This window comes from Anoplophora glabripennis, unplaced genomic scaffold, assembly GCF_000390285.2.
Source record: "Anoplophora glabripennis isolate ALB-LARVAE unplaced genomic scaffold, Agla_2.0 scaffold129, whole genome shotgun sequence".
Taxonomy (NCBI): Eukaryota; Metazoa; Arthropoda; class Insecta; order Coleoptera; family Cerambycidae; genus Anoplophora; species Anoplophora glabripennis.
The window spans coordinates 1-72,006 of NW_019416294.1; the positions used below are offsets into that span (position 1 = coordinate 1).

Sequence of the window (72,006 nt, forward strand, 5' to 3'; positions counted from 1 at the left end):
GCTATTCTTGCTCTTTCTGCTTCTTCTCCAATCACTTGTTCTTTTCTTAAATTTAGTTCTCATCTCAATGTTTTTAATATGAGGTATCTTTATGTTTTAAATTGATAAAATAATACAAGATATAAGGCATTTTCATACTTTTATGTACGATGCTGATAATTACATTAATTATATATATTATGCACACATGAAACTCGGTGCCAAAGTATGAGTATAAATTTATACCTTGATGTAATTTGTTATGTAAGTTCTTTAATTCTTCTACTTCTGAATTGGATTTGATTTATTTTTGGTAAAGGATGGACGAAGTACTTTTTAGGAGCTCTCAAAAAATTGAAAATATGCAGGTATGCATAGAGAAATTAATAAAATAATTGTTTTTTTTTAAATGTTTTTAAAAATTGAATCTTAGTTACAAGCGGAGCTAACAGCCACCAAAACAAAAGAGGCCTTAGTTTTGTATTCTCAGCAAGGGAGATTACTAGTTGCACAATTATGGCATAGTTCCATAGCAGAACAGTTAAAAGCCAGTTTGAAAGAAGTTAGTTCTAAAATAGTATCTGCTGCTAAAGATGTCCAGGCTCGTATAATATACATCTTTGATCCAAGGTATATATATCGAAACTTCATAATAGTATTTGGGAGAAAATGTAAGTAACAACATGCTTATAAATATAGTTTGTAAATTGTTTAAAATCTGCCAGGGACTAAAAGAGATGTTTGTTTTGGATGTGCTGGATTTATACTTGGTGGTATAATTGGACTGGGTGTTGGTTTGGCACTGAGGAAGAAAGAGCCGGTAATACGTTACATGCAAACAGTGCAGTGTAATCATTACTTAGGTGCAGAGGTAACTTTTTGAGAAGAAAATTTTCAGTGTAATATTGACCTTATTTTCTAGTCTGTTACTGTTGTAGAAGATGCAATTGCCCCCTATGAATGCCAGGAGAATGAAGTTCTCATAAACGTTAAAGCCGGCTCTGTTCAAGGAATAGATTTACAAATCTGTAGTGGCTATGGACGTACTCTGAGAAAAATTTTAAACAATGTGTTTAAGGTGGGTAAGAAAAATCTTGTGATCCGTCGTGTTCATTAAGTCTATTACCATTTTCAGCAATCTAATTCAGATCTTCCGGTTATCTTAGGAAGGGATTGCACAGGAATTATAACAGATATTGGTTCTAAAGTGAAACGCTTAGAAGTAGGAGATGAAGTTTGGTTCGCGGTTCCTTTTTGGTCTCAGGGTACATTGTGCCAAAGTGTGTTAGTGTCCGAAAATCAAGTATCGAGAAAACCGAAAAGCATTGGCTTCGAAGGAGCTTGTAGTCTTCCTTACGCCGGCAGTATAGCATTGTCGGCTCTAGAAGAAGCTAATATCCACGAGTCTAATGCATCAAACAAAAAGTAAGTATATACAGTGTGTACCATGATTTTTGGAACTGGGTGGTTTCCTTATTATTGTTTCAAATTCGTTAATAATAGAAAATTCTTAGGATTCTCGTCGAAGGAGGTTGTACGCCTGTAGGTTGTGTGTTGATACAGTTACTAAAGAATTGGAAAGCCACTGTAACCGCCACGTGCCTCAAGAGGGCAGTACCGGTAGTCAAGGCTCTTGGTGCTTCTGATATAATAATCCTCGCCGAACCAACGAACCCCAATAACAACTCTTCATTGGAGAATGAAGAACGCATTCTCGTAGAAAACGCTCTGTTAAAAGAACTCGATTTAAGGGGCAACGTTTACGATGCTATAATAAAGACAAGTTACGAATGTAACGTCATTATTAACGATTTCAAAAAGTTTTGCGTTTCTGACGGGGCAGTTGTATCAACTTTACCTCCAATTCTGTCTTCAGATTCGTATGGTTTCCTCAAACGGATGCTTCTTACGTTATACATTAATTTGAAATGTAGATTGCAGGTAAATAATTTTTTTATTGACATATTTTCAAGTTATTGAAAATCCCTTATGTACTTTTCATCGGAGCGTTATTTTAAAGATATGGTCAATGTTTGAACTTAACAGAATGAAAATTGTTAGAATTATGCTGCATGCATTTAAAAAATTGTGTTTCGAGAAAAATGCCTTTCAAGTTTTGACATACAGGGTGATTCACAAACGATGCCCAAAAATGAAACTTCTTATTTTTTGAACGTAACTTAAAATATTTTTAATTTTTTTAAATAATTTAAAAACTAGTAAGAGAAATAATTTGCAATTGGGCATTGTATTTATGTAAACATTATCCAAAATCTGAAGTCCTTTCCTAAAATTTAGATGCTACATTGTCGGAGATACAGGTTATCGGTGGTATATTTTTCTAAATAAAATAGTATACCACTGCTTTACGGTAAAAATCATGATATTGTTGTATTCGTCTTTCAACTTTCAACGAATTACTACTCTCTTATGTTTTTCGAAAAAAGCCTTATTTTCGAGTAAAACTTAAAAAACGCACTGAAATCTGCTGGATTTCTTGTGGGGTGCTGTTAAACGGCTGGTATACCGTGAACAAATTAATAAACCTGAGCAGTTAGAAGAAAGAATAAATAATGCTTTCATCAGATTTAAGCAAATTTAAAACATTATGGTTGTTACTGTAAAACAGTGGCGTACTATTTTATTTAAAAAAATAAGCTACCGATACTCTGTATCTCCGCCATTGGAGTATCTAAATTTAAGAAAAAGTCGTCAGATTTTGGACAATGTTTACATAAACACACGTGCTCAGTTTCAAATTATTTCACTTACTAGTTTTTAAATTAATTAAAAAAATTAAAAATATTTTTTAAGTTTAACACCTTGTACATTTTTGACGAACCGTCTTAGATAAAAAGAATACGAGGTTTCATTTTTGGTCACAATTTATGAATCACCCTGTATACGCAATTCTAACGACATCTATTATCAGAGAAGTTAGAAATCAAACGGTAAGTCGTTAGGATGTACCTGTGCTGCAGGTATTCAGGTGCCGCAGGTAGTCGTTTCAGAGCAGTTCGATGCGTTTGGGAAATAGCTCGCAATTTCAAAGACAGAAAAATTGTATGGGCATAAAACCTCTTTCATCTTATTCTGAAGGTTCAAAGCATCTTTTAAATAAGTCATTAAAAAAAAGATTCTCNTCTTGGTATTATTACCAGTACCTCTTTCCATAAAAATATTTGTCACAATCGGTATAAGCTCGCCCGCAAAAATTCGCCTTACCAATTGCAATAACCGAGTCACTAATGCGCATGGTTGCGAATATATACGGTTTGAGCAGCCTGATCCAATTTAACTATTCATGCGAATTAATCTGTCTGGAGCAGTTTGAGCCCTATAAATTTTTAGCAAATATATACGTCTGGAGCAAAATAATGCTTTCATCAGATTTAAGCAAATTTAAAACATTATGGTTGTTACCGTAAAACAGTGGCGTACTATTTTATTTAAAAAAATAAGCTACCGATACTCTATATCTCCGCCATTGGAGCATCTAAATTTAAGAAAAAGTCGTCAGATTTTGGACAATGTTTACATAAACACACGTGCTCAGTTTCAAATTATTTCACTTACTAGTTTTTAAATTAATTAAAAAAATTAAAAATATTTTTTAAGTTTAACACCTTGTACATTTTTGACGAACCGTCTTAGATAAAAAGAATACGAGGTTTCATTTTTGGTCACAATTTATGAATCACCCTGTATACGCAATTCTAACGACATCTATTATCAGAGAAGTTAGAAATCAAACGGTAAGTCGTTAGGATGTACCTGTGCTGCAGGTATTCAGGTGCCGCAGGTAGTCGTTTCAGAGCAGTTCGACGCGTTTGGGAAATAGCTCGCAATTTCAAAGACAGAAAAATTGTATGGGCATAAAACCTCTTTCACCTTATTCTGAAGGTTCAAGGCATCTTTTAAATAAATCATTAAAAAAAAAGATTCTCTAACAATTTTACAGTGAACTTATCCCTTAAGTTATCAGGCATAAATTATATACAGGGTGTTTGGAAAAGTTGGTACGAAATTTAAGAGGGTGAAAGTAGCGCCAAAAATGGTAAAAAAAGTTCCTATAAACATTGGTCCTCCAGAGCACCGTTACGGAAATATGGTCCTCCAAATGGGTCTTATCATTTTGATATTTTTTAAAATAACTTTCTTTCTGATTAAGATAATGGAATGAAAATTGTACATAATAATCATACCATAAGGGTCTTTAACTACCTAAAGTTTCACCAAAATCGGTTATAAATAAGGATAGTTTTGTAACTACTCTTTAACAGAAATTTTTCCAATTTTTTTTATTCCTTTGTATTATCAAGCAAATAATATTATTTTTTAATGAATTAGACTTTTTTGAAGAAAAAATTTGTACTAATTTTTTTTTCAAATTCTGTGTAGTTTAGTCAGAAATCATTCAATTAAACTGTCACTATGAAAGATGCCTACTGTGTGAAAATGTTAAAAAAAGTTAACTGTTCTGAGCTATTCATTATTTAAAAAATAATTATTTCTGACTAAACTACGCAGAATTCGAAAAAAAAGTAGATACATTTTTTCTTCAAAAAAAGTCCAATTCATTAAAAAATAATATTATTTGCTTGATGATTCAAATAAATAAAAAAAATTCAAAAAATTTCTGTTAAAGAATAGTTACAAAACTATCCTTATTTATAACCAATTTTGATGAAACTTATGATAGTTAAAGACCCTTATGGTATGATTATTACCTATAATTTTCATTCTGTTATCTTAATCAGAAAGAAAGTTATTTTAATAAATATCCAAATGATATGACTTTTTTGGAGGGCCATATCTCAGTAACGGTCCTCCGGAGGACCAATGTTTATAGGGACTTTTTTTACTATTTTTGGGTCTACTTTCACCCCTTTAAATTTTGTACCAACTTTTCCAAACATCCTGTATAAGATTATTTCAAGACATTTAAAAATATATATACAACTGGCCATGCTTTTTTAATTTCAACACCTTGTATCTCGTAAAAAAAGCCTTTCCGGAAGAATGTTTTTTATCAATTTGTGATGTAGTTGGCACCATTACTGTTTGGCAGAGTATATCATTGACATCTTGTATATTGCGTTTTACATTTGAAGAATTTTCATCAAGTTAAACGAGAATAAACAAGAATTTATGAACACAAACGTGAAGGACCTGAGAACTTATGTTCTACCTGATAACCGTTGCATAATTAAGAAACGGGAGATAGTTTATGCCCTAAAAATTAAAAATTTTTATTTTTTTTTGAAGATTTTAGTGAAAATGCTGAATATTCCCAACTTTCTCCAAGATATTCTTAAATTCAAGAAAATTCAGAAAATCTTTTCCTTTTACATTTTCAAAGGGAACGTTCGAAAATGTTTTTCGTATACAAACATTCACGAATATTCTCAAGGACACATTGAGAACATTCTGTCTTGATTCGAAACAGTATAGTCAAATTTTTAGATTACTTTTACAACCATTCTATTTTTCTGAAATGCAAAACTGATACAGGATATTTTTGAATCTTACAGAAAACGTTGGGTTTACCAATTACCGATTTTGACGAAATCCATCTGTGTTACGTGACACTGGACAGGCTGGCAAGTTTCGTAGAAGACGGGTCCTTACAGACGGTGGTCGACAAAGTGTTCTCACCTCAAGACATCGAAATCGCCCTTAATCACATACAGTCTCCACACTCCATCGGGAGCACTATTCTGACATTCAGATAGCACATTGTTACCTGTTCCCGTTATAGTTTTATTTAATTTAACGTTGGAGAGTGGCCGAACACGTTTTACAAATTTTACGTACTATACAACAAACCCAAAAATATATTTATGAAAAATGCGTTTAAAAAATATCCGAAGGTATTTTTTTTATTTTTATAGTTTTTGGAAAATGTAATGCAACCTCACAATGTATTTGATTAATTTTTTGTAATTTTTGGAAAGATAAAGAATTTTTGTTTGGTTTTCTTTGCTATTTATAATTTTTTTTATAGTAAACTCGTCGGCACCAAATTTTAATCTTCACAAGTTTTTTTTCCTGATTTTTGTCGCTTCAAGTGGATATGGACAAGAATCAGTATCGATACTAAAATTTTTCCATAAATTTTAAACATTTTGAATAACATTCACATACCTCTATAAGAAGTTGTTACTAATTTACTACCGACTAGCTAGTAATAATGTATTTTTCCGAAGTAATCTATACTTGTGATTAAATATTAATGTATTATTCAATAATACGAGCCGTAACAACTAAATGTTCAGACGATATTTTATTTGTTATAAGTCTAATGCAATTTTTAATTAAAGTTTTTCAAATTCATCTAGCTATGAAAATTCGGTAGTCTAGAAAAGAGATTGACTAGTATTTATCAAAAGAGAAAACTCCAGAGTGAAAAATTCCCAAAAATCTCTTGGATCAGAAATTGCACTTTGAGGGTTGTTCTGCAAGCCCTTGTGGACTTGAATTGATAAGATTTGCAATTTTTCATGTGGCGTCATAATATTTCAATGACATTTAGGTCGGGGTTGTTTGACGGTCAGCACAAGACTAATATCGTCTCCAAGATATCCTGATAATTATCTCCATGAATCCTTGTCGAGCGCTTTCCTTGCCGTAGGTATCACGTGTTTGTTTACAAAAATCCCCAACACACAAGTCAAACTTGGACATCATCACAGCCCAGTCTTCTGATTTATCCAAGTATTCGATTTAATCCGTGTTTATCTTTTGCCTCTAAGGATACACTTTTTCTTGTAAAAACCGTAACCAGACCGGTGTGTGTGTGTGACTGATGACATTACCTCAATATCAGTTTCTTGGTTCCACAGCAGTATTTTCTCGTGCAGCAGCTTTTGTTTGACACTTGCAGATATTAATGGAGGGAAGGACTTTCTGCCCTTTTTATCACTTTTAAGGGTCGACGAGAATACTTTTTACAAACGTCTACACTATCAGTTGCTCAGACACAAATTATAATGGACACTTTTTACTTTCAGCACTTATTTGGTTTTAAAATAAAAGATACTAATGTAGAATACATTTATTCAAGGCCGTGTGACATTGTTATGCTCAAGACTATCACTCGTCTGAACATTTAGTTGTAGGGCCCCTACTATCTTCTTAATATGACAATAACTTTATTTAATGTGATATTACTGTTTAGTGTTCATTTTTATCAAGTACTTGACCACAATGATAAGTAAGAAAAGTGTTGCTACCGTCAAACCGACATAATGAGGTACATTCGAATATTATTTAAAGGAATAATGAAAGATCGAACTGCTCATCTCATATCTTTTTGTATGAAACCAGGCCAATTGGTGTACTATTTGTTTTAGAAAAAAATAAATGGAATATTACAAAGCTCTGTCTTATTTGTATTCTTGTTATATCGCACTATCCTAACCCAGAATTTAAAAACTCCACCGTATATCATAAAACCAGCTTCGCAGATTTGACTGCAATTTTTTATTTTTTTTTTTGGCTGGCACTAATAAATACATCTTCGCAATCTCAAAAACTGAACATAGTCTTAAAACAAATATTTTATTGCAGCCACGCATCATTCACAATAACTAAAATTCAGTAGTCACTTGTATTAATCAATTAAGCAGTAGTTATATAATTACACTTAAATTGTAAAAGAAACTTCAAAATCACACCACTAACAAAGAAATCCTTATAAATGTAAATGACTTATGCAACGATATTCAAGAAAATAGTATACTTTCTATTGGAACTGCTATACGAATCATCACAAAATAAAAGGTATTCCCCGATTCTCCTTCATATTAGTTTGCAATGTTGCGTTAATCAGCTCCTAACAATCTAAGAAATTAGCGGCCATTAACAATTCCAAAGCGATTTCTGGGGCAATTGGAAATTCCGGTATCTCAGTAGAACTGTTTGTATAGCGTACTTTATATGTGAAGTACATGCAAACTTTCTGTAGAACGTGAGACCTAAAATAATGTGATAACTAAAACTATAAAATATCGTTGATAATGGTTTACATTACTTACGGAATTTCTCTAAAATTCACTTCATTAGCCTCATTCTCCGCAAACTGTCCAGGTCCACTCAACATTGCCTTAATGGTTCCAGAAGTTAATGCGTGCTCTCTTTTGACTATAAATTCGTGGCCATCTGACGAAATAAGCTTTACGTACATTGCATCTGGTCCTTCGCAACCGCCATAAACCCGTTCTTGCGTTTTTTCTTCCGATATATCACTCATTTTGTTGACTGCAAGTAGAATTGCTTTAGAGGACGTTATTATATTGATTAAATAATATGAAATAAATATATTTTATACATTCCCAAGGTATAAAAAATAAATATTTACCTATTATCTTCAATTTTTGGCAATGTTAATTTCAATTTCTTTCAACGAGATGACAGGTAACAGTCAACCGTCGTGTTTGAAATTTGACAGCTATGTTCGCAAAATGAATAATGAATGTAAGCCGCTTTCTACTCTTTAAAAACTCCAATCTCACTCAATTGGTACGTCTCCCCGAGAAGCACTAAAGATGCGAAGTGAGGGGGAAGAGGAAAACAAACTAAACAAAAAGGGTTTTTTGGCGAGCTAAATCACATCAAACCCGGTTAGCTCGAGTTTGATTGTGTTAAGAGTTTGAGTTAACATTTGACAGAACTCGCAAAAAATCTTTTGGTTTGGATATCTAATCAATAATAAAATCGTAACCTATAATCTATGATAGTGTTCGTAGCTCAAGTTGTTTGATTATTATATACTATAGTTGTTATTCCTAATCTGAAATGCACATCCATGAAATAACGTTAATGTATAGATGGTTATTATATCAAAATGGGCTTACCTTGTTCACAAATATTATCTATTTCAACGTAAATGTATCGTCTAAAAGGAAGTTAATAAAGATCTATACAGTACAATATAGAAAATGCATATCTACGATTAAAGTTATTTGGATCCTCGATTACTTATACCTATCCAAACCTCTAAAAAACGCAGTAGTGACTAGGTACGATGGTACGAAACAGAAAATAAATAAACAAAGATAGAAATATTAACTTAATATCCAAACCAACCCACAAGTCCGGTTTGATGGTTAGGCAAACTGTGCCAAACCGGGTTAACTACATTTCTTGCCAAAACGTCAAACCTCAACAAACTATAGTTAACCGGGTTAGCGGTTTTCTCGCCAAAAAACCCTTAAAGTAAACAAAAAGGAAAATTTTCAGAGCCTTACAACATATACTACAAGAACGAAGCATGCTTACGGCGACAGTGTAGATGAGACGATGAGTGATAGAGAGAGAAAGAGATAGTTTGTGTATTATCTTTCTCTCTCGCGCTGGTACATAATTGTCTAACGTCTCGTTTTTTTCTCAACGATTAGAGAGAAAAAGCTAGTACCAAATTATCACCATTTCTCTCTTTCTACAGCGTGTACACTTTTTAACCCGAGGTGATTCCTCCATGTATATGCTCTAAGACTATAAGAGTCATTTCACAAGACAGCCGTTCCTTGGAACGTCTGCCATGGCGCGGGTCCCGTGAAATTTGGACGAATACACCTGTCACCTATCCATATTTTTTTATTCATATAACCTGCTAATATTCCATTTTATTAGAACGCAAAGAGTTAGTCTGAATTGGTGGTGAAGTGCTTCCGAAGTACATTTTTTTGTATTTCATTTTGTGTACCAGGCAAGTATTCACGATGCGATATTAGAAGTAAAGATGATTCCATGATTTAAGGTCAGGTTTTTCAACACTTATCTATCTCCCAGTTAAATAAAGGTACATTCGTTCATTCGTTCGTTCTCTCCCTCACCCCGGACGTGATTAGTTCACTACTGATGCACACATATACAGGGTCGGAAAGTCCCCATGGTTCATCGGCCGTTATGTGGAGCGATAAAGAAATCCGTGCCATAGAGAACAAATCCACAAATAAGAAGTGGGTCTTATTTGTGGAAGGGCGAAATGGGCGGTGACTATTAGACGCCTTCATTGTAGCCATCTTTCTCTAGTGCACGGATTTCTATGACTCTATCGCTCTCACGTAACGGCCGATGAACCATAGGGACTTTCCGACCCTGTATATACGTGACAGAAACAATAATGTAAATTAGCAAAACATTTAACACCCCTACTAATTTGATAAAATATATCTGTAGCACAGATAATATTTTTAAATTTCTTTAGACTTAGCAGCAAAATACAAAACTCCCTTAGATCTGTGCGTTATCCTTATAATATACAAAAAATAGATGCAACCATTGATATGTCGAGGATGCAACTCGATGTAAAGTGGTAAAAGTGTATTACACAAAATATATAATGTGTATTAAATACGCCATCAGTGTTTAGAGTGAGAAACACTTTCAAGGTCAATAATTGCATATAGGAGTTATAAAATAAGTTTATTGAATATAAGGAGCACGCGATAACTTCTCGATATACAGGGTGTTCCTAAATAAGTGTCGCAACGGAAAACTGTAAATTCCTCTGGAAAAAAGAAACATGTTTTTCCTCTTCTATTTTTCTCTCCAGGTTTTCGTTTTCGAGATACACGGTGTCAAAACTTTAATTTTCTTTTAGTTTTTGGCCAATATGTTAGGAATCGTTTGAACAACAGGACTGAGCTTTTGTACACACATTACCACTATTAATAGCTACTTTTTCGCACCCTTCTCGAATTCATTGTACGTGCCAGTGGTACAGATTTTAAGCTATCATAAGGGTTTTTCCCCCCTAAATTTTACGCCACTGGAAAAATTTGACTTTTAACAGCAAATTCTAAAGCGCCAATGAATTTTACACAATAAGAGTTCTCTTGGTTCATTGCTCTAAAGTCAATCGTTTTCAAGAAAAATGACTTTATGAACAAAAGCAAACATTTTGCTAATATTTCGAAAATCTTTTGTAATTCAAAAAATAGGTAGTAATAATTAACAATTTTAACGAAATTTAACAACAGATATGATATTAACTTTTTTTTTCAATTTGGCGAGTAAAATTTATAGAAACTGTTCAAAATTACGTCCGTTGACTTAAATGCACATCTAACCATGTTTACGGGATATTAAATTTAAATATTAAAATTTTTTTTAAATACTTAAAACTAGTAAGTGAAATAATCTGTGAAATTGGGAATACAGATTTATCTAAACATTGTACAAAATCTGTAACTCTTTTCTAAAAAATAGATGCTCCAGTGGTATTGCTGGAAAATTTGTCTAAATAAAAAAGTACGCCACTGCTTTATTGTAACAATCATATTTTCGGATTTCTCTTCCAAATTATTTCACTCACTAGTTTCCAAAATGTTGATATTCATTTAACACTGTATCATTTTAGATAAAAACTTTATACGAAAGGCCTAACTAAAGAAAACGAGGTATCATTTTTTTTCACTGTTTGTGAATTACCCTGTACGTCATCGTTTAATAAACTGATATTGGCAACGTTTCACTATAATTTCTTGATTCACGTTACATTTTCTGAAAATTCTAAAATTAGAACAATGTTGATTACTTCTGGACAACAACCCACAATAGTGAAAGGATTTCAATTTTAAAACGTTTTAGACAAAAACTGAAAAAGTTTATACCGTAAGGTATGATGCCCACGCTGGGAGTTGTTAAATTTCAAATCAAAATGGATGGTAGAAAAGGACAGACACAGAATAGCTATTCACAACATAAAAAAAACACTGCTCACATTTGTAGCTTTTATTTATTTTGTCATGCTAGAAACAGTGTTTACGACAAATTACTAAAATTTATTTATCACAGAATAAGTGAACACCACTCTCACTTCTTAACTAAAACACCCGTAAAATAAATATTTTTATATAAACAGTTCAATTTAAATTCGATTTAAGACATACAATAAATCTAATTAGAATAACTATTTTTTTTTTTTTTTAGTTTTGGAAGCATTAATTACATAATACTATTTTCGTAAAATAAAAGTATAAAACCCACCATATTCCATCACAGTTTTTTTTAACGTCTCCTCCCCGTTGGCAAATTAATAAATAAATCAATAAAAAAAAATGTACGATTAAAGTTGTTTAACGTCATAACAGAAAAGGTATTTAGCTACTTAAACATAAATAATAAAAATTAATTTTGGTCCTACTTTACATGGTTAATTTAACAACGAACAACAACGTAACTCAACAAAAACAGAAATGCTTTATATTTTTCTCAAGCGTATGTTACCGAAAAGCATTTATTATATTAGTTAATTGGTCGATACTCTTTTGCAACTGTTTCCTCCTCTTCTCGTTCATGAAAACTATCGAGTGCAATTCCCGCTGTCTCTTCTCGTAAAAATTCGCCCCGCACTGCTGCAACGTAATTTCTTCCTTCATAAAGGAACATCTTCGCCTCAACTGATCCGTCTCGTACCTTCTCTCTGAAAAAAAAAAAAAAATAAAAATATTCTACGTTTATTCATTTGATTAATAAGTTTTCTATCGTTATTGAATCTCCAGTACTGATGGGTTAAATGAAACCAGAGAATATACCAGATATTAATTAAAAAAATTCAGGTTTTCCAGATAAACTTGAAAAATTTTTCCAAGTGAGTAAATGTAGTCTCCACATCAATTTCCCTTTTAAAATAAATCACCTTTTCTAAAATATTTAATGTGATTACTTCAAAAACTATACAGTGACAGTTAAAAAATTTGTAACAAACGGGAAAACCTCCCGACAACCTTCAAACCTTTTAAGAATGAATACGAGCAAAGAGTTTTGTACAGTATGATAATTTTCAACTAACAACGCTTGGACGATCTATTTACGACAAGGACATTCTTTAATGCTATAAATCAGCGGTCTTCAAACTTTTACGACGTGTGGAACCCCGCTAAATTTTCCATTTTTTTTGAGGAACCTCTACACTAGTGATGTAACGAATGCCAGTTTTTAAGCATTCGCGAATACGAACATCTGTTGTGACATTCGCGAATGCGAATAGGAATATTCAGTTTTTAAATCTAGCGGCGTTTATCTACGATTCAAAATATGCCGCGCGCGACGCACATAATATTTCAGGTGACAGGTGACATAAAAGAATTAAGATAGTGTTTGTTTATTTTTTTTTAAAGAAGTTTAAAGCTTCATTCACAACCAGCCAATTACAATTACAATTAGTACTTAGAATTAATATTAGACGTAGGGTGAAAATTAACGTGTTTTGATCATTCAGAACGTCGAATTCTAGCGAAAATTAATTTACAGTAAAGGTCAAGTATTTCTCAATACCCAAGTGATTAGTGAACCCAATATTTTTCGCCTTTCGTCTCGGAAACTTAGTTTATTGCACAATAATAATTTAAACAAACAAATTTAATATAAACAAACATTCACCATATTTAAGGTTAGGTGATTTGTCATTTACTCATTTCTTTGCAACAATGACAACAAGCGCGCACGCGCAAATATTTTTCAATTACAATTGTACTAATTTATAGTGTAAGTGTAAGTATAAGTGGAAACGTTAATTTAAAGGTTGTGAACGATCATGTATAAAGTCACATGCCAAACTTTTACCACTAATTCTAAGTACTAATTATAATTGTAATTGGCTGGTTGTGAATGAAGCTTTATAGCTTCCCTAGTTGGCCTTTGGCAGCTGTTAGTTGTGATGGAAAGCAGTAGTTATAACTATTTTCTATTTCCATTTGAAATTACAACAAACAAACAATTGCTAGTACCAGTAGTTGTCACTTTATACTTATTCGGAAACACGATTATTTTTTTAATATATGCATATGTCACGCCATCTATGTGTTGATTACTCGGACTGTATGTGAATTCATATTTGTGCTGCAGCTGTTGTTTCTAAATATTTTCCTCTGTTTTATTAAGACGGTTAATGTAAAGTTCATGCAAAATATTTATTAGTGTCATGTAATCTCGTTTCCGTTATCAAATTATGATAACCGCCCTGGTCTTTCCTTTTTTTAAATAACGCTCCCACAGCACAAGATTTTTTCTGATTTTTTTTGGTGTTCCTTATAAAATACCAAGCTATTAACAATCTTCTACGCAATTGGCAATAAATAACATAATGATAATCACTGTTATTCATCACATTCATCGTTGCAGAATGTTTATTTATGAATGTCTTGTCTAATGTCCTGCATGTGTAATCACAAAAATAAAAACTTGACTGTGGCGTGTAACATGGTCTAGCTAGGCAAGTAACACACGAAATTTAAAATTAACTAGTTTTCGCGTATGTGCATGAACGAATATTAATTTNTCTAGTTATTTAAACTATTACCACAACGCGTTACAATAAAACATTTATTATTATTAACTATTACCATCACTTGGTCATACATAACTCAATAAGTTGTTGCGTCAAAATTAAAACATTATTACAATTTTAATTTTATTATGACAAATTAATTCTTAAAAATGCATATGAACAACCAAAACGCCAACTGAACATTATTCTTTAAAAAATTTCAGTAAATGTTCAAAAACATTTTCGTTTTGGCAAAGGTTGAAAATGAAGATCAGCGTAATATTATCGGAATTTATTATATCTATAACCACAACTGTGAAAGAGCATGTCAGATGTATTTGTATGAATATCCTGAAAAAAATAGATCAGAATTTGTTTGAATTTTGACCATTCGAGAAGCCTAGAAATAACTATGAACACGGGAATAAAACTCTAATAATTTTTTATTTTAACGCGTGGTGGTAATACAGGGGTCGGCATAAGTCAGGCAACGCTCTCGAAAAATCGGCATCCATGCTGGAGGTCTCGTGGGTCCGTACTTTTTTGAGGGTCACGTGACGGGCCAAAGTTATCTGGAAATGCTCGAAGATTTACGTGGACAAATGGACAACGATCCAACACTCGCGAACATCCGTCATTTCATGCAGGATGGAGCTTCGCCGCACTACGCGCTATGTGTGTGGGAGTACCTTAATGTTCATTTTGGAGAATAGATAGGCAGACCAACTCGTTGAGTGGCCCGCACTGTCATGTGACCTGACACCCTGTGATTTTTTCCTGTGGGGCCTTCTCAAGGACCGCGTTTTCGCAAGAGGACCACGCACCCTTCCCGATCTCTGAACTGCAATTGAAGAATTTGAAACTCTTCGCGGACAGCTTGACATGCTTCGCCGGACCTGCCTCTCCGTTGAGAAACGTTCCCACACATGCAATGATCAAGATGGGCATCAATTTGAACACTTACAGTAACCCTTTTTCGAATTCCTTTTGTAATTTCTTTTAGTAAATATATTTTGAGGCTGCATTTTTTTCTCTTAATGCAAATTGGTTGCCTGACTTACGCCGACCCCTGTAGTTTAAATAACTACATGGATTTCACACGGTCTAACGACACTTACACTGTACAATAATTCAGTAAACAAAGAGATTTAAATAAAAAATTTAGATAAATTTGGAACACTGGAGATGAATTTTTCGAGACAAAACGTCTGAATCTGTTTCATGCTGAGGCAGTACAGTATTGGGGGTCATGAAGGCTTGCAAAATAAATTGTAATAAAAATTGTAAATTGTAATAAATTGTAAATTGTAACTAATAATTGTAAATTGTAAATTGTAATAAAATTTACAGGGTCGTATTTAAAAAAATGAAGTTGATGATGGTCCTGGAGAGACAAAACGTTACATATAAAAATTGATTATGCCATTCGATAGAAGGCAAAAAGTAGCCACGAGAATGTGTTCTTCTTTTTTCAATATCACCTCAAACAAGGTTGAAATGAAACAAAAACGGATTTCCAAAATTAAGCTTTTTTTCAAATATTTCGAAAACTAATCATGTTAGCTTTGATTTTTTAGAGGCATAATGTTGGTCCCCTGATTACGCAACTTTGCCCCCGTTTAAGCTAGTTTGTATCTCTTACCGTCTTCGAGATCCCAGTAGTGAAAAGCGAATTTGTAACAGCCTGTATATGGTGTAATAGTCTTTAAAAAAGTAAATTCAAACAAAAATCTTCCTATCTGACACCGACTCTTCTCACCGGCCTGCGTTGATTCATACTGAACTGTTTATTAAAAAAATGTAAACATTCCTCAAATGGTAAGACCACGCTGTCGGATTCGCAACTAAGCAACGTTCTTTGCTTCGCAGTCGTGAGTTTACAAAATGAGCTTCGGCGATCTAAAGCCGAGTGGAGCCTGCACGGGCTATTTGAAACCTTGGTTCTCCGCGAATGTAAACAGAAAATTTAAAATGTTCAAATCAAGTTTTGTCGCCAAAGTTGCGTCTCTAAAAGATCGGAACTGATGCCTAACGGTAATGTAACGACTCACCGTGGCCCGATTGTCCAGGAAAATGCGTCAAATGACAAAAAATTTATTTTGAAGTCTTCACTGACGTTTGTCTCCATCTCTGTTTAAATATCGGATATACTTTGGGTATCTCGCTCCACCGAAAAGAATTTAATTTTCGGCAAGGACTCTTTTTAAAGTGGAAATTTCACTTAGAAGGCGCTAACAGATCGCCTTCAAAATATGACGTTGGTATAAAGGAAGAACCGAGGGTCCCTTCGGGCATAACGGCAATATAACGACTCACAGTGACCCGATTGTCCGGGAAAACGCGTCAAGTGACAAAATTTAGTTTGACGTCTTCACTGACGTTTGTCTCTGTTTAAATATCGGATATACTTCAGGTATTTCTCTCCCACCGAATAAAATCAATTTTCAGCAAGGACTCTTTTTAAAGTGGAAATTTAACATATTTGCTATTATTTTTCTGTTTACTTTGTTATAATAAAAAATGTAATGAGTTATAATATCTCCACTTTTTTAAATTATACATTTTTACAGTTGGCGATAAAATTTCGTATGCACCATGTCAGTAAAGTGAATTTATCGAACTCGCCTCTCTTGGTACATAAATATCAGCTGAATTTATGTTGTTGAAAAATTAACTCTGTTTTTTTTTGACAAATTAGTAAGCGTTATTATTTTTTAGTTACATTTCACGATCGAAGCTTAACCTCAGGTAATAATATTGATAAGCAACAAGAAATTTTCTTACATGTCCCGATTATTGATAAATCCCGGTTTTCCAAATTGATATATGTCCTGAAAATCAACCGCATAATAATAATTACCTTTGTCATATCTGTTATACGACAACATAATATCCTCGATGCCGGGCCACGGCAATCCGTTCGCTTCCGCGTTACGATCCCTTCCCGGCGTGTCCCTCCAGTAAGCTTTCGTGTCGTTCGGAAAGTTAACCACCTTGCAGTTTTGGTTCTCCACAAGGACCAGAGGCACGTAATTATANCGCATTTCAAATTCTGCATTAAGCACATTGCGATACTTTTTTTTTGTCACTACGTACGTGGAAAATGATATTTTGCACAGGTACGTAGTTGCAAAATGCATTAATACATTTATTGACTGATCAGCAATTGCATAAAAAATAGATAAAGGTCATATAGTAACTTATACGCGTGTACTTATAAAAATAAAAAGTTTACTTATAACAATAAATAAAATTTATCGACAACTGTCAATTGCCTCGTTATAAAACTACCCGTTTTACACTGAGCATGCGGTTCGGTTTTTTAAATAAAGGCCCAAGCTTCAGAATAAACCTTTATTCCATAAAAGGCCGCAATAAGTTATTAGCCGATTAGGTACACGTTTTTTTAATGCATATATGGTGTAACAGAGTCTTTAAAAAAGTATGATTGATTCATACTGAACTGTTTATAGAAAAAATGTAAACATTCCTCAAATGGTAAGACCTCGCCGAGTCGGATTCGCAATTAACCAATGTTCTTTAATATACAGTACTAGAACAGTAGGCAAGTCCGTTGACGCGGACCTGACCTTTGGGTTAGTAAATAATATAACATTTTCCAAAAAAATAAAGAAAAAATGCGACCCGCCTGCGATTGGAACCCCGGACCTTCGGCTTCGAAGTCATGAGTTTATAAAATGAGCTACGGCGATCTAACGCTAAGTGGAGCCTGCACGGCTTTTTGAAACCTTGGTTCTCCACGAATATAAACAGAAAATTGAAAATGTTCAAATCAAGTTGCGTCTCTAAAAGATCGAAACCGGTGCCTAACGCCAATATAAAGACTCACCGTGGTCCGATAGTCCCGGAAAACGCGTCAAATGACAAAATTTCTTTTGACGTCTTCACTGGCGCTTGTCTCCATCTCTGTTTAAATATCGGATATACTTCGGGTATCTCTCTCCCATCGAAAAAAGTCAATTTTCGGAGAGGACTCTTTTTAAAGTGGAAATTTCACATAGAAAAGGCATGAACAGATTGCCTTTAAAATACGACGTTGGGATAAAAGAAGGACCAAGGGGCCCTTCGGGCCTAACGGCAATATAACAACTCACAGTGGCCCGATCGTCCGGGAAAACGCGTCAAATGACAAAATTTACTTTGACGTCTCCACTGATGTTTGTCTCCATCTCTGTTTAAATATCGGATATACTTCGGGTATTTCTCTCCCACGGAATAAAATCATTTTTCGGCGAGGACTCTTTTTAAAATGGAAATTTAACATATTTGCTATTATTTTTCTGTTTACTTTGTTATAATAAAAAATGTAATGAGTTATATTATCTCCATTTTTTTTTAATTATACATTTTTACAGTTGGTGATAAAATTTCGTATGCACCAAGTCAGTAAAGTGCCTTTATCGAACTCGCCTGTCTTGGTACATAAATATCAGTTGAATTTATGTTATTGAAAAATAAATTCTGTTTTTTTTTTGACAAATTAGTAAGCGTTATTATTTTTTAGTTACATTTCACGATCGAAGCTTAACCTCAGGTAATAATATTGATAAGCAACAAGAAATTTTCTTACATGTCCCGATTATTGATAAATCCCGGTTTTCCAAATTGATATATGTCCTGAAAATCAACCGCATAATAATAATTACCTTTGTCATATCTGTTATACGACAACATAATATCCTCGATGCCGGGCCACGGCAATCCGTTCGCTTCCGCGTTACGATCCCTTCCCGGCGTGTCCCTCCAGTAAGCTTTCGTGTCGTTCGGAAAGTTAACCACCTTGCAGTTTTGGTTCTCCACAAGGACCAGAGGCACGTAATTATATTCAAAGTTCCTTTTTAACGATAAACTATTGCAGTCTTCATGGTTAGCAACGGGTAGTATGACATTGCGTTCGTGGTACTGATGCACTATGGGGATTTTGAATGACATTGACATGTCGAGGCTGCCATTATTACTATTGTCCGCTAGGTCGTTTTTACTCTCGTTTTCATTTGGGGTCTTGTACACTTTTAGGCTGTATTTGGTGAGAGAAGATTCGCAGTTCCGTCGCAGGCGCTCCTCCACGATTTTCATCCAGTTTTTTTCCATCTCTGAAACGTCAAAAACGCACATCGATTTAATACAAAAATGATAACGTCCCACCTTTTACTTAATTTTAATTAAATGTAGTGAAATGATTTTTGTAGAAATTGTTTTTTTGTTCCCTTTTTTTAGTTAAAAATAAAAATAACTACTTATATATCTTAAAACGGGTACATACATTTTAAAACAATTGTATATATGTACTTTACTATATAATTAATATTTATTATTTGTGGTCAACTGTAGTCTCTAGCGTCATCGTAATCCGATTTTACAGTCGTCGTTGCCATAGTGTTTACAATAGTTTTTTAGTAGTTAGTGTCAAAAATGTCTTGCTTGTTCGGAGTTGATGGATATCATTTTAATTTATGGTGAAGCAAGAAAGCATTTGTATTATGTTGAAACAAGACAGCATTTGTGTTAGTTCGTAAAAACTGAATAAGATGAATCCAAATGTGTTTGCAAGTCAATTGACAACATTTTTAACAGTAGTTGTAACAATCAATTTTATTAATTAATAATAACAATAGGTGCTATAAAATTCTATTTACTCATTTCCTTGTGAAATTCTTTTAAATCATTTTTGAACGTCCCTTATTGATTTTTTCTTTACAAAATTGTACCCAGTACATCCAGAATTTTTTTTGGATACGTTCTAAATCACCCTGTATATTATGGTTTTATATATAACTGTCCAAAATTGTTACATATATCGACTAAGAAAACAAACTTAAATCTCAGTTTTTCATTGTCCTGAAGATGTTACAATATAAAGGTGACGAAACATCTATGAAGAAAAAATTACTGTGTTTTCTTTAAGTTTTGGCCTTAATTCTCACCATTGACTACCAACAATCTATATATAAAAGTTAAGGCTACTAGCTACTAGTATTTGCCATTTCCTACCTGTGTCAGTTGTTTTATTTTTTTAAGAACACAATATTTACGGAGACAGCATTTCTGCTTTGCTAAAAAATTTAAAAAAGAAGAGCTTTTGAGACAAATGACCTTCACAGTACTAAAGACAATAGTTCGACTTATCGTCAGTAAAAATTTGGAATTTTTTATTAATTAACAAAAAAATTACGACTAGTTAAACTGAGAGATATCAACTTTGTAGGCAGAAAACCATGATTTTTTCAACATTTTCATTAATAACTAAAAAATGGGGTAACGGAACTAACTGGAACTTTAGCACACAATAGAATAATAGTGAGGTTATATACAGTATGTTCAGATAAGGATGGGATAGCATTCGGATCTAGCAAACGGTACGAGATTCGGGGTGGCTCAAATTAGAAAGTTTAGAAAGTTTTAAAAAGATTACAAAACTAATATCATCTAATTCAGAATTAAAAATTACTACATTTTGTCGTAAAAATAACAGCGACGTATTTAAAAAAATGGACCTGATGGTGGCCCCTCGGAAGACGAAACGTTGGATGGCAAAAATATTGACGCCATTGGATAGAGCGAAAAGAATGGCAATGTAAATATGCAATTTATTTTAAAATTCGTTTTCAAATAAAGCCAGAAAAAAACTGAAACGACTGCAAAATTTCGGGAACCACCTGAAATTTTAAAACTTTCTAAACGGCATATACTTAATATTCGCTACCAGTCAGGGGTCTATTTAATTTATTTCAACAGTGTAGTAGTAGTATATTATAACTTTAACTAACACCAATCAATTTTTTAATCATTTAAGGTTCTTTTTATGTGAAGGAAAAATTTTTTTTAATATTGCTGTATATTTTAGTTTGATTTGGCTCTTAAAAACTAGTTACTAATTTTAAAACTGAAATGTGTCATACTGCATTACAGTTCGATTTAACCTGAAGTTGAGACTAAATGTTTGAATTATTCCCAATAATTTTGTTGACACATGACTTGGCAAACTCACAATGTCTTGGTGTACATGCACAAATGATTGCCTTCCATGTGAACACTGGTTCTTAAAACATATATGTGGTTGGAGAGATTGGAAAATATATGTACCCATGTAATTGTACCCGTGATATTACAACAAACCTTGTCTAGCATCGGCACCGACGTTCTTCAGTCCCAGCAGTCTTAGGAAAAGTTTCTTCGACTTAAAATCTGGTACCATGTTCAGAACAGAAGGTGATTTGGAAGGCACGGGTAAGTTTAAAGGTAAAATTTTTTCGTCTTCTTTCTCGTGAAGTAGTCCGGGGGTTAGCCATTTCCTTCTCTCTAGCTTTTGCACTTCTATGGCTGCAAAACGTTTTTAGTTCTTAACAACTTTATCAGACAAATGAAATTTAATGTTTGTGCTGTAATGCTTACAATTATGTTATACTTACAATTTTTCAGACCGTGTGTGGTGAGCTCGAACAAATTCAAGAACTTAATTTTGTCGGAACTGAAATCCGGTTTGCTGGGTGGCCCAGACGTAATCCAAAGGTCCAATTCCTTGTCATCGCTCTCGCCGTCTGAGCTGGAAAAGGCGCTGCTGCTGCTGGAACTGTCGGAGTATCCTACGACGGTCACTCCGAAATCCGTGGTGACCTTGCTGTCCTGCGTCGTCTTCTTCTTGTGTCGGATCCGAGGAGCTCGCTTGTCCCTCCGAATCTTCTGCCTTATCGTTGCTATATCGATCTTGCTCAACTTCTGCCGTTTCACGGGAGGCCCGTGGAACGGTATGTTGGGCACATTAAGTACGGTAAAACTGCTCTCTGTCAATTTATTATTAGCCACCATCCTGCCTATGGTGGATTTCCTACTCCTCTTATTTTTATTCGGGTTTATTTTTAAACACTTACTTTTTACAAGATCAGGTTTAGTGTTCACCTTAACATTACATTCACTAAAGTTAGAATTGGTTAAACGTTCGTTACTTTTTACACTATTTTTATTTACAGGTTCACCTAAAGAGTCTATGGAATGTGTTTGGCTGTCTGTTTGTTTGTTTAAATCGTTATGACTAGCTGACTGAGGTGCGGTTATATAGTTATTATTTATCGTAGGAACAATAGTATTCGGTAAGTTGACTGTTTTGCGGCAACTACTGGTCTCCGGCACAGACTGGCTCTGCACGGGGTAGTTCGGGGACGGTATTGGTAACTGAGGACTGTGTGTCTGCAGACTCGGAACGTTGTTTATGGGCGTTAGCGCGTGTTTAACTTCTGAACTCTTGTCGGCGAATGTGTATACGTCGCTGGAACTTCTAGTCTCACGTTCCATCTTTGCGGTAAAATCGTTTCCGTTTCCTTGATCTTGCGTCCAGTCGACGGGAGTTTGGTTTTCCCCGATTTTAACGTCGGAACGATCGATTTTCTCTTGGTCTAATTCTAACGGACGCATCACTTCTTGACCGCTCGATTTCTCTTGAGGCACCCTTTCATCCTCGTCATTCCCGGTTGGTACGTCGGATTTGTCTTTCAGTTCGTCCGTACCGAGCAGATCTCGCACAATATATTCAATATAGTAGGGAGTTAGTTTGTTTGACTTGGCGCTATCGTGTTCTTTAAGTGTGTCACTGTGTTTACCGGGAATGTCACAAGCCGTAGTACTTTTGGGTGTATCAGAAGTTTTAGTTGCAGTTTGGCTTTGACATACTGTATTGGGTGCTATGGTAGACTTCCTGGCTGAAACAAAGACAACACAAATATGCCATTACAACGTTTGGAGCCGGGCCATTACTTCAAACACCGCACTGTCGGAATACGGGTAAAATTGATCGGTTCGGCATTTGATGTAAACGGCAAATTTCCATTAAAACAATATAAAAGACTGAATAAATATTACAAAATTTACACTTTTGCTAGTAAAATGCAAGCAAAGTTACATCTATTTTGCCGTTTGAGAGAGTTATATGAAGAGCGATAGTATTTAATTTTTTTTTTTATATTTACATACAGGGTGTTTTCATAATTTGAGGCAGAAAATTAAGGAATGTGTACAGGGTCACATTTTGGTTAAAAAATATAAAATAAAATTTTTGACACCCTGTACACACAGTACCACAGTAGACTACTAAAATATGTCCTATATTTAAAAACACAAAGCTCTGTTCCTTAAATTTCTGAAAAATATAAAAAATTTTTTTTCTATTTTTGAAAAATGTTTAAGTAGGATGAGCAATTTAAAAAATAAATTGTTAAGTAAACAAATATAGAGGACAATCACTTTGGTTCTCTTTATAATTAACCGTCTCAAGTGTATACGTATAGGGTGGGCCAAATTTAACATTTTTATGGGGTTTCTTGTTCTCCGAAAAGACAGAAAAAAAGTAGTTTAGACATAACATGGCATTGTTTTCTATAGTAGCCCATCAAATTGTCGAAAATACCTCAGTTTTTGCCAAAATTTAGTTTAGTAAACAAAGATACGTAAAAATTAGGAGAAATTCAGTAGAATTAAATGAACTACTTTAACCCAGCTGAATGTTAGGGTTTCATTTTCAAAATGGCGCCCAAAGTTCTCAAAAAGTTTTTTTCATTTAAAAAAAAACTGAACATTTTAGAAAAAAATGTTTTAGACAAAAGTTGATTTTGATCCCAGCCTGATGTCAATTCATAAACAAATGTATCAGTTATTTCAAAAAAACTACTAAAAATCACAATTTTTTTAAAACTTCTATATCTTTAAAACGAAAAAAGATTTTTTTACGAAACTTTCAGAATATGTAGTTTTTGGCAAGTAGAATAAGTGCATTTATGTAAAATTGCAAAATATTAGCGTTTTTGCAAAAATTGAGTTTTTCAAAAAAAAAATAAATTTTTTCACGTTTCAATAAATTATACAGTAATGCACTTATGTCACCCATCTTGGGCTTAAAATTTTCTCTAAGAGTGTACTTTCTTGTGCAAATTGTGCACGTAATGCAAAATAATCGGATATATGCGAAAAATCTACCGAAACTTTGACTTCTTCTTTCGAGTCGCAAAATGTAGCTTTTTCTTATCGTTAAAATTTTATCGGATTGGCATTATTGCCATTTGAAAGCTAACATTCTTTCATGAATTTAAAAAAAAATTATGTCCTATGACCAACAGAAGTCGAGAAATTTTTTAAAATTGCCATGACCTCATTTATTAATATTAATTGAAATTTAAACATGTTGTAGTTGAATACTTTTACTTCAATATAAAAAACAGTCTGCAATAATTGACCCCCCTTTTTTTTACAGTAAACTTAATTTTGTTGTGCCCCGTAAAATGCTTACCCCGATCGACACGTTGATGCGCATAGTGGAGGGAGAAACATTGCGACTCAGATGAGTTCATTATGTAGGATCGACAAATACAACAGTCAACATCTGAAGAACCGAAAAATACTGAGTACGCCTTCAAGAAACAGTTTAATAACAAAATAATTTTTGGCCTTCGTTCCTTGAAAGAAATTTTACATAGATTTCGGAAATCAACATATAATATAGTATTTCAATTAAAGAAATATAAATTTGTATTACAACTGAAGAACTGGAAGTTATAGAAAAATAACGCGGACACCATCAAGAAACAGTTGAATAACAAAATAATTTTTAATGCTCATTCCTTGAAAGCAATTCCACGTAGATTTTAAAAATTGAAAAATGTTTAAGGTATTTGCTTTAAAATAATGTAAATTTGGATTACAACTAAAGTTATAGAAAAATATCAGGAATGCCACTGAATTCTAAGTAAAAAGTTCATAAACAATGGCATTGGATGTTTCCGCAAACAAAAAAGTTTTAAGTCTCTGAAATGAAAGAAGATATCAAGATGTGGTTTTCACCATCTAATTTTTCTCGAAAGTCGAACCTGTGACATCGAAACTATCCTTTTCTCTCTTTTTGGGAAATAGAAAAAGTGTCGTATTTGGCCCACCCTATGCACACTAGGTTTAATGCAGAAGTCAGAATCATTCATAGAATAAATGTAAAACAGAATACAACAAAAGTGATATCTAAAACAGGTCTTGATAGGCTTGACCCTGACTTTCACTTTTTGGTACGGACGTAACTGTATTACAGAGATCTGTTCGACAATAACGTCTCTGCATTAACAATAATTAATTATTATAATTGTTAATGTACGCTTGCTAACCTTGAACGAAAGAAAAAAGCCACTCCACACTACACTTTCAGAGGATACGACAAGCACTCGCAATTTGACAAGAAGCGTTAAGCATGATTTTTTTTTTAAATTTATGCTATTATGAAGAAGATTAATCACGGCATTTTTAATAGAGATACGGCATAAGTTTTGGCATGTTTAATACTGTTAGTTAAGTTTCACTGATTACTTAGTCACAAAATATCTTAAATTATCGACTGCTATTGTAATTTTAAAAAAAAAACAAGGTGTCCCACCACGAACTCCATCGTTGGATAACTGGGAAACCGCTAGGATTTTTTTTGAAATTGTCATGGTGCGATACGGACCGTGGGGTCTACCAAGCTAAAATATTTTCAAGGTCATCGTACTTCCGGTAATACCGGAAGTCGATACCAACTTCTTATTTTAAATGGAACCCCATGTATATTATTGCATTTTTGAAAAGAGCATCTATTTTTAAGTTGAAAACATATAGCACACTCCATACTTAGGATGGACCGTTTCCAAGATATTTTGATTTTTAAGCAAAAATTGACAGGTGTCAGCAAAATTTAGTTTTCCCGGAAACAAAGATTTATTTTTTTGTGCAAATTGCACACACATTTTCACAGAGGAAGACCTAATTTGTCGAATTTGACATGAAAATTGTCCAGTTTTTATACAGGGTGGTCAAAAAAATATATCGAATATGAAGTTCAGAAATTGTCACGGCCAACCTAAAATGTGCGAAACAAATGGGAAACATCATTTTAAGAAAAGGAAAATGAAAACCACTGGGTTTAGGTATAGGGAAACTTTAACAAGGTTACACTTAATTTTAGTGCAGAATACGAATACGTTAAAAAAATAGGGGTTTCCATTTAAAATTTTCGAGTTTTCCACATTTTCTGAACTTCGTACTCGGTAATTTTTTTTTGACCACCCTGTATAACAAATGGAAAATTTTCATGTCAAATTCTATAAATTAGGTCTTCCTCTACAAAATGTCCAATTTGCATAAAATAAATAAATCTACGTTTCCGGAAAAACTAGTTTCCATTTAAAAATTTCGAGTTTTCCACATTTCCTGAACTTCGTATTCGGTATTTTTTTTGACCACCCTGTATAACAAATGGAAAATGTTCATGTCAAATTCTATAAATTAGGTCTTCCTCTACAAAATGTCCAATTTGCGCAAAAAAATAAACCTACATTTCCGGGAAAACTAAATTTTGCTGACAGTCTGCTTAAAAATCAAAATATCTCGGAAACGGTCACTCCTAAGTATGGAATGTGCTATATGTTTTCAACTTAAAAATAGATGCTCTTCCGGTATAACCGGAAGTACGATGACCTTGAAAATATTTTAGTTTGGTAGGCCCCACGGTCCGTATCACACCATCACAATTTCAAAAAAACCTTCTAGCGGTTTCCCAGATATCCATCGCTGGAGTTCGTGGTGGGACACCCTGTATAGTTAAGAAAGATGTCTGAAATGTCAGTTCTTCAAGAACTTGGGCAATCGCAATAAATAATTTTGATTTTACGGTTATACCAATATTCTGTGTATATGGAACTACCAGAAGCGATATAGAACAATTTAATTAAATTTCCATCGGTCCAAAGTTGTGTCATTTAGCCACTAGAGAAAATCAGTTGTCAAAAAATTTTGTGATGTCATAAAGATACCCTCTTGCGGTTTCTTATTTGGTCTTTCCGTTTTCCTGTAACGACAGAAAATCATCAGTTTTGAGTCACCCTATACAAGTACTAGTATACCAAAACCATAGTCTTTTGGAATTATTTGGAAAACAATTATTTTTGTTAACTTTGGCCATCTCTAGCGCCTAAATGAAGAAACTTTAGACAGAAATAAGTTCAGTTATTTCGGACCCAAGAATCAGCGGCAGTTCCATGTACAACTGAATAAAATTGGATCATGCACGCTTCGCATTTTCACCAAAAAGCAACGAAACGACAACGAAATCGCATGCAGATAGTAACAACCCGAACAAAAACCACATTTATTACCGAAAAATAAGGAATCTTGGGGATAATGACAAACGACAAGCATGGCAGAAGGTCAGGCGGTTTCTCCGTTGTCGCGAATCCCCTCACCTGCGCTCGTAGCCGTCGTCTGTCCTTCTTCGGGAACTTTCACGCTCGTCTGAATGGCAGCGCCACCTGCATTGTCGCAAGTCGAGGAAGGTGTACTCGTGACGGGACTTTTAGGGTTTGTCTGTTGTTTTGGGGTGGGAGGTTTGGGGGTGGGAGGCTTGGGCGAAGACCTCGTGACGACGCTCTGACTAGATACGGGAGGGGCGAGGTTCATGTTGCTGATAAGGGGCCCGGACGGCTGGATCACCGGGCTCTGGCGTTGGCTGAGATTCAAGGAATAATTTGAACTCGGGTGGACGTTGGGGGAGTGTCTCTGCAAGGAGGGGCTCGACCTGGGTATCGGGTAATTCTGAGAGCCGGGTGTTAAGAAGGCGGAATTCAGGGGAGACTGTCGCATTGCGGGGGCTAGGGAAATGGGTGTCGGAGGTAGCATGCCGCTCGGGTGTAGTACGGGTAACATGAGGGAGGGCTGCGACGTCATGTGGGGCGAGGTGAGGTGTGGCGAGATGCGAGACTGGGCTTTCTCTCTTTCTCTTTGAGAACGCTCTTTCTCTCTGTGCTCCCGCTCGCGTTGGTGTTGCAAGTCGCGTTCCAGAAGCTCGTGCTCGTCTTTCCGAGCCGCGGCTAGGCGCCGGTGTTCTTCTTCCAGTTTTAGTCTGTAAATGTAACCTTATATAGAAAATTCATACAGATAGATGGGTAGTGGTTAGTTGCTCTGAATTTTTTGACTTATCGAAAGCAAAAACAAATTTATATATTCAATGTTTTGTTGTTTTATTGCGACATATTCAAGACTCTATAATTTTCGTTTCTTTTTGTTAATTTTAAATTAAAAATCCTAAAGATTTTTTTAGATACCAGGGTATTTTTGATAGTGTAAGAGTCCCGAAGATACTGCAATAAATCAACGAAACTTTGATGACCATAAAAATATTTTTTTTTCCAGATTCACTGACAACCTAAAAGAAATATATTAAGGTAACTATAATTCCGATAACACATTCTATTAATCTATTATTTCAGCAACGGGACCCATTGTAATTATCTTCACAAGTTCTAACGGATAGTTTTACTAAAAAATTATGACAACAAAATTTACCTTTCGTGCATATACAGAGGCATGGCCGACCCTGGTAACATGTAAGGCAAATACGGGTGACTGATAGGCGGCCAAGGGGCCCTCAACAGGCCCAGACGTTCGTAATAAATTTGATCTTCCATCGGAGGTAGAGGGGGGTAGGCACCGTAAGGCGGATAACCTGGTATGTCCATTCCGACCGGCACCAAAGGTATTCTACGGAACGATTTGTGCGTGTCGCAAAACTTACTACCTTTAAATAAAAGAACCGATCGACTTACCTGTCTTCAGGTCTATAAGGCTGAAAACCGGCTCTATTGGGTTCAGTTAGCGAGCTGGTGGGATATCTATCTACGTGATTTGAGGGCAGTCTTGGTTCGAATGAACGAATAGAAGTCGATCCGGCTGTTCCAAATGTAGGCACTTCTGTGCTGGATTTGGACTTCTCTGGTATCGGCACAGATGCTACAAATCGAAAAATAAGCGTTTTAAAGATTTCACATGTGTGCTGTTTTTAAAATACAATGTTTTTTTGGGTTCCTATGCCATGGCTTAGGTACCTGATCGCCGCCAGTTATAGAATTACAATGCACTTCCATAGCTTTAACTAAGCATCTCTGACTCGCTCTTCTTGTTCTTGGGCTAGGCTCTGTGGCGGCAGACCAGCTGTCAGAATCCTCAGACTCGCTTTGAAGTTAATTTCAGCTGGTAGTGGCGACAAGATACATAGGCCACGGTATAACAACCCGAGAAACCTTGATACATTAAACATTGGGCTTTTATCTCGTGGTGTCGATTTCATTAGGAACACGAACGAAATATTCAATACCTGATTCTCTCCGATGTGACTCCGAGGCCGGTTGGCTCGTCGAAGAGTTTTCGCTTGTACCAGGAATAGTCTGTTGAGCTAAGTTACGTAGTGCCGCAGCGAAAGAGTGGGAATACTGGTTGGGATTGCCGGGTCCGGGGCCTGGTACCGCGTGGCCCGTCGACGCCCTAGGTTTTGTACTCCCGTTAGTAGAGGTGGAGTGTTTTGGACTGTTAGCAACAGCTGGAAAGTTCAAAGTTCTATAATGTCCATATAGGGACGCAATCGGTATAGGAACGGGATCAGAATAGACACAATCAGCAATCTAATAAATATAAATGTTCTACGAAAGGGTATGAATAAAAAAGAAAAAACGGTTAATTAAAAAACCTTATTAACGGGGTTTGTATTAACAAAATGTGTAATTACTTCTACAATGAAAGTTAATGCAAATTTTTAAATTTGTATGAATTAGCTTAATAAAATAGGGTAAATAATGACAGCTAATTGATGGCATAAACATTATTGCTTTCAGATATAAGAAAACATTTAAGATACATATTCTAAAAAAAATTATTTTTTCGAACGGCTTGCCGATTATTTGAACAGTAGATTTCAAATAATTCAATAGGGGACAGAGTTGTCAGATGAACTTTTTAAAGATATTAATTGGTGTATGCCAAGGTACTTTGGGTCCAATTTTGTTTATTATGTGTCTAAATGACATCAGTTATATCAAAGGATTTGATTTTTTTTTAAATTGTTTGCTGCTGTTTATTACTTGTTATGGCGATGGCGATGATTTAGACGAAAGTATTATATGGTCAAATGCAGTACGAAAATATGTAGAAAAACACCTTAAAATAGAACAGATTTAAACTAAACGTAAACAAAAAGATTTAGGCTGAAAAATGTTGACTACAATTCGTCATTTAATTCATTTGTACATTTAACCAATTGTTCAATATTTGTTTTTGCATTTTAAGTTATTACTGATAATTTTATACGACACAACACAAGCGTTTAATTATTTAGTTGCTGCTCTTGTACACATTTTAATCTACTTTTATATTCTACATTATCCCTGTTAATGCTATTATCTAATCTTGTTTGTGCAAACACAATAAATTCAAAAACAAATAAAAGCATCAAATTTCAACAATTTAATTTGTCTCGAAAATCAAGTTCAAGAACATGCCATCAGTTTTTCTTCTATCTATAATAGATTCCAAGTTCCATTGAATTTGATTCACTCGATACAGTTTTTTTACCAAATATTCTAAATCACTTTTGACTGATTCAATTATAACTTAGATATCGTCCATATGAAGTGGATTTTGTAAAACTACTAGTTAAATTCTGACAAAACAATGTTTTATAATATAATAAAATTATGGTTGGGAAAAAAATTAAGTTATCTTCCACTTTTTACGATTACTACAATTGCGGACATATGTTTATAAATGTATTTTTTCCTCCTGTGCAAATACAGAATCTGTGGGCTTAACAAAAACCCAACTATAAGATAAAATCACTCAGCCTCTGCTATAGACGGGCTAGAACGGGACGATCGTTGGTTTCCTGAACTTGATATTTTTCCTGGTCACTTTTTGTCTTTACTTATTTTTGTAAGTAATAAGCATGTGGTGTAAATTTAAAAATAAATTACAATAGTGCATATTTTTACCTGTCAACGTTTCATCACTCTATTTATTGTGATATCTTCAGGACAACTAAGAAACTGACGTTTACAGCAGTTTTCAGAGGTTTACTCTGATATCCATATGTAAATCAGGTATATTTTCATAGATATACTTTTTTTAAACGGTCTTTGTAAAACTACTTATTAAACTCTGATAACAAACTGTCTAATCCTCAATAACATGGGAACAAAATCATTATTTTGATGACTTAAGTATTTTAATGTAAATTATATAATATTTTAATAAAATTGGGATAAGAGAAAAAAATTAAGCTATATCCTTACTGTTTTTAATCAATTACGAATTTCTAATGCACCAAAAAGAAAAAGTCTTAAATAAATAACCTTGTTCCAAAACAAATCATGGGGTTGGTTTTATAGATTTAGTTTTGCCTTAACCAGGAACAGATCACACTGAGAAAGTAGATCATTCTTCTTGAGTACACAGTAATTTTTGGTTAGTCATAACTAAATTTATAAAACCGACCCCACGGCAGATCCTTTTGGCACAAAAAAAAATTGTTGGTGTAACAGAAAAACCCAATTAAACAAAAAATATTAACAAAAATGTCACAAATAAATAATTACAGGCAATAAGTTATATCCTTTTCTAAATATAATTTTAATCAATTTTAAATTAACCACATCTTTTATTATAAATCACATACAAGAGGTTATTTCCTGGGCTGTTCTAAGAGTATTTTGTCCTCTGATGATTTTTGAAAAGCCGCTTTGTTCCAAAGATATAAGGCGAGAAAAATTTTCGACAATAACAACATTTTATTACCAAAAAGTACATGTAGAGCTTCTTAATCTACAAGAACTGTTGAAAAAGACTACCTCCAGCTGGGAGGCAAGAATACATCTCCTAATTGACTGCCGAACTCTTTCAAAAACACCACGGTTGTTTCTTATTGAGTTACACCCAGCAATTATCCGATTTCTTAAATCTTCCATATTTTCCACTGGAGTGGTATAAACTAATGACTTTAGAGGCCCCATAGGAAAAAATCCAGAGGATGTAAGTCCAGGGATCGAGCAGGCCATAAGTAAGGTCCACCACAACCAATCCAGCGATCTCCGTATGTTACTGTTAAAAACTTCACCATTGGTAAAAAGAATCAACGTCAGTAGTTGAGGTAGCTGGAGGTAGTCATTTTCAACAGTTCTTGTGGATTCAGAAGCTTTACATGTAATTTTCAGTAATAATATGTTTTAGTGGAAAATTTTTCTTGCCCTGTATCTTCTGAACAAAGCAGCTAGAATAGTCCAGGGAATAACCCCTTGAATTTTTGCCATATGTTTAATAAACACCCTGTATAATAACCAACCGATAACACTGACCTACAAAATTTAACTTTTTTTGGAAGCAGAAGCTTGAATATATATTTCCGATATATGTCGCGTCAGGTTTTTGAGATATCCTAACCTAAAAGTGCAAAAAACACTGTTTTTTGTCTTATTTGAGGTTATGTAGTAATGCCATCTATTCTTTTCCAAAAAATTAATACATTGAATCTAAAAGTACAAGGCTCCCTCATTCGAATGCCGTTGAGTTTGCTCAAATATCTTTTTTTTTTTGTTGGGATATCACATGTTGAAATTTTTAAGTTTCTCAGTTTCTTAAAATGCGAAAATCTACTAAGGATTCCTTAGACATCAAGCAGTCGATTGCAATTCAGAAACTTCATACCCATACGGTCTGTGGGATTGGAGTTGGTGGGTTTGGGGTTTGTAAGCTTGGAGTTTGTAGGTTCGGGTTTTGTGGGATTGGGGTTTGTGGGTTTAGGGATTGTGGATTTGGAGTTTGTGAATTTGAATTCGTATGTATTGAAGGTTTCCGAGTATGAAGTTTCTGAACTACAATCAACTGTTTGACGTCTAAGGGATCCTTAATAGATTTTCGCATATTAAGAAAATGATAAACTTAGAAATTTCAACATGTGATATCTTAACGAAAAAAAAAAAGATATTTGAGCAAACTCAACGGCATTCAAAAAAGGGAGCCTTATACTTTTGAATTAAATATATTTTTTTTTCTTTTAAGGATAGCATTACTACATAACCTCAAATATGACGAAAAACAGTGATTTTTACACTTTTAGGTTAGGATATCTCAAAAACCTGACGTGATAGAGCAATTCTGCGGTCAGATTCGGATTCAGCGTACCAAAATCCTTCGGGAATGCATATTAGTGTGTCTGCTTCTTGACCCTTGTTGACCTGTGTAATTTTATAGTTAAACATTTTAAACCAATGTGTGTGATACACTTTTATTGTAATTTAATGAAAAATAAGTTAAATTCAATATATACAGAAAAAAATATATGTCCACAGGAATACTAATAAGAAACTAACACTGTTATCTTATACCCATCACTCAATAAAACTTGATACTTGATCGCTTGATCCCTCATTCCCGTGTTAATCACGTGTTATCACAGCTATAAACCAAGAAAATTTTATAAAATGAGATGTGCATATTTAAATATTATTTGAATTTAAGTGTGGATATTTTGGCGGCAAAACAGCAAAATTATATTGCAAAAATGGAAAAATTTTCTGAACAATATAAAGGCTTTAATTACAATTTTTATTCAACAACTCGATTATTTTCCCCTTTCAATTTAGGCGACAAAAATCGCGCTCCACGCGGCTCCGTTCATTTTGTTGTTTGTTTGTTACATTTCCGCAATGTTGACAAGCAAAAACCAAAACAAATTGCCGCAAAATGACAACCGCGTTTAAAAAGAGAATTAACCTTACCCCCAGCCGATTCGTTGTAGTAAAGATGCGGGTGTAAACCGGGTATATTCTCATAGGGATACTTATAATCCATCTTCACGGAAACCAACGCGATCCCGACTCGCATTCACACTCACGTAATCCTCCGCCGGGCATGAACCTTGGTAGGTATTTCCGTTTACCTCGAGATTCCACGGATTTAGATAAGATTACGGTTCTAATCGGCGGCGGCGGGTCGAATAGCGGACGCGGATACGTAAAAAAAAGAATTGTGGAAGACGCCGCGCGTCGGCGGCAATATTTTGGGCGTGAGACACCGCAAAAAGGCGTTTATTGACAAGCGCGGACCTACGCTACTCCACACGGCACTTGATTTCCAGCCGTCCGCCGGCGGACGGGGGATGATGGAACGGCCGGGGGCGGAAGTCGCGAGGGGAGGCGGCCATGGGCGGCGCCGGGAAATGTTGCCGTGAGGGGCGTGTTAAATATCAGAAAGTAAAAAATTCTGCTCCTGTTTAAATGTACAAACATGTAGTTTTAAGCGTGGCAACATATACAGGGTGATGATATAATAATTATTTGAAATTATTTTTTAACAATTAATTTCAAGTCTCGTGTCCTGAATTACTGGAAAAAATTGGTTTACATGCGCCTCGAATACCTAAAAGATCAATTAATCCTTTTCATCGGGCAACTCATCGAACAAATGGGTTTAATATACAGGGTGTTTCAGAAAGATCTCCCGTAAATTCAGGGGGTGATAGTATGACAAAAAATAAAAAAATTTTGATACAGAGCGACAAAATAAATTTTTTTTCAAATAAAATATTTCATAGAGGGCGCTAGTTATGCTACATTCAGATTACATTTTAATTTCTAATGTTTTTGAGGTTAGGTTTTTCGGACTTCAGTTTCTAATGTACAAATTTATTTTCTAAAAATAATGTACTCTTGTTAGAACTTCCTAATGTGGATGGTTTTCGAGAAAAAAGGCTTTTAATTGAACTCTTACAATATGACAATGTAGAAAATAAGTGACTTTTTTCAAAGTAAGCTTATGTCAAGACTTATTGATGGATGTCTCATAAATAACGCATACATTTTCAGTAATATTTTAACCTCTAATTAACTTTATATCAAAATTTTAGTGACTGTAATTAGTCATTACTACCTACAGTCACTAACAATCACTAAAATTTTGATATAAAGTTAATTAGAGTTTAAAATATTATTAAAAATGTATGTGTTGTTTATGAGACATCCATCAATAAGTTTTGACATAAGCCTACTTTGAGAAGTCATTTATTTTCTTCGCTGTAATATTGTAAGAGTTCAATTAAAAGCCTTGTTTCTCAAAAACCTTCCACATTAGGAAGTCCTAACAAGAGTACATTATTTTTAGAAAATAAAATTGTACATCAGAAATTGGAGCCCGAATGGTAAAAAACTTGACCTTAAAAAAATTAGAACCTAAAATGTAATAGGAATGTAGCGCAACTAGCGTCTTCTATGAAATATCCAAAAAATAATTAGACCAGTGTATTTGGCGTCCTTAAAAACCCCGGAATACCAAATTTCATAAAAATATTTCGCACCTTTTGGAAATTTTCGTAAAAATTCTATTTAAAAAATTTTATTTTGTCACTCTGTATCTCGAAAACAAGAGGAGATAGACATATAGTTCATAAGACAAATAATTCTCATTTTTTGTTGTACTATCACCGCCTGAATTTACGGAAGGTCTTTCTGAAACATCCTGTATATTAAAATAGCATTAAAATGGACTTTTTTACTGATCAGGCTAAGTTTCTAAAACAGCTACTAGCGATTTAAATTATTGTCTAATACTTTTTTCTCTATTTTATAATGCTTATACTAATGTTTTATGTTATGCACTTTTTCTTTGCACTTCTGATAAGGCCTACTTAATTTTTCAGAAATAAAAATATGTTACAAATTACTTTTTAATCATAGCCAATATTTTTCCAAAATGTAAAAAAGTTACTTTTTTATCGCCTACGCTTAAGATATCTGGGAGTGCTCCGTAAATATTAAATGTCTGTTTAACGGGACCAGATAATCAAATGAATTAATCAATAAGGTTGAAGCATATCTCTTCTTCGTGTGAAAATTCAAACGAACTGTCAATATGTTGTTTGACGTAATAATTGCGTGTTCAAATTTCAAAGCACTCTTTGTGAAAAGGAATAATTTGGTATTTGACAAAAGCAAAGAAGTAATCGAAAAAATGCAATAAAAAATGTGAAAATTCAATAAAGAGCCCATAGGAAAAACAAATGTTGCATACGATAAAAAAATTAAAATTTAAATTAAAATTTTCAGTTCTTCCTCAATAACTTCAAAACGAAAAAAAATTGGAATACGAGTATTTTGCAGACTAGAAAATATCCAAATAACACTTTAAAATTTAATAAACAAAATTTTACCTCGTTTGGACAGTCGAATGAATTTAAAAAATGATAGCCACTAATCAAATTATTGAGACTAGGACGTATTTTTTAGCGATTATAAGAATTATGATTCTATTGATGGATTCTCGATTTTTTTTACAATATTTTTGCCCTTAATTAAAGACAAAATTCATTCTACAAATTTTCCTCGGGACACCACTGGAACCTGTTTACATAATGTGCTACCAAACTCATATTATTTCGCTCTCTCTCTCTCTATCCCTCTAAAATGTGTTAAAATATTTAAAAGGGATCAGAAAGAAAAAGGCGCATGAAATATTGTTACTTTTGAGGGGATGGTTTCTTTCACACACAAAAAATTGTGATTTTTTAAATTTTTTAATTTTTTTTTAACGACGGAGCTTGAATTTGACAAAAATTTGTTAGTAATGTTTTTATTTAAATCTGACTAGACCACTGGATTCTGTTCCCTCTCAATGTAACTTGTGCCAAATTTCGAGCAAAAAAATTATGTTTTGCTCATAATCAAATTAATATTAATTTTTATTTTTTGTGTTCTCCATAAATGGGAATTTTAATGGATGAACCAATTATAATTAAAAACACATCAATAAACATTTTATTTGTTTATTTAATTTATTTATAATTCCATAGGTTACTCACATCTTGTAGGAAGAATGGAAATAAAACTTTTAATTTTAATTAATTTTAAGCAATCAATATATTTTCACTAAATTTGGTACAAACCACAATGAAGAGGTAAAAAATGCAGTGGCAGAGTCGGCTTTTAAATAAAAAAATTGCCAACTAATTTTAGTAAATTCAGACCCCAAAAAATAAAAAGTAGGCTTTGATAAGTGAGAATGAATTCATATGTTATAAGATCTTGTCGAATGATGATTGCAAGTAAACTTAAAATTTTGCATCAATTTTCTATCCAAACATCCAAAAACTACCTCGACGACTGAGAGCAGCGCCAGATTGCCGAGAGCCAACAACGCACCAAAGATCGCTCGTATTCCGAAGCATAAAGAAGCGATCGAACGTCAACTTCGACCACTAAATTTTGTACAAGGATGTTTGCATTTGAAATGGGTCACATTGCATATAACATTCGACAATATATACTGATCAAACAAATAAAAAAATGAATAAATTCCAATTTGTCAGCCTGAAACGTTTTTGAGAGAAAAAGATACAATCTAAACACAAAAAATTGAAACATGTAACAAATATACACGATACTTGAAGAGTTCTAAAATCTAAATTCAAAATCGATATATTATCCTCCACTTACCTGGTCCCGTCTCAGTTTTCGAAGCACCCTTTCTGTCCCCAATCTTAGGTGAGCAATTTTTCCTGTTCGGTTTCGCCAAAAATGTAGGAGGAACCTGAAAAACGACGAACTACTACTACCTTATCACCACTACAACAAAACGAAAAGGATAAAGCTGCGTCGATTATTTTTAGAGTTACGCGAACAACGTACCACTTTGTCGCTCCTCTGTCCGCTCGGCAACCTGGCCACGGTCGCCTCGGGGCTGTCTTCCGGCGGCGGGGGCTGCGTTATCCAGTTGTACTGCCTCTTATCGAGCGGCAATCCCCACCGTTCGTACTCTAAACTCTGCGTTCTAAGCGTCTCGTAACAGTCCAAGCACACCACCGAGTAGTCGCCGTTCTCCAACAGCAACGAGTGCTCAGGCTGGGGGTGAAATCTCAGAAAAGGGAAGTCCTGCAGGAACAGCCGCGTTGAAAAAATTAAATTTTTCGGTAGACTCTCGCTTTACCTTTATGAGAAGCGCCCTCACTCGTTTCCGGTAAGTCGTGATTCCGCACACGTAGCAACGGTAGTCGTGCGTATTGTAGTCCCGTCTGTCGGCAGGCAGCGCCCGTTCTCCCTGAGCTTCGTATCGTCGCCACTGACTCACCAGACTGTGATAGCAAAACGTGCAAACTAAGGCCGATCCGTCCTCCCTCAACTGCTCGGCATTCGGCGGGCTCTTAATGTGCAGTAGGGCCGGGAAATATGGCGCGTTCCTGCCTAAAATAAGTGTTTCTAATTTTTTTAATTCATAGGAGAAAATATACATACGAGTATACAAGAAACTGCCATTATTTTTAGCAAGGTTGGCATGATATATATCAATGATATATATCCGATATATATCATTGATATATATCACGATATTTATTCCTTGATATATATCATGATATTTATAAAAATTTAAATAATGATTCCTACTGGTTTAAAGTTGCTAAAACTACTAACAGATGGTAGCAAAACCATATGCTAATTATTGGCAAACGTGTTTATTTATGTGATTCCCCGAATTTTTCAACAAAGTAAAATTGAATGAATATTTTTATTATTTTATTTCATTATTTCTCCAGGTGTTAGTCAATTCAAGCAGGTGCTGTGTGTTTGTATTTGTTTTAATATTTATGAAATTTATGTTGAAATTATGTAAATTGGTTAGTTTTCGTAGTATGTACCTAATATTCACGCAAATATTTTTTATTAGTTTCAGAATTTATATTTATCTTTTCGTTCTCGTTTTTGATATTTGGAATAAAAATATTTACCTAAATAGTTTCTTAATTTTATTTCGCTAAAATAATATTATACATAAACTAATTAAAAAAAATAAAAAATATTAAGACTTGATATACATATCGGATATATATCAAGATATATATATCCGATATATATCAAGATATATATATCCGATATTTGATATTTATATAAATATCATGATATTTGCCAACTTTGATTTTTAGAAAATCTGCTGTTCTTGAAATTTTAATATTAATATCGCAAGAAAAGTTAAAGCAAATAGTATTTTCGCTTCCGTTAGGCCATACCTTGTGGTTTACTATAAATAACTCTCGCCAAAGTGAACTCCGAATGCAGTGCGCAGAGGAAACAATATATGCTCGTCCCCCCCGTCCCGGGATTGCTATTACTGCACACCGTCCTCTCGCTGTTTGTACTAGGAGGGGTGGGGATGCCCCGGTCCCCGTTCGAAGCAACCTCCGGTATGGGAATATCGTACCTGGAAAGCACACATTACACATGAAATAGAACAAGGCAATTTAACGATACGTCTTTTATATTACAGCGTATGCCCGGCAAATTATTACCATCAGAAGCTAAAGCGTCAGTGTTCTTTGAGTGATGTCCCCAAATTACCTTCGTCTCTCCAAAGGTACCCTATCCGCTTCCAGAGTGTTCCACTGCTGTTCGAGGTGGTTGACGCACTTCGTGCAGCACAGCACCCTGCCGTGGGAATCCATACAGCTGTTCTCGGAGGTGCGGGCCACTTTCGTCAGACACGGGAAGTGCATGGCGTGGGAATTCATGCCCTCCGCGGAGGTACTCACCCATTCCATCTGCGTGCGGGGGTACAGCCCGGCGCAGATGTAGCAGCGGTAACTCTGCGCCCCGGCCTGGCCGTTTACGTCGGGTAGAGGCGACGTCGTTCGGGTTGAAAGGTTCTGGAAAAATGGAACTTAGACATTTGACGGGTTAAGTAGACTTAAAATTTCAAATTGATACATAACAAGTTAATTTGCGACGGGTAAGGGGTGCAGGGAAAATGATTCCATGGGTGTATCATTTTGATGGTTCCAAAAATTGTTAAATATAGAACAACAGACATGTCGATTTTGATAAAAAACTAGATTATCCTTACGAAGTTACTCGCCTTGTAATATTGAAAAGGTAGGTAAGTACTTTTTTGCCTATAAGGGCAGAATTTACTTTACTGCCGCCAACGTAATTTTTTTTTCCTTTTTCTATTGAGATGTAGCCAGCGCTTCCGTTAACCGAACATGTGGCCCCACGAAACGTCTATTTATGTAGTGTTGTAATAGTACGATGAAATAAAATCAGTAAAAGTAGGTACTAAAAGGACAAACAATGAAAAATCGGATGTTGGGAATTTTTCTATTCGTCGACTATGGTAAGGTGCATTATCTATGGCAATCCCTACATCAGGTTCATTGTGAGGAAAAATATATTCAAACTATTTTTGTATCCTCATAGTAATCTCCTGTTCATCATAATTCGAACACAAAAAATCTGGGGGGGGGGCTTTGGGAGCTTTAGTCCCCCCCCAAAGATCTGTAGTGCGATTTTTATCATAGTCGTAGCTGCTGGCGCACGGATGGAGCGGCATCAGTCAAGATTCCTAAAGGGACAGGTTGCCTGACTTTCTACGTCACTGGGTGTGCCGATTGCATCGCGTACTTGATAAATGCATCGCAGTCTGTCATAATTTGTGTTGAGCTGAGAGTCTGTACTTGGTAGTCTGTGATGTACATGTTTTGTAGTTATGCATTTTAGTTTTTCCTATTTTCTGTTGTGATTTTTGAGATATTTTTTGTGATAGTCTGAAAATGTTTAGTTCCTTTTTTTTATGTGATACAAAGTTTTTTTTTATATCTACACTTTTATTTTAAGTTACCAAATATAAAACAATTTATGTATATAATTACAGTGTCCCACCACGAACTCCATCGATAGATATCTGGGAAACCGATCGAAGGATTTTTTTGAAATTGTGACGGTGTGATACAGACCACGAGGCCTATCAAGCTAAAATATTTTCAAGGTCATCGTACTTCCGGTTATACCGCAAGTCGATACTAACTTTCTTATTTTAAATGAAACCCCCTGTATATTATTGCAGTTTTGGCTGTCAGCAAAATTTAGTTTTCCCAGAAACAAAGTTTCACTTAATTTTAGCGCAGAATGCGAATAAAAAAATTAGGGGTTTCCATTTAAAAATTTCGAGTTTTCCACATTTTTTGAACTTCATATTCGATAAAAAAAATTTAGCCACCCCTGTATAAATACTGTAAAATTTTCACGTCAAATTCAACAAATTAGGTCTTCCTCTACAACATGTCCAATTTGCACAAAAAAATAAACCAATGTTTCCGGGGAAACTAATTTTGCTGACAGTCAATTTGTGCTTAAAAATCAAAATATCTCGGAAACGGTCAATCGTAAGTATAGAGTGTGTTTATATGTTTTCAACTTAAAAATAGATGCTCTTTCCAAAAATGCAATAATATACAGGGGATTCCATTTAAAATAAGAAAGTTAGTACATATCCACCTCCGGTATAACCAGAAGTACGCTTGGTAGCCCCCCCCCCCCCCCCCCCNCTTGATACATATCGGATATATATCAAGATATATATATCCGATATATATCAAGATATATATATCCGATATTTGATATTTATATAAATATCATGATATTTGCCAACTTTGATTTTTAGAAAATCTGCTGTTCTTGAAATTTTAATATTAATATCGCAAGAAAAGTTAAAGCAAATAGTATTTTCGCTTCCGTTAGGCCATACCTTGTGGTTTACTATAAATAACTCTCGCCAAAGTGAACTCCGAATGCAGTGCGCAGAGGAAACAATATATGCTCGTCCCCCCCGTCCCGGGATTGCTATTACTGCACACCGTCCTCTCGCTGTTTGTACTAGGAGGGGTGGGGATGCCCCGGTCCCCGTTCGAAGCGACCTCCGGTATAGGAATATCGTACCTGGAAAACACACATTACTCATGAAGTAAAGCAAGGCAATTTAACGATACGTCTTTTATATTACAGCGTATGCCCGGCAAATTATTACCATCAGAAGCTAAAGCGTCAGTGTTCTTTGAGTGATGTCCCCAAATTACCTTCGTCTCTCCAAAGGTACCCTATCCGCTTCCAGAGTGTTCCACTGCTGTTCGAGGTGGTTGACGCACTTCGTGCAGCACAGCACCCTGCCGTGGGAATCCATACAGCTGTTCTCGGAGGTGCGGGCCACTTTCGTCAGACACGGGAAGTGCATGGCGTGGGAATTCATGCCCTCCGCGGAGGTACTCACCCATTCCATCTGCGTGCGGGGGTACAGCCCGGCACAGATGTAGCAGCGGTAACTCTGCGCCCCGGCCTGGCCGTTTACGTCGGGTAGAGGCGACGTCGTTCGGGTTGAAAGGTTCTGGAAAAATGGAACTTAGATATTTGACGGGTCAAGTATACTTAAAATAAAAATTGATACATAACAAGTTAATTTGCGACGGGTAAGGAGTGCAGGAAATATAATTCCATGGGTGTATCATTTTGAGGGTTCCAAAAATTATTAAATAACAACAGATATGTTATTATATTGAAAAGGTAGGTAAGTTCTTTTTTTTTTAATTTACTTTACTGCCGCCAACGTAATATTTTTTCCTTTTTCTATTGAGATGTAGCAAGCGCTTTCGTTAACCGGACATGTGGCCCCCACGAAACGTCTATTTAGTAATAGTGTTGCAATATTACGATGACATAAAATCAGTAAAAGTACTAAAAGGACAATCATCACTGAAAAATCAGATGTGGGGAATTTTTCTATTTGCCGACTATGGTAAGGTGCATTATCTATGGCAATCCCTACACCAGGTTCGTTGTGAGGAAAAATATATTCAAACTATTTTTCAAATACCACTCTGCCTACATCCTCATAGTAATTTCCCGTTCATCACAATTCGAACACATTTCTTATCCAAAAATCTGCTTTCATTTCAGATATGTGTAATCATTAATCGTCGTTCTTTCCCAAGAAGTGCCTTTAATTTCTTAGAAAATCCTTTTTGTCTGTTATTAATATTTAAATCTTGCCAATCTTTGGGGACCATCCACATATGCATATTTTGTCGAGATAAGTCTTCACTTTTGATGTTATTTTTTCTAAATACTCTCTTCGCCATGCTATAATTTCGTTCTATTCTATTAACATACCCTTTGATTTTATTATAAATAATGAAAATTCAAGCCTAGTACACAATAAAATTTCTTGAAACAATCTAGAAAATCGTCTTCTGCGATTACAGTTTGAATTTTCTTTAATGTTGGAAGTTCATCTTCAAAATAAAATCCATGATTCTTCCTACAAATCACTTTTTTAACGTTACTGCCAATTCCAATTTTTTTTGTCGCCTGTTCGTTTTTTTTTACATTTTCACCAACTTTTGTTGCACGATACACTTTTAACAGACACTTTTGTTAAAGAATTGCACAAATTCCCTTATACACACCTGTACATGATTGCATTTTTAACAACTCTTATTGGATTATTGTATGCGGGAGCGCAAATGGCTCCATCTGTCGTGTGGACTCCCAACTGTGCCATTCAAATGGCTACAGTAGGAAGCGACCTGCTATATTGCAGGTACTTGGTTGCACGACTGCCACCCACAGAGGGCGTAACACAATGTTTGAGTTGTCAGTGTTACGAGAAACAACTACTCCGAGAGCTATATGCCCCTACCGGCGTTGAATTATACTCGCAACACCTAGTGCAACAGCTAGGATCGTTTGTCAGTTTACCCACCAGGTACAGACCGGTTTCGGACTGTGGCTTGCAGTCGTGCAACCAAGTACCTGCAATATAGCAGGTTGCTTCCTACTGTAGCCATTTGAATGGCACAGTTGGGAGTCCGCACGACAGATGGAGCCATTTGCGCTCCCGTGTACAATGTATTTCCTTTTCGTGATGATACAACGAAAAACAGCTGGGTTGTTTGTCGGTTGTCGCACCTATGGCACACTGAGGACTAATAAGTCCAAAACCGGTCTGTGCCTGGTGGGTTAAACTGACAAACGACCCTAGCTGTTGCACTAGGTGTTGCGAGTATAATTCAACGCCGGTAGGGGCATATAGCTCTCGGAGTAATTGTTTCTCATAACACTGACAACTCAAATCTTATTCGATTAACTAAAATTTGAAAATAATAAGACGTCTTTCCCATTTGTACGCTTATGACCCCCACCGACACAGGAATTCGATCCATGCCGCCTTAGTTGTCTCTGTTTTTGTACACGAATAGAAATAGGCGCTTATAANCCCCCGTTATGCCACTGACCACATGCCTTCCACATATTATCCATATTTTGTCGAGATAATAAATCTTCACTTTCGATGCTATTTACTCTAAATACTCTCTTCGCCATGCTATAATTTCGTTCTTTTCTATTAACATTGATTTCATTTTAAATAATGAAAATTCGAGCCTAGTACACAATAAAATTTCTTGAGACAATCTAGGAAAATCGTCTTCTGCAATTGCAGTTTGAATTTCCTTTAATGTTGGAAATTCATTTTTAAAATAAAATCCATGATTCTTCCTACAAATCATTTATTTAACGTTACTGCCAATTTCAATTTTTTTTGTCACCTGTTCGGTTTTTTTACATTTTCACCACCTTTTGTTGCACGATGCATTTTTAACGGACACTTCTGTTAAAGAATTGCATTAATTCCCTTATACACTGTACATGATTCCATTTTTAACAACTCTTATTGGATTAACTAAAATTTGAAAATAATAAGGCGTCTTTCCCATTTGTACGCTTATGACCCCCACCGACACAGGAATTGAATCCATGTAGCCCTAGTCATCTCTGTTTTTGTACACGAATATAAATAGGCGCTTATAACAACAGCACATTAAAATTATCTTATAAGACTAAGAAATAGAAAAAAAACTGTTGTTTGATTTATTTGTGACTGTATTGTGGAGTATGACTGTTGGTAACCTTGATAAAATCTAATGTTCTTCAAAACATCATTTATTTATTTTTTATTTATTTAAGACAGCAAGAAGCTTATATTTTTGTAAAGAGGCTACCTTTAGGTCTAAAGAAATCCTATAAATTATACAAAAATATTTAAAATAATTAAGGTCAGTAACTTCTCTCAGTATAACTGGAAATACGAGATTTCTAAAAATATATCCGTTGGTTATTTTACTTTTGTAACCAATCAAATATCATTTTTTGATTAGTTTCGAACCAATCTCATCATAGTACTGACAAAACTAGAGTGTACCGAATTTTTATCACCGGTCACAAATACTATAGATACATCATAAGGGACTATGATTTTCCCAGAAAATTTTTGTTTTGCATTTTTTTAGGCAAAATCATAAGTGTAATCTTTTTTAATTGATTAAACCACAACACAGCTTCTGCTATACCTATTTGATATATTAAAATTCAATTCAATTACCTAATAATAGGTTTTTTTTAAGTTAAAATCACATGGTTTTCCCGCAATAAAAATTCTAATAGACACGGATTTTGTAAGTATAATTGATCGACTTGAAATGTGACATTTGGTTATAACATATTGAGTGAATACGTCTGTGATAAAAAAATTATCTATCCCTAGACAATTAAATTTTGAGATATGACAGTTTGTGAAATATCACAAATTGTAAAACGTAGAATGTAGAAATCATTGACATTCTTCTTAAAATTTCAGAAAGAAAGAAATAAAGATTACACTCCTGAGTTTTACCATGAAAAACAGAAACACACAAAGAAATTAAATGCTTCAAAAATATTTTCACAAAGAAATCATTTTAATACAATTTTTTTATCATTATAATTTTGAAACATATATAAGTTTAGGAAGCATTTACTTACCATGCTATGCATATATCGACTATTTATATTTCTTTCAAGTGTGGAACTTTCTTTATAAAACGAGAAAACAACTCGTTTAAATGAAAATGTGGCTTATTATTTTTCCCCGCTCGCCCTTTTCATAAATTAAACCGGAATAAATCTAGATCACTCCGTATATAAATTATTGGACGTGACTTAAGTCTATCGTCACTCCTTACGTAATGCCGCAACAAAGACCTTTTGTATACCATTATTTATATAAATATTTATAAAATCATATACCTACAATAAACAAGTTTAAGTAAATAAAAATATAATTCGCTCGTGGTATGGCTGCGAAATACTTTTTTTATCTTAGTTCCTCCGAGGGTTATCAGCGCATCCTTTAAGATCAAATGTCACACGAAATGTCTGCAAACACAAAATATTCACACACACCTAGAATGACTTATCTGTAGTCTTTGTGTAATATTCTGAATAAATATAAATAAATTTCTGCAGATGGTTTCCGTTGCGATCAAAACGAATAAAATCTTTAACAGAGGTCTGTCAAGAGGTTTTTTTGCAATAAAATTCTTCATTGTGACTAGAACTTTGAGATGCTTCAAAGCTCTGTAACTTAAATCGAAAAGTAAGATGTAAAAATTGAGGAAAAAAAACAGTTAAAAAACGATTTACATGAACGTTTGGAGTGAATCAAAAAAATTACGTAAGGGTATGGTATCTCGCTTAGATAAGATATTATACAAAGAAGAAACACAGTTTGATAACGGATTAGCCAAGAATCATGCTGTTTATACCCAAAACGTCAAATTACTGGCTTCCTAATCTTTCTTACGATAAAACTCTAATGAAATCATGCCTGTGTCTAGCACTGTTATTGTTTAAACTAAATAAAAATTTGAGCAACAGCGTGTTAATTAAAATTTAATAATCATTACGTCAACTAATTTTATAATTATGACGGTAACCACTTCAGCAGTATTATGACCCAGTAAGAAGTATTTTGGGACTCGCAATTCAAGTGAATTTTTTTATGCATGGACTTCTGAGATTTTTTTTTTCTAAGGAACAGGCTTTTTAATTAAAAATTTAACTTCGTGGCACCAATGGGCGCCATTTAAAACCCAGGATTTTAATTTTTATTTTTTTTACATAGGCTTAAATTTTTAAATTTATAAGTTTCTTCATGAGTTTAAAAATTCAGGTAGCGAATTGTTGACGCTGCCGATTACAATTGGTAAAGAAGGTTCTACGTTACATAGAAGCTGAGGTATTACAAATTTGACATTGTCAGTTTTTTCCTGGTTAAGAGGAAGATAACCCCACTACCACTCCCTGAAGAGCTACTGCCGCGTACCCTTACTTTGACGGGCTCTGGATTGATCAATTATGGGCAAATTCAATTAAAATTTACAGAGCATAAAGTTTAAACTTTCATTTACAAAATGTTAAAATTTCAGGTCTTAATGTTTATAACAAATTGCTGATTTAAAAAAAAAATGCTAACTCCGGACCTATTGGTCGTAGAAACTTGTTTTTTTTTTCAATTTGTAGGTTTTTTACGAGCTTTTTAACTTTTTGATTTTAATTATTCAGGTAAATGTATATATTTTTTCGTATTACCATTTGCATTTTTTCACCAGTAATTCAATTGTAAGGGTATGCATAGTAGTATTTCCCATAAGAACTTATGTTAAATATTCAAATTTTTGGCATTAATTAAAAACAAAAATAAATCGATAAATAATCTGAGAATATTTCACAGAATTTAATTATTTCGCACTGCAAAAATAATATTCTCAATAATCGATCCTCCTTAATTTGTGATCTCAATGTCAGTGACCTTTGACATTGACCTACTTTAGGAGAACCACAATAACATTAATCCTAGGTGGGCAAAAAACAAATGGTCAACAACATTTATTTTAGTTTCCAGTTTATCGGTTTACGAAATGGTGTTTGTAGCACGGTAGGCAATTTCACGACTTTCTGTGTGAATTATTTTTGTTTTAACTGAAACTGAAATAGAATTTGTATAGTGCAATGTTGTGTTTTATTAAGTTTAATTTTCTCCCAGAATTTTAAGAGGTATTTAATGAAGACACGTGGCGTAAATGTATATCTTATAGTTAAACTTATAAACTTATAAAAAATACGGGTCCCCTAAATTTGTCTTAAGAATCTATGACCAAATTTTGTTGCATGAATTTCGGGACACCCTGTATAGAACCGCCATATCCGATGTTGTTAACTAGATTAATATGTACATATATAAGATTTTTAACGGTATAAACTGGTTACACATTTTCTTTGAAAATTCAACTCAATATTTGCATTAAAATGTAGCTATCCAGTGCAGTACATTGTAGAGACGGGTGTACCACAAGGTTTAGTTCTCGGCCCAATTCATTTTCTGATTTATATGAATGACTTAAATTCTATTTCAACAAACACAGACTTTACTAGCTACGCAGACGACACTTCTTTAATTCTCTCTGGATCGCTTGGAATTTAAAAAGTACAACAAATTGACTGATGAATTAAAAGGGAATATTTATTTAAAGGTGTTTAAAAGCAATTTTTAATGAAATTATGTTCTCTATTGGCATTTTTGTTAAATGTTAAGAGAAGAAATTCAGTTTTCACAATGGAATCTTAGAAAAAACACTTATGATAAGTGTTTTTATAGACATCTGTATAAATATGGCCCCCATTCAAAGTTGCACCCTGTATACATACATAACACCAAAACGTAGAATAATTTAAACAGCATTTACAGAAGGTTACCGCAAAGATACGAAGACTACATATCTAACTGTTGTTCTAGGGAAACCCTGGAATTAGATCAACCATAAAACCCACAAAATTTTCTGCTTGACGAGCAAACTATAATTGTTCAAGTGACGGTACAAAAAAGTTCCATACTTCAAACGTTCTGAAGCTAAAATTCTACAAATTTGGAGGCAGAAATTTAAGTCGGTTGCCTCGTCAAGCACCCGAAAGCCCAACATCACCGAAACCGGAACAAATTCAAAAGTTTTTATGCAAACGTAAAAACTCACCCTCAAATTCTGCCGGTTTTCCAGAGCCGCCTGTTTCTTCTTGCTGGTCACCAAGGCGGAGGAATTGATGTCGTACGGCTTGTACCTAATGTCGGAACCAGCGCTGTTGGCGGGCGACTTCACCGTGCTGGGCCTCGAGGAGTTGCTATTGTGAAATTGCACGTCGGTAACGGACACGTGATTGTTAGCCAGCGCGCTCGGGTCCCCTCCGAACACCTGGTGCTTCTGGGGTATAGACTTGTAACAGATCGAACACACTTGCACCATGCCCTGGGGGCTGATAGGGCTAGCCCCGGGCGGGGGCTTTAGAGTCTGTATGAACGGAAAATACGGCTCCTTCTCCGAGTTCGGGCAGGAATACAACAGGCGTATGCTGCTCGAGGGGTACTCCAACGCGCAGGTGTAACAGATGAATGTGGTGGTGTCCAACGTAGAACTCTGCCTTTTCCGTAGGGTGTAATTCCGGTCGCCGTGCGACACGCCCTGAGCCTCGAACATCTGCCACTGTTTCAGTAAATGTTGCTGGCAGTCGACGCAGGCCTGCACTCTGCCTGCCGAGTCAATGGGTCTGCTCCTGCTCGGGCGGGGGTGTTCTATTAAACTCTGAAAGAAAGGTTTGTTGGGCGGGAAGTCCGCCAACCTCTTCGAGGCGACGTAGTCCAGGCTGCCCCGTTTGAATTCGTCACCGCAGACGTAGCACACCTCCGTTATGGAATTCTTGTCGGGCATGCTGAGGTCGAGGATGTCGGTGCCGGTCGACGAGTTTGAATTTTGGCTGTGATACACGGGCACGGGTATTGACTGAACGATAGGCTGCGGGTGGGTCAAATCTAGAGCTCCTTCGGTAACCATGTCTTGCTCCTCCCGTTCTATAGCGGGCATCTACAAATAAATATTTTATTCACTATAAAACGGTGAATTACGAGGGTGGATGAAATAGTAAAGAGATTTGTACGAGGTGATCCACGATTTTATTTTTATTGTGATTTACTTTGCTATAATAATAATAATAATAATAATAATAATAATAATAATAATATCTCTACTTCTCATTCTAACCACGAGAATTAGCCCAGAAGTCGAAGACTTGTGCGGGAGAGGAGGCGGCATATTATTATTAAGCAGGCCACATTTGCGCCCAGGAACGACTTATATTGGTATTGAAATAAATGAACATAAAAGATATAGACGTATATAAATAATTCTGCGAAACCAGAATATGCAATCAGAAATCAATTACAGATTTTGGTGAAAGGGAAAAAACATCGATATATAAATTGTTTAAAAAATACAAAAGTTAGTAAGTAATTTTTGTTTTATCATTTGGAACTTAGAAGTACCAAATTTGGTTTTTCTAGGTTAAAATATATACACCAAGAGCATTAATCGACAGTAAGTAGAGTTCAATTGAAGCACTTTAAAGGGTTGATAAGGTTGATGATGCACCATTAAAATGTGACAGAATTTTTTAACCTGTTGGTAGACTTAAAAAATTATTACATTGTTTTATGGGCAATTTAATTAAAACTTTTCTTATTCTTGTTAATTTTCAAAAAACCTTGTTATTTTCAACAAAAACACGAATAACAAATAATACATATTGTAGCTGTTATTTAAAATCATCGAAAATTCAAAAGTTGGCTATGAATTTAAAAGTCAAACTTGACGATCAGGAAAAAAGTTAGAATAAGAATAATTTAATAAAAAAACAAACAACTTAAACAACAGAAATAACAAACAATTTGCACTGATAAGTTATAAAAATTGTTCAAAATAATCACCGTTATCTCTCGGACATAAATTTATTCTTCGTCGTTCTGCAGATTTTTGACATTTTAATTAATAGCCAACTTTTGAATTTTCGATGATTTTAAATAACAGCTACAATTATTATTATTAGTTATTTGTGTTTTTGTTGTAAATGACAAATTTTTTTTGAAAACTAACAGCAAGTTTTAGAATTAAATTCCCCATAAAACAAAGTAATAATTAATAATAAGTTGCATCATCCCTTACCAACCCTTTAAAATGCTTCAATTGAACTCTACTTACTGTCGATTAATGCTCTTGGTACAATCACATCGTCTGCCAAATTTCGTTTTACTAAGTTCAAGTATAACTGACATGAGATATTGATTTTTTTTCAAAATTTGAAACCCCACTTTCAGGGTCTATAACTTCTCAACTTAGTATAAAAGTAAGCTACGTTAAATCGCCATATTTTGGGTTTCCCACATGCTCCTGCTCTGTGTCGCTTGCGAAACACCCTGTATATTTGCATTGAGTGTGAAATATTTGTATAAATATGCCCAAAAAATTACTTACGATACAAGAATGGGATATGTGAAAGCTGTGTTATTTACTTTTTTATTTCTAAATTTACACCAGGTGAATAATGTTTGCACCAGATGAAAAGGAAATTGATAAATATATCAGCAGAAATCTAATTTTTCAAAAATATTGTCTTATCCCCCTCTTATACGGAGGTCATCAATTGAACATCAATTTAAAAAGGCATGTCCAAGGAAAACTGTATTTTTTTTGCAGAAAACATGTTACAAATATTGATTTCCATTCAAACCGAAAGTTCAACAAATGAAAAACTATTACTGAAGCGTTTTTGAGGTATTTTGATCATTTTCACATTTTCTGAGTCCACAAGACATTTTACATGTTTTATCTCATGTACAACTAATTGTAAATCACAATAAAAAGAGAATTATGGATAACCATGTATTTGAACAACGTAATAAGTAGAATGTGAGGCGTAATAAATTTTTCATACAATAAAATATTATTTTATTCTGAAAAGGTAATAAATTAATTTAAAAAAATATACGTTCTCTTATTAACTGTACTTAAGTTGATTCAAATAAATAGAAAAAAATTATTCTAGTAAATCTTACCAAATGAAGTCAATGTTCTTCGATACCAGAAGTCTAGTTATGTCAAAGATATCAAACCCCACAGACAAGACTCCTAACTGCGGATATTGCGGGAAATAACTACTTTATGCTAGTTGGAGAATGTAGTCCAGAGAGTAGTTGTATCCCGCAATATCAGCAATTAGAAATCTTGTACGAAAGTTTCTGATTTCTAGTACTGAAGAACACCGACTAATAACATTATTTAGAAAAATAATTTTGAATTTGAATTAGCTTAATATATTTAAAGTAGAGTAAAAAAACGTACTAAATTTATTACCAATTGAAAGTGCAACTATATCTAAAAGTAAATCCACCCTCACAGTTTGATATTATTGCATTCAATATAAAAAAAAGTGTTAAAACTCATAAAAACGTTAAATTTACAATAATTATGATTGTGATATACGGACTCATAAAAACATTTACAAAAGAGATTTACGGTAGAAAATTACATGCGATCGGTAAAAAATTACGTCAATCATTTTACTACAGAGGTTTATCCAAACAATCAGGCTACTTAACACACAAAACCATAAACACACAATATGTTTGAGTAGCAATTAACATCATGTGAATCAAAGGGGTTAGAAGAAAATTCCTGGTCAAACACTACACGCACTCAAACAGCAACTGACGAATACGTTTGGTTTACGGCTTAATCAAATTCCGTAAAGGTCAAATTTTTACAGCCGTGTAGTAGAGGATAGTAAACACAGATTTTATCTAACTCCACAGCAAAACATGTATTTCCACTGACTGAATTTATTGAATAAATAATATCATGTTATAAAAAATGTCTGCGGGTATGTCACAATCAAATATTACTTGTTACATTCCAGATTTATTCGGTTCTCACGAAACATCTTTGATAAGATCACTTCACACAATCTCAAACGTACTGAATTAAAATTCTATAAACTAGATTTAAAATGCACAAATAAGAGTGTGTATGTGAAAACAACACTCAAGGCTAAGGTAGTTCATTTACATAATATTAAGATTTGCATTATTATCAAATATATATTCGATTTTAAATAATACCTGCTAAAGCGTGACTGTTTATTTGTGAATGATTTCGAATACTGATTATTCTAAAACTAAAAAGCCGTCAGGATGAGGTAATCATCTGTGAAACCCATTACTTGCCTAAGATCAACTTCTACCGGAGTATGTTCGTTAAAAAACTTGAAGGAAATAGTGACAGATTATCCAAACACGATTTTAAGGTAATCTAACCTTTCTGACCTTTAACCCATTGACCCATACCCAATTGACAAAACGGTGATTTCACATTTTAATTACTGTGCCGAATGGCAAAAAAATTACATATCGCGAAACATGAGACATATTTGATGTCCTCCAGTAGCGATAACTAATTCTTTTTTGTACTTTTATACATAACATATATTATCACAGAGTAATCATAAAACTTTTTTAATTGTGATGGAATTTAAAATATTTAAACATTTTTCCAATAGGCACAACCTTACGTGGTTTTAAAGTGAAAATAGGAGAGTTAAAAGTACACAGAACATATATTTGGAGCTGGCAAACATATTGATTCTATAAATTATAACTTGTTAGATAATCAAGTATAAGTTGCTTAAGTTAAATTGAAAGGCAGAACGGGCAAAAGAAAGACATTATTTTCATTATTATTTGTCATATTTTATCTAGAAAATCTCACTCAAGATAAACAAACTAAGTTACTCTCTTAACAGTAGATGTAAAAAGGTTTTATTCATAAATATACGTACACATGTAACTAAAAATTTTGTAAACATTGCAATTAACAATTCTTAATCCATAAATAGTTCATAAAATTGTGTCACCTTTTAACACATTTTTTTATGCAAAATTAGCAACATATCTGTTGCGAGAAATGTTTGTTTTTCTGTTATATCAATTTATAACACACAAGTAACTAGTTATCATTAATTTTAAAATAAAATTCGAGAATATTTAGAAAAAATTCTGAATTTGCTCTAAAATACAGGGTGTTTTGCATAAGAACCGACACAAAGCAGGGGCATGTAGGAGACCCAAAATATGGTGATTTAACGCAACTTACCTTTATACTAAGCTGCACCCCGAGTTGTTACAGGCCTTGAAAGTGGGGTTTCAAATTTCGAAAAAAATCAACATCTTAGTTATACTTGGACTTGGAAAAATCAAATTTGATACTTAGAAAAACTAAATTTGATGTGTGCGTGCAAAGAGTATTGCCCACAGAAGAGGAAATAATTGCCCACAACTTTGGCCTGTACTATCACCAGATCTCAACAAATGCGACTTCTTTCTTTGGGGAACGTTAAAAAAATTTGTGTATTCCTCCCCAGCTGCATCTCGAACAGAATTGTGGTATCGCATTACAAATAAATGCACATTCATTTGAAACAATCAGCTGTTATTAAATAGAGTAGACTTCAATTTTCAACGAAGAATAAATTTAGGCCTGAGAGAAAACGGTGATCATTTTAAACAATTTCTATAACTTATCAGGGCATATTGTATGTTATTTCTGTTGTTTAAGTTGTTTGTTTTTCTATTAAATTATTCTTATTCCAACTTTTCTCCTGATTGTCAAGTTTGACGGTTAAATGCATAGCCAACTTTTGAATTTTCTATGATTTTAAATAACAAGTACAAAACGTATTAATAGTTATTCGTGTTTTTGTTGAAAACAATAAAATTTTTTGGAAACTAACAAGAGTAAGAAAAGTTTTAGAATTAAGTTCCTCATAAAATAAGGTAATCATTTTTTAAGTCCGCCAACGGGTTAAAAAATTCTGTCACATTTCAATGGTGCATCATCACTTATCAACCCTTTAAAATGCTTTCCCTATGTGCCCCTCCTCTCTGTCAGTTCTTATACGAAACACCCTGTATATGTAAAAATTACCAAAAAAAAACAATTGTCATGTAAGGGTTGCAATATATTGGCCAATTTATTGTTCGAATTTAAAGCTATTAACTTTTAAAATAAAAAAAATCGTGATAACGAACCATAATAGCTTAAAAAATTTAAAATAAAAATGGTGGAGTTTAAGTTTTTACTGAATACATGCAAAAAGTCACTAAAGATCACCGTAATTTTGTAACTGAAAACTATGAAATAAAAATAAATTACTGACTAATTTGGTGATTTTTAGTAACTTTTTGTATCCAATAGTACCAATTTTAGGTACATTCTACAGTTTTGACATTTGTTTTTATTTTAAAGTCAAAAAATCAATACAGTTGTTATTGCAATATATCTCCTGGTTTGCAATTATATGACTGAGTTTTAATTTAAAACTTAATATTGAAAAATATTGTGAACGTTAAAAATTTCTTTAAAAATTTATTGTGTTAAAAATTGGTAAATATAATATGTATTTTTTTCTGTATTAAGTATGTAGGTACGAATACAACTTGCCCAAGTTTTAAAAACATTTATAACATCTCAATTTCCATCAGAATCGACGAGACCTGTTAAAAATGAACCATACCTGGGGCAGCCTCGACGAACCCTTGGTCTTGACAAGTTCTTCCCTCTGAGCAACCGGCCTGGGCACAACAGAGCCCACACCCTCGCTATTCAGACCAAGCACCTGAGCAGCGTACTCCCCCTGAAGCCCCATGTCGGCCCCCGTGTAGGGGCCATTGTCGACCCGTTTCAGCCAATACAGCCTCTGCGAGTGGGGCTGAGCCGTAATCTCATGCGAGTCCCACTGTTGCAATAGAAGCGTGTAACACAGGTAGCAAGCCTTGACGGCATACTCATTTTTGGACACGTAACCGGCGGGAGGTTCGTGGGACTCCAAAAAAGGGAAATACGGCTCTTTCGGCTTGTTAGGTACGGGTTTGACGTTCAAGTAGTAACTCTGCTGGTGGCTGCGGTTGCCGCACACAAAACACACTTCTAAGTTTTCTGGCAGTTGGTTAGAAACTGGAATTGCATCTGATGGTATCTCTTTTTTCACTTGCACTTTGTCCATTGTTTGCATCGCAAACCTGGAAGAATGGGCACTTCATGTAACCTTGCGAAATGAATTATAAATTGCCTCAAATTCAGTGTGAAAGATATCTAGTGTTCTAAATTAAATTTTCTCGCTACATTGTGTGTAATTAATTCATAAATGATGGAATCGGATGCAAGCAACTAAAACTATTTTTTAACAGCCTTCACGTATTCATATGCATTTTCTTAAGCCAGCATACATGTTTAATACATTTTTTTAATAAAAATCGTAAAATACTTATTGTATAGAGCTCCTTAAATTACATTGTATTAAATAAATACAATTTTCGTATCATGATTAAAAATGAGATTTGTACTCATTCTAAGAACGATGGTTATCTGTAGACGGTACTTTTCACAAAATAATGGCAATTTAAATAAATAAGATAATTTTATAGCCCGTGGAATATTACCTAAGTTTTTTATATACCTAAATCATTTTTTGTACGTTACATCGTAAATAAATAATATAAAATTTGGCGTGTATATACAAACTCACAATTTAAATAGATAAGGGAGATTTATTATTTGTGAAACAATGAACCATTTCTAATATATACAACTTTTTGAACCTTGACACTGGCCTTTTCACTTTCAAATTGACAGAACCTGTTTCATTTTTTAATGGGTTTTACAAAAAATGCCTAAGATGTCACAATGAATTTTAACTTTTAATAGGTACCTATTTGGGTGTAATTTAAAATGTGTATAAACAATATTTCAATTCAAAATGCATGTTCATTAGAATTTTGAATTAAATATGTTCCCTCTTAACTTTACCATACATTTATACAAAATCTTATTAATTAATGAAAAAAGTTTTTAAAATCTAAAATAATCAATATTTAGTTATATCATAAAGCTAAGTATTAAAGATATAACAAAAAAAAAAGGAGTGAATGATTTGAACTTGGCAAAAAAATTGTTCATGAAATTTTAAACAAATGAAATATAAACATTTAAAAGTTGCGCAATTTTTAAGGCATTAATATTTACAGTATACACTTGGATAAATATTTTTGCAGATGCCCATAAACAGCAAATTTATACAAAAGCTTCTATTGGTTATTTAAAAGTTGTAAATCAATCACCAATTGTAATTTTTCAAATGTAATGAAGATTTAGATGTCTTTTTAGGAAGATCATTACAAAAGAATATAACTTTTTATTTAACCTTAATTTCAATATGTATTATAAATAAATGATAATACCTAAATGATCAGTCACTGACACCAAAAGGGCACATTGAATCCTTGCTGTGCTCTCAAAGTTTAATGAAAAGAGCCCTTTACAAGTATTTATTTAAAATACCTATGAAACCTTGTTTCCGAAATTAAATTAAATACAAGATGAAGTTACTAATTTCCAGAGAAAAACAATTTTTCTGTCCATAAATTAGCTTATATAAAAATATTTAAAATGGAATATAATGGATATAACATGAACATGGCATATAGAACTACATCTAGACATGTTTATCTATCAACTTACTTGAGATAAGACGTTTTCTTATGGATATTCCAAAAATATACTAAATTTCCACTAACTTATGCGTGAAAACATCAGATGCTCTTATCTTTTCTAGTCTGTTATTCACCTAAACCTACATTGCACTTAAAATATTAAAAACAGCACATAACACTGATTCCTCACATAAATACAAAACATATGGCATCATTAAATAAACGAAAACCATCTATTAAAAAAAAAGATACATTTTATAAATGTTACGTTTCATACTTCTTTAGCTAAAGTCAGCCATTTTGGAAAAATTTCCAACAATGCAATACGGCACTGGCAAACACTTCCACCAACTTTGTGGTGAATTTTAAACTAAAACTTTAAAAAGTAAACTCCCAAAAGTCAGAGAAGCCAACCCAAGGCTGAAGGGGCAATTTGAAAAAATAAGAAATTGACAACATATAATATGCTTAAAGTTTTTACCTTATAATTAAACATTTCAAATGTGTAGGAATGTCATTCTTTATTTTTCAAAAGAAAGTTTCTATTTGACACATACATGTGCTATTTGAATTTGTTATATTGGCAGTTTTGAAATGTCGTTTTAAAGCTATTTTTCACGGTGTTACATCTTTAATATGGTTATAATTTGAATGGTTTTGTTAAGAACTTTTATACAATCAAAATTTAAAACTTTGTTTATAGAAAAGGAATATGTAAATAGTATAGATTTATTTATAATACATTTTTAGGCTTTTTTTACTTTAGATTTTAGTTTATCTAGATTTAGTTTAATAGATATTAGTTTATTTAGTTTAAAAGATTTTATTTTGTTTTAATCATCCACCATATATCGTCACTTTGTTTCTATTAAAACAGCACAAATTAAACAATTGTTATATACAGAGCGTTTTGGAAAAGGGTGTCGTAAATGCCGTGGCTGATAGAGATTATAAAAAAATGATACAATTTTACGTCATCTATTTTTGAAATATAGCGCGTCCAAGATGATTTCTTGAAATCACATATTAGCCACATCTTTTCTAATAAACGATAGAATGAATTGAAATTTCGTATAAGTACGTCATTGTTTAAGTTTTTTACCATTTTCCAAAGGCATCTACAACTATGTCCAGCGATATTTTATGAGCATTTTTAGAAGTTTTTTTTTAATGTGTCCGTCATATATAATATTGTAAAATTAAATTTTACATTAAACAGGTTCTTGTATACCGATATAATGTCTAAACAGCAGTGTTCTTGAGAAAAAAACACAGCATATAAGTAACATACAGGGTGTTCTAAATCGAAAGAGTCAACTTCAAGGCAAGGATAGCTTCTTTGAATGAAAACAAACTGATTTATATAAAGTTTGTCTTGTTACAAATTTATTCCCTTAAATATTTACGTTGGTGTAGTAGGTATACAGTATTAGTTACGGTACATACAAAGGTAACTAATAATACTAATAATAATAATGTATATATCCGTGGTGTGAATATAATATGCCTACGCGCATGTCGTGACGTCACTAGTGTGATCCGTTGACGTCACGCGTAGACAGGACGTTATTGAGCCAGCTGATGAGTACACCATTTTATACATTATAACCTTACCTCAAATAAGTTTTGCCATAAAATGTCATTAGCTAAAGTTGTAAAACCATAGCCATAGCAAGCGACCTCTAGCAAATGGTCAAAAATTAACACTAACGCATTTGGCAGCCTTACATGCAGTAAATTTCAAAGCATAATGCTGTTTTTTAGGAGATTAAAATATTACTTATTTACATACAACATATAAATATTGATCAGATAATTCCAATTTACTTGGAATTTTCTAATTTTCTACGTAAATGCTTTACTAAACTATGAAAACGAAAAATTGTTATCCAGCTATGAAAGATTTTGTTTTATACCCTTTTATGATACTATATTATACTACGCTTTACAAGAATTGATGGTTGCCTATTCCTTGAGCAAGATTGTAATTTATTTTTAACAGTGACGTGCAGAAGGGTAGCCAGGAGGCATTAATACATTTCATCAAAAATTAAAATTTCAGTTCAGTGTAAAGCTGTTCTACAGAATTTGTATATAAATTTGTTTTATGAATTTAAATTAATTCACAAAAAAGTTATTATACTGTTATATTCTGATAAAGTATTTTTTATTCTTTATTGTTTTGGGAATTTTGCTTCAATAAAACAAGGAAAATATAAGATATCTTGCGTTTATTAAATAAAAATACACAAATTCGATAATAATGTTGGTAAAAGATTTACTAAACCTAACAGTTAAATTTTTAAAGCAATTTTTTTCTACAAAAAAATACAAAATTATTATGCACCATTTATTACTTAGAAACTAAACTGTGACAAAATGAGATTAAACCGAAAAAAAAATGTTACTACCACATCGAACATCTATTATTGCAAATATTGGCTAGCAAGTAGCGTCACGGAACATTGTATATTAATCTACAATTTTTTTGGAAGACTGGAGATGGAAAATTATATCAGACAAACGCTTCGATTTTGTCACCGACGATTTCCTAAATAATAAATGCGAAATTATCACAAATTAAATTTCCATTTATCACAACGTTAATACTAATTATTTTATATGTATATGTATATACAAATAACAAATAACTTAAACGTCTACGTCTAGTTAACACTTGCATTGATAGTGACTAAAAAGTATTGAAATTCAATAAACTAATTGTAAATAATGGAGGAAAGGCTTACAAAAATATATAGGATATGAAAGTGTCTCTACGGAGTAGTGAAAAAACCTAATTACACAGATTTAACGGTTTCGTTAAGGAGAAACGTACCTCGACGGATATTACAAATGGAGGCGACAGCTTACCGTTTATTAATTCCTACCATTACTACAATCATTCGTCCTTAGCCTATTCTGTTAGTCAACAGAAAATTTGTACATAGAAAACAAAGAAACCTCAATATGAGATCCTAAATATAAGTAAAAAAGTCGAACCAAAATGATTTACACACTGATCAACGATATCCCGAGAATATCAGTTCCCAAGAAATAGAAACGAAACGGATAACAAATCCTCAAAGTCTTAATCTCACAAGAACGTCAGAAAAATTAAAAACGTCTCGGCAAGTCCTGTTCTCGTACGCCGAGTCGAATTAACAAACTTGCTGACGGAATTCACCGGGCAGGTATAGTTTCTGCGCTTGCGTGAACTGCGAACGGCACAACGGGCACCTGTCGACTCTGGCCGCACATTCGGTGCAAGCGACAACGTGAGCGCAAGGAAGAAAGACGACGTCGATCTGGTTGTCCATACAGATTTTGCAGGTTAACGCGTCCATTAGTCGATGGAGTTTCTCTTCAGAGTCCTGAAAGAAAATAAACGTTTTTATTATTCGCAAATAAAGGCAAATAGACAAATTAAAAATTGCCTCATTATAAATTGTGAAATTTCATTTCACAGAAAATACATTCTTATCAAAATGAGTCAAAATGTATCACTTTAGGAAAATATGCAACTGATTGTAGCAAAGTCGACCAGTTTCTATCCTTAAAGGTTGCCCTCTTATCAAATACAATGAATCAAAGGAAAGATAAACCGTTTATCAGTGCTTTTGTTTATTTTCTATTGGATAAATGCAAAATTATTAACAATATGACTACCTAAGGAAGTTACAGTCTGACAGAACGTACTTGATAAAAAACGCAATGTTTAAGGATAGAAGTCCACTGATTTTATACATCGATTGAGTTTTTCTTGAAAATTATGTATTTTTATCAGTTAAAAGGAGCATCTTCTTAAAATCAAACTTAATAATACAAAAAACTCAACACCAAAAAAGTTGTTCTAAAATTTAAAATGTCACCGAGAAAGACGTCAACTAGCCTCTAAAAAACATGAATAAAATTTTTTGCATGGTCCATAGAAAAACATAATCATATACAGGATGGAGGTCAGTTTTTTAAAGCCAATTGTATTCGTCAATCAAAAATTATGTTTAAAGAAATAGTTAAATTATAACTTGTTTATTGAACTGCATTTAAACTCTTGTCTACGCCGCTACTGGGCAGCTCCTGGACTCACTTTATGTTGCACACGTATCAACATTGCCTGTTAATACTTTCTTAAACTGTATAAAACTAAGGGAGTAAAAACAGAACCCGTTGTTCAACTTTGCGACGTCATTTTAAAGATTTTAAAAATAGTCTTCACATGTTTTATACAGGGTGTCCCAAAATTAATGCAACAAAATTTGGTTGAAGATTCTTAAGACAAATTTAGGGGACCCGCATTTTTTTTTGCCAAGTGGCCCCCTTCTTTCGGAGTTACAGCCCTCTGAAAACTGCCCCTAAGAAGTCTTTTTTATATTTCAAAACCCTGTTGTGCAAGAATCACTAAATTTGGTACACAGGGGTTTTATGACATGTGGAATCTGATAGTGCAATGCTTTTTGGTGGGGAATCCCCATAAGACACTTTTTCGAGGGCCCCCTTAGTCTTTGGAACCAAAAAAATTTGGTCTCAATTTGAATTTCTTAAAAATTATTAGTTAGCTAGAAAGCCATTGAATTTACAAACCTTTTTGTCTCTTGATATTTTTTTCGTAAAACGCAATGTTTTTTGAGGAAAATGGCGAATCGCGATATGCATTCAATCACATTTTTACATTTTTCTCGAAAACATTGCATTTATGAAAAAAATATCAAGAGATAAAAAAATTTGTAAATTTAATGGCTTTCTAAAGTACTAAACATTTTAAGAAATTTAAATATGCGACCAAATTTTTTTGGCTCCTAAGATAAGGAGGCCCAGGAAAAGTTGTCTTAAGGGGGTTCCCCACCAAAAGCGTAGCACCATCAGATTCCACATGTCATAAAACCCCTGTGTACCAAATTTAGTGATTCTTGTACAGGGTTCCGAGATATAAAAAAAAGATTATTCTTAGGGACGCATTTCAGGGGGCTGTAATTCCGAAAGAAGGGACCTCTTGGCAAAAATGGAAAATACGGTTCCCTAAATTTGTCTTAAGAATCTGTGACCCAATTTTGTTGTATTAATTTCAGGACAGCCTGTATACTATAATAAGGAGCGTTCAAATAAAAACGTGGTAAAGTTGGTTCTGAAAATTTGGACGTAGGGAGTAGCGTATAGCAAATGAACTTAAACGTCATCTGTCAAAGCGCTGTATCGTCACTTTGTTATTGAAACTGACAGCTGCTATACAGCTCGTTGAGAAATGAGGTTAAGTTGGTCGCTATAAGCTACGCCCTACGTCCAATGTGTCAGAGCCAACTTCGACCACGTTTTTATTTGAACGCTCGTTATAACCGTTCTTTGTTAATGTTTTAATATTTTTCTAAAACAAAATCAAAATATGCACTAAACTGATAAATTTGAATTATTATTTTTTAGTGAATGACCTCTGACAGTGACATAGTTCAAGTGAATTATTTGTTAATATGCCTGATGAGATATGACAACAGGGTGGTAGGCAACCAAAAAAACAAACGGTCAAGCAAGAATAGCCATTTTTTCCTTCATTTTGATATGTTTAAATTTTGTAAAAATCTGTAATACAACAAAAATTTTGCGACTTTCCGTGTTAATTATTTATTTTACAATTAGTGTTTAGTGCGATGATAAGTATGTTTGTGTGTTTTCCATTAAATTTCTGTATGATATCAACATAGTTGCGACTATCGAGCCATTTCTTGACTGCCCAGTTGCGGGATAGGAAAATAATGAAATAAAAAACACGAAAAAATTAAAAATTTGACTTACTTTACAGTTCGCTCCGTCATGCGTACACTCCGACCGTTCCATCTGCGGCACGATCTGCATGGCACTCTGCTGGTACAGGGCCCTCCTGGCGTTGTCGTACACCTCCCGACAAGTCCTCCTGATATCGAACACGTACTTCTTCCCCAAGGTGGAGTCTTCGTTGAATATCGAAACGATGGTCCCCTTCAAGTCCCTAATGAACTGAGCCGTAACGGCGCTCCTCACAGTTTCACAACTGTAAAAGGCGTGCTTTTCCGTCAGGGCTCTATACAGACTACTCGCGACGTGACTAGAATCCAGTTTCGTCTCCAACAACGACTCCTTGTTGTCCACCGAAAGGTACTCCAATTTGAATGTGCGTCGGTGAGAGGAAGCGCTGATTATATTGGTGAACGATATGAGCTGCTTAGGCTTGTTCTTCTCGTAAATGGTGATCCCGTGGGGTCCGACACCGAGCATGACGTTACCCTGCGGTTTGGTGTTGAACATTTCCTCGCCGAAAGACTCGAACTGGGATATTTCTTTTAGTAGCCAGTATTCGGAGGTGGTACGTTTCATGCCCCTATACTTTTTATGTTCCGCGATGATTTTCTGGAGCAAATCGGTAGGTTTCTGCGAAGAATTCACAGAAGTGATGGCGGAGGCCTGCATGTACGTGTTGTAGGGTGGGTGAGAAGGTTCGTAGTCCCCTGAGTCGGCCTGGGCGATCAGAGCTATGAGTTTAGACACGCTGTCCCAGTCGGAGGCTAGGAGGCGCTTTTCTAGCAGGTCCACCCGCGCGTGGAGGTAGAATTCATGTCTGAAACAAAAATTTTGCTGAATATTCCTTACCGTTTTCGTTTTTCACTCTCGTATTTAAATAAGAAATTGATAAAAGCTTCAAATTGTAACGATTTCGTCTATATCGCAAATAATAGTGTTAAAATTTTGGACACCTTGTATTTACTGTGTGAATATTGACGTTGTGTTGCTTATGTGCTAATTCTTTCGTTTAGGTTCACCGAGCTAATTCATTCCAGCGTTTTGCAGTCTTTATAACGTTAAACAAATTTCATACAGCAAACAGTCTATAAGAAAATTAACACCGATACACAGAAAGCAGGTATTTTACTGGGATTTTGCATTAGCAAAACCTGTTTCTTTTTTGCCTAATTATATGAATACATGTCAATACAAAAACTGTGAGAAATTGCAAAGTTTGGTCAAGGAATTGGAAACGGCTGGTTCTTATTTTTTATCGACTTAATGTTTCAATTAGTTCAAATTCTACAATTTTGGTGGTGCGAATTGCGACTACTTCTCAAATAATTTATTGAGTCAAAAAATGTTGATTATAAAGCACGTTTAAGAACAATGTATATTTTTAAAATGTGTATTTACACACACTAAAATTAGAACAGAAAAACCAGACAAATGAATGTGTTTATTTTCCTTGGAAAACAATTTATAGCGCTCTATCACACACTTCTCGAGTTTTTTTATTTTCGAGAATGTTTACAAAGACCTCAGCCTTGAGTAATATACTGCTAGCCATTTTTAGTCACAGTTAAAGTTCAGACAAAAGTTTAACGCATGTATGGAGTGAAAAATGTTACCTCGTTGTTTCTTGTAAGAGCAAGTGCGGAGGTACCCAGAATTTCACCCTCAACGCCAATCTTATGGGACTGGTCTGTCCGTGGCAGTTCACCTGTCGGTCTATGGGATTCCTCAGGTTCAACCACAGTTCTTCCCCCTTGCTGTTTTCGTACTTCAGGCCGAAATAATCGGATTCGTTTGATATGCCTAAGTATTCACAGACCTGCAACAACAGAAAAAAAATAAACGTAAATTTATTACGTACTCAATGATTATTTTCATTGTTTGTATACGTCTTTTATTGTTTACTATGAATTTGTGTTTCAAAGGAGCAATTAACAACGTAAAGATACCGTTTATCACGGTAATATATTTTCTGTAATATCGTTGATTACTTCTATAATTACGTTCCAATATTTTATGGGTGGACGTGTATAAAGATATTCGTACTTTATAAATAGGAACTGTAGGTAGAATTTTGTAACATATCATAATGTTCTGTGTCAACTGAAAATTTTCCCGTGCTAATTTTAACTAGTACACCGCCTTCTAATTTTGGCATTCGGTCATAGGCAAATGAACTATTTTGTAGGACCTGTACCAAGGTGTCCTCTATACTTTATATAGCTTCAATTCGATCTGAAGGAGGAACTATAAATAAATATTAATATAACTATGCCATTATAATTGTTAAATATTTTTTGTGACTGACATCAAATTTGTACAAGAGCATGGATGGCAATAATGGGAAATTATTGTTATTTGCACTTGAAATGAAGCATAAATGTAAATGTTAGACAGTGTAAAACGAATATTAATAAAACGAAAACGTAAATAAAATTATTCAATTCGTTATTATATTACAATATTTCTCTAATGACATCATCTACCTCTTTACAAATAAACAACAGCTTTAAACGGCTTAATCTATATTATATACCTTTCACATGGTTTGTATGTAAATGAATATTGTGCACTAAGCTCTTATCTTTCATTTTCATGACGATTTTGGAACCTAAATGTGTATACATAACGTTTTAGAAAACATCTTAAATTATGCATGTGAAAGTTGTTCGAGAGTAAAAACGACTTTTAATGCGCTTGTGGCAATTCGTCAATTTCTTCGAGTGGATGAAGACAACATGGAAATCATTTTATTTAACCACAAGCTCGGTCTTCCGCGAAAAAATACAGAAATACGCAGAAAAAACGGTTAACGCTTATTTGTTCTTGTTATCAGAATACAGCGAATTGATTGTTTATATACTTTGTTATGATCATTCTACGAGGTTAAGTCCTGTCCTGCATCTGGGCTTCCGAAAATATCTCCGTCCAGGCATTGTAAAATAGGCGAAATGCTGGCGAAAAACTCTGTGGGCGAAAATAAAACTGAAAATATAAGCCACACACTGGATGCATGATCGTTTAATAATAAGTGGCATCAAACAGAAACGTGATTAACAAATCGGTTTGCCAACGGGAGGTAAAATTAGCGGGCTCGGTGCCACGGGCGTAGGTAAGCCAAATGCACTATTTTTATTGCCAGACTAAATGCATACTTTGGGTACTTCCACATTTTTTTCCAGTCGATATTTTTAGATTTTAACTATTCATCAAAATTGCGCAATACTTAAGTAGGTAGTTTATTCTGCGGCTCAAAGAAAGTAATTTCTGAAATATCTACTAAATTTATTCTACCGAAAACAATTATTTTTATTAGTTTATCCAAGTTATTTATTATTAGATATCTTTTGTTTATATCTATTTCAAAAACAAACTTATAAAAATGACAAAATAATTAGGCATGTCAATAAATTACACAAAAATGATGGTCATTAAAAGCGATATTTATAAATACATTTTCATAAACTTCCATTAATTCTTGAAGCAAACAAGAACAATCCGTTGAAATACCTACTTGTAGCGTCTTGTTTTAGCTGCGATTTCGTGATCATGGTTTGAAACTACAGTGATTGGCTAATTTTAAAAATTCGATAAGACGATTGGCTATTATTTGAACGTGATTCGAAATCATAGTGCAAATGAAGATAGAGTTTGGCCAAACTAGCGACGTTAAGATTCCCTATTATCGGAATCAAAATAATGTTCGACTTTCCAATACATTTTTATGATTAATTAATTTTCACACAAATCTACAAACTTTTAGATTAATCAAGTTCCGCCCCACCCCCCCATTGTTCTCATTTGACTCAAAATGGCGCTTTGACAGAAATGTCATTCTCAGTTTGACATTTCTAAATATTTCACAATATTATGTATTTATTTTTTGATTTAGGAGCTATTTGTCAAAAAACTACCATAATTTGACCGTTTGTACTAAGTTACACTAAAATATTAGGTTATCAAATAATAAACTGTACCTACTTGAAAACTAAAATCCATAAATATGTATGTTAAAATGAGAATGCTATTCTTATGTTTTTGTTTTACCCATATACCTACGTTTCATTAATTTTATATAAAAATTAGGCCAGTCATTATAGCTTTTTTCGGGAAAAAAATACTATTAGAAGTTTCTCTGCGGCATATTGTTCCGAAACGTGTTATAAACAAAATATCAAAAAATCAACTCGAGACTAATTGGGAAACTTTGTTAAAACAATGGTCAAAATTATGGAAAAGTGGTTTTTTGACTCGCGTAAAAAAACTGTTACTCATAGAGAAAAAAAGTTTATACAAAAAAGGTAGGTATTAAATAAATCTGTAAAATAAGACAAGTCCGATTAAATTCCGATAATTTGTTTATGCGCAATTGAAAATAGCATCTTAGATAATAAATTCCGCCAACGCCAAGCTAATGAAGCTTTTGGGCTGACATTTTTACCACTTATTAAGGGTGCAAAAAGCCTAAAAAATCCTGAATTACAAGTGTCTGCGATGAAAATTGCACTAATTATTAGCAATTGAAAAAAAAACGGCCATTTTCGACCATTTTTGAGCTCTTGCGCATAAACAAATTATCCGAATTTAATCGGACTTGTCTCATTTTAAAGGTTTATTTAATACCTACCTTTTTTGTATAAACCTCTTTTCGCTATGAATAATAGTTTTTTTACGCGAGTTAAAAAACCACTTTTCTATAACTTTGACCATTGTTTAAATAAAGTTTCCCAACTAGTCTCGAGTTGATTTTTTGATATTTTATTTATTCCCGAACAATATTTCGCAGAAAAACTTCTAACAGTATTTTTTTCCCGAAACAGGCTGTCCCATGTCTATAATGACTGGACTAAATAGGTACATTGAAAATTCAAACGTATATATTTCAAGGCTGCAAAAGAGACTTTGTGCCAAACCCAAAATGGCGGTTGATTAAAAGTATTAAAATAATTTATAGAAGTATGAAGTTGATGTATTGATAGATTGGCATAAAGAATAGTTGGCGAGATGAAACAAAATAATCACGCACATATGAATCACAGAATAAGTACTGAAATTAGTAGTAGGCAAATTTAAATTTACTATGCAACAGCCATTCGGTTGAGCCCAAATCGCCACCCGAGACGGCGACTCTGAATCTGAATCACCACCACCGTCGCACCCGCCGAGAAAACTACATTATGCAAGCCGCTTCGAGGAATCCAAGGTTCCCCAGCCCACTACGCCCATGTCGCCGTCCAAAGTCCACTTGACCGAGAATTCTCTTACAGAGAAACACCACCGCTATCACGTCCGCAGGAGCGTGGCTTTCGACGGTGTTAATGAGAGAGCATGCCGCCGTATCATGGGGAAGCCTTGCCGTTGGACTTTGGACCGAGCAAATTATAAATACACCTTCTACGAACCAGCCGGAATTTCTCTACCGAAGGCTCCCGTTTAGTTACCAAACGAGATTTTTTTATTTAATTATAGACGGTTGGGTGTACACTTCCTTTTCCACTTCCCTCTATTAAGTACTTAATTAACACAAGAGTAATTAAAGAAAAATGAACTAGGCACTTGATCAGTAACTATTTTGCTTACCTACGATAGTACGTACCTATTTTAATATAGGCTGTTAAAAAAATAACTTTTATTCTACAAATCCACAACCTGCTACAGTATTAGATTGAATTATTGTCAAAAGTCAAAATGCATTTCTTATGTTTACGTTTACAGTTGTTTTGTTATTTTTTCAGTCAAGTGGTCTGTTTATCCATTTCAAGTGTTTTTGTTACAAAGATATCAGGACGATAAATCAGATGAAGCAAGAAATTTCGAAATTCGTTTACAAAACGAAGCTAAAAGTAGGATTTTAGTCATATCCGCCCTACAATTCAAAGTAAAGATATGTAGATAGGTGTCTCATCTTGAAAAATGTATAAACTTGTAACCGGGTTAATTACATTTTATTTTTGATAATTAGATATGAATTACTCTCATGAAATCACGTATACCAGAAACTAGAGTAAATTGGAACACCGTTTTAATCTAAAAGGCTTGAATTGTTGTTTTAGCACACTTATACGTTTACCTACGTGCCAACGGGGAAGCCTTGCAGTTGGACTTTGGTCTCGAGTAAATTTATAAATACACCTTCCACGACAACACGGAATTTCTCTTTCGAAGGCCCGTTACACTTGTTTTTGTCGTATTATGACTTAATGCATACTTTTTCGCTAATTACACACGCCATTAGCATTTTTTTACCTTTCAGATCAACAAACTAGCTCGTTTCGTCAAGATGCAGCGACAGAAAAAACACAGATGACAAATTTTTAATTTACATAAAAATATATAGGTACGTTACACAACACATACATGTTATGTTTAGAAAATACTAGTTTTTTTTTTATTGAAGATTATTTTTTTTCTGTAGCAGGAATATATTTTCCTATATTTTCACTGCCAAATAAAATCCTGGGCCTGGGTTTTGGAACCATTCCAAGCCTTCTTTCATCTAGATATCGCCTACAACTAAGCTTTTCACAGCAAGCCGCGATAAATGATTCGATTTGCATTTTTGCAATTTAGGATTTAGGCATTTTCATATTACGCTGTTTGCACGAAATGCAAAATAGTTTTGTAGCCATCCGCAAAACGTTTGCAAAATCCGTTACTCATCAAGTTACCGAGTGTCAATTAATGCTACGCCCCGTTTTTCTATTGTTCGAAAACCATAATCGGAGGCAAATATTGACAGCATATCGAATTGGATAATTCACGACAATTATTGTCGTGAATTTGAACGTTGGACTTTGGAACCTTACCTGTAGCGCGGACTTTGGACGACACAGAACGTGCTTGTGATCAGTGAGTGATAGAGAAAACGTGTTTCACGGAAAAAAGCCTGATAAAAGATTATTTTGTAATTTATAATAATGGTCTTGTTTATGTCGTTTTGTGTGCATTTTGATCGATGTACTTAGACGATTAACTCTGCTCTTGAGGTCTTAAGTACCACCAATGCCTGACCCCTGTACCTGTACATCGGGTACATTACACTTCTGACTAATGCAAATTAGTGATAAATTATCCTATTTTTTACCAAAGCGTGTAATAAACAGTTTTATTAGTCAGGTCGTATTTCTTCCGGTTATTTCGCGTTTTTTTAAATGTTTGACAATGGATAAAGTAAAAACAATGTTATGCAGGTACTTATGACATTTAAATTGCAACATTTTAGTCACAACCAAATTTAAAATGAGATCAAACGGTTTCGAAACGTTCCATTTAAGTAAATCTCAACTCAACCTTTGATTATCACGAGTTTTTTTTGTAAAGCGTAAGCAATTTAAATGATGAAAATACTCAACCAATCGAAGGTCAAAATTTTTTTTCAGAAACCAGGAAATATAATTTTTTAGTTTTGATTTAATAGTCCCAGCATCCCAGAAAAAATATCCAAGACTCTCGAAAATGGCTTATAAAAAAACAAAAAAGTACGTGGCAACAGAATATCTGATAAAAAATAAAAGAAAATAACTTATTGCCCCCAATTTAGCAAGGTTACGATAACAAAAATTGTTTTTCTTTTTTGATAATTTTTACGGTTTATTCTAATCATTGTTATATAAGATTGTTTATAGTAACAAAGACTTATGGGGGCCTGTAGCCCTAATAATGTAGTGGGTTATTTATAAATAGGTACTTATAAGTTTCTTCGTGACCTATAGGTAGGATATTAGTGTATTAATCCCACAATCGAATTAATTTAGACATTCTAAACACGATGTATTATGTATGGAATACTAATAATGGCTTAAACTGATTCCGCTAACTTTATATTATTATTTATCAACGGTATTGTAGGTATATAAAACTGTTAATGGATTTTCGCAGACAAAACATGTGAAATGAAAATTAATTCCAGCTTTTACAAGAGCGAACCTTTACACAATGTAAGAAGGTAATAAAAAACTAGTTTTTGAAATATTCAAGAATTAAAATATGCAAAATGTATTTCAAGTTGTAAGGATCTAAAAATGTTAGCAGTTTATTAGACATAAAACTGTTTCTGTACAAAATATTAGAAAAATTATTATATCATTTATGTTTTTGAAGACTGGTGCATGTAAATCCATGTACGTAGGTATACAATACAGACTTATTTACCAATGTTATCAAAGATAAGGGGGCGAATGGTACCTCGTAAAATTGCGTGCATTTTATGAAGTAGGTTGAAACGACAACCGCGGAATCAAAACAAACAAAGACTTACCTTTTCAAGACACTCCTGTCCTATGGATTTGGGGTCTACCCTCACCTCGAAAACGACGGAATTGGGCTGGCTTATGAGACACCACATTTCGGCAATTTCGTCAAAACAAGCAGGCCAGTAGAAACGCGAGCTAGCAAAACCTGCTGCTCATCTGATGAAAATGTAAAGTTCTATGCTTCTTGTCGCGACTCGTCCTTTGTGTAAACTTTTTGACCATCTTACGGCTACTTCCATACTATGCTGCACCGCAACTGCGAACCGCAACAGCTTGAACGGAATTAAATCGAAAATCGAATTGGAACCTCCACAAGTCGCTTAAAATCTTTGTTCGTTGCGCACGCAATTTCCGACTGACGGCGTTATACGATGGCATAGGAGAGACGAAGTAGAGAACCGCTGTACGTCCCTAGATAAATGATACTATAGATAGGAAACTTGAATTTCGTGGTCATTAACAACGCTAACTGTTGACACTTTCTCCAACTTCTATTGCTTTCCTTTTCTAGGAATTATCGGTAATACAGTGAGTTAAATTACCTGTAGCCGGTAAAAGATGCAAGCGCCATCTAGTTGTACGCTCTACAACTATATACCTACCTACTCAATATTTGTTTTAGGTATTCTGCCGCCGCTAAATTTAAAATTACATAACAAATCTCACCCTACACAGATCACTCAGAAATTGATTTTGTAAAATAATTTTCACGTAGATAATTTTTTTTGTCACCATGAGAAAATAAGTACATTTGATAAAAAGCATTAAAATCACTCAAGCATTAAAGAC

At 34.0% G+C, this 72,006-nt stretch overlaps 4 protein-coding genes across 4 annotated transcripts; 1 reads left to right on the forward strand and 3 right to left on the reverse strand.

The window, feature by feature from the left end:
* Nucleotides 1-30: 30 nt before the first annotated feature.
* LOC108905112 (reticulon-4-interacting protein 1 homolog, mitochondrial-like) lies at nucleotides 31-7,010 on the forward strand. Its single transcript, XM_018707892.2, has 7 exons — nucleotides 31-347; nucleotides 413-650; nucleotides 705-850; nucleotides 902-1,057; nucleotides 1,115-1,404; nucleotides 1,494-1,920; nucleotides 5,514-7,010. Exons 1-7 carry the CDS (start codon nucleotides 300-302, stop codon nucleotides 5,712-5,714), a joined length of 1,506 nt encoding a protein of 501 aa, XP_018563408.1. The 5' UTR covers nucleotides 31-299; the 3' UTR covers nucleotides 5,715-7,010.
* A 513-nt stretch (nucleotides 7,011-7,523) lies between these two features.
* On the reverse strand, nucleotides 7,524-8,523 carry LOC108905049 (elongin-C). Its single transcript, XM_018707820.1, has 3 exons — nucleotides 8,342-8,523; nucleotides 8,019-8,241; nucleotides 7,524-7,958 (listed from the first exon to the last, which is right to left on the reverse strand). The coding sequence occupies exons 2-3, from the start codon at nucleotides 8,231-8,233 to the stop codon at nucleotides 7,817-7,819; spliced, it is 357 nt and encodes a 118-aa protein (XP_018563336.1). The 5' UTR covers nucleotides 8,234-8,241; nucleotides 8,342-8,523; the 3' UTR covers nucleotides 7,524-7,816.
* Nucleotides 8,524-11,971: 3,448 nt separating this feature from the next.
* LOC108905087 lies at nucleotides 11,972-55,729 on the reverse strand. The gene is made up of 15 exons (XM_023453960.1): nucleotides 55,228-55,729; nucleotides 48,810-49,691; nucleotides 41,988-42,292; nucleotides 41,660-41,850; nucleotides 38,075-38,328; nucleotides 37,777-38,019; nucleotides 37,585-37,678; nucleotides 29,430-29,651; nucleotides 28,882-29,065; nucleotides 28,622-28,816; nucleotides 27,523-28,178; nucleotides 21,688-22,971; nucleotides 21,395-21,598; nucleotides 18,925-19,371; nucleotides 11,972-12,412 (listed from the first exon to the last, which is right to left on the reverse strand). Exons 1-15 carry the CDS (start codon nucleotides 55,723-55,725, stop codon nucleotides 12,213-12,215), a joined length of 5,859 nt encoding a protein of 1,952 aa, XP_023309728.1. The 5' UTR covers nucleotides 55,726-55,729; the 3' UTR covers nucleotides 11,972-12,212.
* Nucleotides 55,730-59,416: 3,687 nt separating this feature from the next.
* On the reverse strand, nucleotides 59,417-71,588 carry LOC108905094 (E3 ubiquitin-protein ligase MYLIP). The gene is made up of 4 exons (XM_018707868.2): nucleotides 71,223-71,588; nucleotides 64,582-64,784; nucleotides 62,987-63,785; nucleotides 59,417-60,573 (listed from the first exon to the last, which is right to left on the reverse strand). The coding sequence occupies exons 1-4, from the start codon at nucleotides 71,307-71,309 to the stop codon at nucleotides 60,361-60,363; spliced, it is 1,302 nt and encodes a 433-aa protein (XP_018563384.1). The 5' UTR covers nucleotides 71,310-71,588; the 3' UTR covers nucleotides 59,417-60,360.
* Nucleotides 71,589-72,006: the final 418 nt, after the last annotated feature.

Bases quoted from the DNA above. Each gene is read 5' to 3' on its own strand.
- LOC108905112 (XM_018707892.2), top strand. From the start codon at position 300: ATGGACGAAGTACTTTTTAGGAGCTCTCAAAAAATTGAAAATATGCAG. The intron at 348-412 runs GTATGCATAGAG...ATTGAATCTTAG, and splicing joins AAAAAATTGAAAATATGCAG to TTACAAGCGGAGCTAACAGC. The intron at 1,405-1,493 runs GTAAGTATATAC...GAAAATTCTTAG, and splicing joins TCTAATGCATCAAACAAAAA to GATTCTCGTCGAAGGAGGTT.
- LOC108905049 (XM_018707820.1), bottom strand. From the start codon at position 8,233: ATGAGTGATATATCGGAAGAAAAAACGCAAGAACGGGTTTATGGCGGT. The intron at 7,959-8,018 runs GTAAGTAATGTA...ACATTATTTTAG, and splicing joins GTGAATTTTAGAGAAATTCC to GTCTCACGTTCTACAGAAAG.
- LOC108905087 (XM_023453960.1), bottom strand. From the start codon at position 55,725: ATGCAAACAATGGACAAAGTGCAAGTGAAAAAAGAGATACCATCAGAT. The intron at 37,679-37,776 runs GTACGTTGTTCG...GTCGTTTTTCAG, and splicing joins GACAGAGGAGCGACAAAGTG to GTTCCTCCTACATTTTTGGC. The intron at 12,413-18,924 runs GTAATTATTATT...TTTTTTTTTCAG, and splicing joins GTATAACAGATATGACAAAG to AGAGAAGGTACGAGACGGAT.
- LOC108905094 (XM_018707868.2), bottom strand. From the start codon at position 71,309: ATGTGGTGTCTCATAAGCCAGCCCAATTCCGTCGTTTTCGAGGTGAGG. The intron at 63,786-64,581 runs GTAACATTTTTC...TTTTTGTTTCAG, and splicing joins CTCTTACAAGAAACAACGAG to ACATGAATTCTACCTCCACG. The intron at 60,574-62,986 runs GTAAGTCAAATT...ATTTTCTTTCAG, and splicing joins ATGACGGAGCGAACTGTAAA to GACTCTGAAGAGAAACTCCA.